At 52.4% G+C, this 60,948-nt stretch overlaps 1 protein-coding gene and 1 long non-coding RNA gene across 4 annotated transcripts; one reads left to right on the top strand and one right to left on the bottom strand.

The window, feature by feature from the left end:
* Window positions 1-24,596: 24,596 nt before the first annotated feature.
* Window positions 24,597-49,970, bottom strand: LOC105879577 (uncharacterized). Of its 2 annotated transcripts, XR_001157815.2 has the most exons (4): window positions 49,680-49,970; window positions 35,859-36,182; window positions 28,096-28,213; window positions 24,597-25,001 (listed from the first exon to the last, which is right to left on the bottom strand). It is a non-coding gene; the product is annotated as an uncharacterized LOC105879577 (long non-coding RNA). The 2 variants fall into 2 exon arrangements; XR_001157813.2 differs by lacking the exons at window positions 35,859-36,182; window positions 49,680-49,970 and adding an exon at window positions 30,286-30,542.
* Window positions 49,971-50,048: 78 nt separating this feature from the next.
* ZC3H12A (zinc finger CCCH-type containing 12A) lies at window positions 50,049-60,384 on the top strand. 2 transcript variants are annotated; one of them, XM_012779935.3, is made up of 6 exons: window positions 50,049-50,192; window positions 50,900-51,376; window positions 56,135-56,274; window positions 57,330-57,564; window positions 58,496-58,602; window positions 58,803-60,384. In XM_012779935.3, the coding sequence occupies exons 2-6, from the start codon at window positions 50,934-50,936 to the stop codon at window positions 59,672-59,674; spliced, it is 1,797 nt and encodes a 598-aa protein (XP_012635389.2). In that variant the 5' UTR covers window positions 50,049-50,192; window positions 50,900-50,933; the 3' UTR covers window positions 59,675-60,384. The 2 variants fall into 2 exon arrangements, with proteins under 2 accessions (XP_012635389.2, XP_012635390.2); XM_012779936.3 differs by having other exon boundaries at window positions 50,055-50,192; window positions 50,897-51,376.
* The last annotated feature ends 564 nt before the right edge of the window (window positions 60,385-60,948 follow it).

Below are 60,948 nucleotides of genomic sequence, written 5' to 3' on the forward strand. Positions count from 1 at the left end.
TGAGGGTCCAGGGACCTGAGTCAGAGTTGAGGAATGGGACCCAGTTACCTGGGCTGGAAGCCCTGGCCCATGGGTTGTGACATGGGGAGCTGCATCCCCTTCCTTCGCAGCACCTGTGTCTACTCATACATACACACTCGTGGGTGTGCTAATGTATTATCCGTCAGCTCTAGGAGAGCAGGGACTGTATCTGATTTTGCTTCCACTGTCAGCTGGCAGAATCTTGGGCAAAGAGCAGATGTATTCAATAAACATTCGTTGAATGAAATGGCGGGTAGGTGGCTGGATAGATGGATGAATGGATGGATGAGTGAGCAGGCCAAGGTTATCCATCTGAGCGGCAGAATCTTGAGCAAAAACTAAATCAAATGCTCCATCGGTTTGGCATTTGGGGAGCAGTACAGTACAGGGGTTCAGGGAACAGTCTGCAGACTCCACTTCTTTAGTGCATGACCTTCAGCAAAATGTCTAACCTCTCTGTGCCTCGGTTTTCTCATCTGTAAAATAGAGACAATAAAAGATCCTACTTCACAGAGTTACTATGAAGATGAAATGAACTAACACATCTAAAGTACTTAGACTAGCCCCTGACACATCATAAGCAGTAGGTAGTAAGTCAAAGAAAGTAAAATATAATATGTATAGAGAGAGAATCTAGGTATAAGGCAAAGCAGTGCAGAGGTTGGCAGCGGGGTTGAAAACAAAAAGTGGGAAATGGTGGCTTCTGTGCCATCTTACCAGGTGCAAGTGGCTCACCCACAGTATGGAGGGTACTGGCATCAAGGTTACTGGCCATGCCTGGACAGTAGTGATGGCTTTTGGATCTCAGAGGAGAGAGAGCAGGGTTGGGGGCAGATGAGCTGGTTTCTAACATGACTGTGGACTTCTGCATGGGGTGTCCAGTAGATGAGTCTGGAGCTCAGGCAGGAGATTTCATTGAGCTGAATCTTGCTGATTTAGCCCTCAGATGTAAGGAAATAGTGTAAGAAGAAACCAACCTTGAAGTCCTCCCCACTCAAGTGGTCCATACTCCAGCACTCGGGCTACTAAACTCAGTCCCCAGCTGCTTCCTCCTCAATTCCTGCAAGGACCATGTGCACTCATCCACCAAAGTGACCCCAGAGGCAGCCCCCAAGGCTCCTGGGAGATGTTTATCCTTTGGTTTTGGGGACTTATTATGTAGAAAAGGAAATTGGATCAACACACTGAGAAGACATTTGGGTATCTCCAGTCCTCCTGTGTTTGACAGTGAGAGGGAAATGACTAGATGATGGAAAAGGAGATTTTTAGGCCCTGGGATGTCCCACACTCTGCTCTTCCTGGCCCAAGTCCAACTAGGACCCTGAGCATCAAACACCTCTCTACCCATCATCATAAATATTATAACAATGATAATCCCTTAAAATATAGGACGTCTCCACCTCCCCTGGGTGCCTTGTCAATAGTGGGCAAAGCGATGCACCTTACGGAAGGAAGAATGACTCTGATCTACGGGTCAACCCAACGCAGGCATATCCATGGTAACTTCTACCTGTAAGTCAAATTATGTTGGAATCTGTTACAAGTTAAAGACACCATGTCTCCTTGAAAATGTTCTTGTCAACTGCCATTTTGCTTCAAGGTGGCAGAGGGAAGACATCATCACAGTGACAATCTTGATCTTTTTGCTAGTTCCCAGATGTGCCAACATAAGACCATTTCTTCTAAATTTATCAAAGTGTTGACAGACAGAAAAATGCCAAGCTGTCAACTGAAACAAGGACCTTGCTTCAGTTTTCAAAACAAACACGTTGTAAAGAAGTTCTACCGTGGAAACCGTGCGGGACTGGGAATCAAAGGACCCGGGTTCCAGTTCTTGGCTTGGCTGTCACTGGCTGTGGGGATGTAAGAAGTCACTTTACTGCTCTGGGCCTCAGATACCTCATCTGCAATGTGAAGCGCTGGTGCTGGATGATATTTTGCTGAGATAAATCATAAAGCTTGCAAGACTTCTCACTTTGCCCCCACGCAAGTTCTCTGACTGAGTCATCCTGTGCCACCCTCCCTCCCTCCAGAGTTGACTGGCAGCGCTGCAAGCTGACTGGCCCTTTTTCCTCTGGCGATTTGGGGGATGGTGCCAACCCTTATAAATAAGTAAACGGGGTAGGGTGGGGCAGAGGGAGGGGCTGCCTGAGGCCCTCAGAGAGCTCATTAGTGGGAAGAGCTTCCTGACTGGGGACTTCTGATCTTCAGCCCTGACTCGCTCAAGCAGTCACAAGCAAAAGGAGAAGAAAAAGGGGAGCCAGGGATATGTGTTTGTAGAGGACACTGGGGACATGGCAGGGAGGGGGTCATGACTGAGCTGAGAGGAAGCTGCAAGTCCCTCCTCCAACCAGGTCAAACTTTGCTGCTCAGCATAAAGGTTGGGTTCCTGGCTGGGCCCTGTCCCTGGACTGAAAACAAGGATGCTCCAGAGGGTAATCAGGATAACCACCAACAAACTGGACCCTTGAAAGATGTGAATCCCTTCAGCGAACCCCCCAAACAGGCATTCCTCTGCAAACAGAGCTTGAGAGCTGCTGGAGGCACTTCTTAAAGACCAGGTAAAGAAGGAGGTGTGCAAAGGCTTTTGAATAACCTGAGAGCTATAGAGATTTAAATGACTCTGGGGATAAAAGTCTCAAATTGCAGAAGGGTCTGGTCAGCAGAATGCAAACTCGGAGCTGTCCGTGGTGCTGGAGCCTCCGCCAGAGGCTGGCTCCCGACTTCCTCCACCCTACACACCAGCTGTCAGCCCCCACCATGTCCTGTCCTACCTCGGCCAAATGCAGAGCCTGAAGCCTGCCCAGCTCCACTTCCTGCCTGACCAGGACCCCCTCCAGCCTGCCCCAGTTCAGCCCTGGCCTGGCCTGGACTAACACCTCTGCCAGCTGCCTGCCCAAAGCCACGCAGCTACTTAACTGCTGCCTGCATGTGTCATCCATTTACCCCAGCCATTCCCAGCCTGGCAGCCTGATTCTCCATTCATTTCTTGCAAACACAGCTGTGGGTGGTGAATTGGCTACAGGCAGGTACACTGGGCCTTGGCTGCAAGATCGGAGAAGAAACAGACCCACCCCTGCACAACCCCACACCCACCAGTGCACCCTACACAGGATGGCAGAGCAAGGCTTCCCAGTCAACAGAAACCTAGTCCCGCACCCTGGCTGGCTATACAAGAGCCCAACTCAAGCAGAAATCCCCTAAGAGTCTCCTTTTAGCTCTACCCCACCCCCACTTGGCCTCACAAATTCTGTCTCTAAGGGGTTCAGGAGGCATTGTCACCAGAAGCAATCAAGTGGCCAATGTGGAACAGTGGGTCTCAATTAGAACAGAGTATACCCTTCCCCTTTCCTATGTCCCAGCAAGTGACTTTGAGCAAGTCACTGTTACTGGTAGAGACAGGATCAGACCACTGGTTGCTGGTAGAGCCAGGACGGGACTGGGGCTGCTGACAGCCACACCAGCACAAGGTGCTCAAGGCCCAGAGACCCAGGGAGGGGATGGCAGAAGGTGAAGCCACAGCAATCACAGAGTCTTTGGGTCACTAAGCCATGGGGCCACGGGACAACTCAGCAGAGACTGGGAGCCTTTCACATTGATTTATGAGATAGTCTCAGCTAGAGGCCCCCTGGGCAGGATGCCATTTGTTACCTCCCCAAGGAAGGCCCCAAAATGATGATCACAGCACATGGCCCCAGCCCATGTGCATGCATGTAGAGTCTCTCGTTAATAACTCCCTGGCCATCTGGTATAATAGCTACTGGGGCTCCAAGGCCTGGGTGTCAGGTGCAGAAACCGTGACAAGAGGTGACACAGAGCTGGGCTCTTTCTGGCAACAGGAGAGGAGTATGTGCAACACACTGAATGAGGATTTGGAGAAAACTTAGGTGCACCCATAGCAAAATCTGGAGAAGTGTGGGGCTTCCTTGGGGTATGACCCACTGCACATCAAAGGTGTATAGCAGCACTGTCCAATAGAACTTTCTGCAATGATGGAAGTTTCTATATCTGCTCTGTCCAAGACTTGAGTCCAGCCACTGGCCACATGTGGCTATTGAGCACTTGAAATGTGGCTAATGGGACTGAGGAACAAATGGTTTTTTACTTTAATATTAAAATCAGTTAATATAATAACTCATGTAAATCTCACAAGAGATCTGAGTGGGTACTAATATTATCCCCATTTATAGACTGAGGAAGCTGAGGCACAAAGGGGGCAAGTAATCTGTCCAAGGCCACACAGTTAGTAGGTGGTGGAGCTGAGAATTGAACCCGGGCAGTCTGGAGCAAGTCTCTTTTAACCATCACGCTAAGCTGCATCCCTGCTGGCGTGCTGCATCCCCGTGGCTATGTGGGGCACACTGCAACAGGCACAGGCACAGCAGCACACATGCAAGGTCTGAGCAAGCAGTGTGAGCAAGTGCCAGGCTGGGAGCAGAACCACAGCTCTGCTCTGGAGGGGGACCCTAACTTGATGGAAGAAATTCCCCACCCCATGACTTTGGCAAGGCTCTCAACTAATGAATAAAACACCCAGTGCCATTTGGAGCCTTTACTCAGTGAAAGAGACAAGGGTCCCTGAGTGATGGAGTGACCAGTCTGATGGGAAGAGTACAAGCCCTGCCGCGGGGGCACCTCCCACCCAGATGGAAGAGGCAATGAAACTACAGGGGTTCGAGCCAGGGGTGTCCTGAATCTAAAGAGAAGTGTCCTATTGAACTGTTAACTTGCTGACTCCATTTCAGCCAATCCTAAGGGAGTCTCCAGGGGTCCTGGGAGCTCCAGGAGGAGCCCTCCCTGAGCCTCTCTGGAAGCGGCGATTGGGAGAAAGGATGGCATCTCAGATGCTCACGTCTCCCGAACTCCAGGGCAGGGGAGCCCCGCTACAGCTAATTAGGAAAATGCATTAAGAATATAACTTACAAATGGCCCCACAGTTCCCCACATCTCATTTGCATTGAGCTGTTGTTACCTTATTGATTATATTAAATTAGGAGATAGTCACACCGTCTGTAATGCAACAATTATCATCATCAAACCAATTAGCATCAAATGGGATGTGGCCCCCATCACTCCAGCTCTGCACTTGGCTCCTTCCAACACTGTGAGGCCGGCCTTATGAAATAGTTGCGTTTCTAATGAAACAGCAGCAATCAGCAGAAATCTTCCCAAGAGACCCACGTCTCTCCATGGCTCTGCATCAGGATATCTTGTCACACAAGCACAAGCAAAATGATACAATTGGTATGTTTGGTACCCCAAGCCTCCACTGAAAAACTGCCCCCAACCACAGAAACACTTAGTCAACCAACCACAAAGTTTCAGTCACAGACACGTTTACACACAAACCCCCATACACAATCCACATGTGTGCACACTCTATCATGCACACGCTCTCGCAACTAGAATACATGCATAAAACGTGTTCAGACCCGCTCACACACACCCCTCCATGAACTGCATGAACACACACCCGTAGCTCACCCACAAGCAAAGGCACACAATAAATCCACACATACTCACACTCACACATACCATCATACCTTCCACACAAGCCTACATGCAGCATTCACGTATAGTTACACATGTATAGTTGCACACAACATACAAGGAAGCACATGCTAAACAGCCAGACACACGCTCACATATGTGAGCAAACACAGGATATAGATGTACATACACACACACCCCAGCGTACTCACAGTGACTCCCGCACTCACTCACACACACACACACACACACGCCTCGCAGCACCCCATGGACACACACCAATGGTGCAGACTCTCTAGACACAATCCAGGGTCTGGCAGGAGGATACCTAAGATCCCTTCTCATCACTGCTTAGGCACAGAAACCTCGCTCTCTGTCCCCATTGACTCCCGCCACCCGGGCCTGGCATTCTCACTCCATGATGTAGGGAGAAGCCTCCGCCAAGGTCACCATCAGCTCCCCCGTGACCAGGAAGGGGCAAGTGAGGGGAGAAGGGGGGCAACCAGATGCCCTGGGCTTTCCTTTCTCTCCGAAGCTGCATCATCAAGGCTTTCCCCTGCCTTGGGGTCTGTTCCTTTGCCCACATGGCTTCAACCACTCACCATCATCGAGCACTTACCATATTGCCCAGCATGGGGCTGTTCCTTCCTTGATTTATTTTTTTTGTTGGGAGGGGTTGTCTTTTTTTATTTTTTTATCTTCCAGGGCAACAGGATCCTTCCTTGATTCAATAAAAATTTCCCAGGTGCTTCCTGTGGCCCAGGTGCTGTTCTAAGTGCTGGAGAGTCCACAGGGAACAGAGCATGGGCCCTGCTCTTGTGACACGGTCCAGATGCAGAGACTGGGCAGAAAGTAATAAGCCACTGCATATATAATATGTAAGAGCTGGGAATAAAAATAAAGCAAAGAGGACAGAGCAGCGTGGGGCACTGTTTTAGACAAGAGGATCAGAAAAGGCCCCCCGATTAGGTGGCTTTTGCGCAGAGACCTGCCAGTAGGAGCGTCAAGCCGTGCAAACATAGCCGCGTGCTGGGTAAATACCTTCCCGTCGGCCTGGCGCCGTGGCTCACGCCTGTAATCCTAGCACTCTGGGAGGCAGGCGGATTGCTCGAGGTCAGGAGTTTAAAACCAGCCTGAGCAAGAGTGAGACCCCGTCTCTACTATAAATAGAAATAAATTAATTGGCCAACTAATGTATATAGAAAAAAAATTAGCCGGGCATGGTGGCGCATGCCTGTAGTCCCAGCAACTTGGGAGGCTGAGGCAGCAGGATTGCTTGAGCCCAGGAGTTTGAGGCTGCTGTGAGCTAGGCTGACGCCACGGCACTCACTCTAGCCTGGACAATAAAGCAAGACTCTGTCTCCAAAAACAAACAAACAAAAAAAGACCCTCCCGTCAATGACTAACTGCATAAGATTATATTGGAGCTGAAAAATTCCTATCACCTAGTGACATCATAGCCTTCATAATGTCGTAGTGCAACACATTATTCACATATCTGTAGTGGTGCTGGTGTAAACAAACCTGCTTGGCTGCCAGTCATACAAATATATTGCACACACAACTATGTGTGGTACACACAACTATGTATGGCACACACAACTATGTATGGCACACACAACTATGTATGGTACATAATACTTGATAATGGTGATAAACTGGCTTATGTATTTATTATACTATGCCTTTTATCATTATTTTAGACTATACTCCTACTTATTAAAAAAAAAAAGTTAACTGTAAAACAGCCTCAGGCAGGTGCTTTAGGACATATTCCAGAAGAAGGCTTTGTTATCATAGAAGATGACAGCTCCATGTGTGTTACTGCCCCTGAAGACCTTCCAGTGGGACAAGATGTGGAGGTGGAAGACAGTGATATTGATGATCCTGCCCCTGTGTAGGCTGAGGCTACTGTGTGTGTCTGTGTCTTAGTTTTTAACAAAAAAAGTTTTTTAAATAGGAAAAAGCTCATAGAATAAGGCTATAAAGAGAGAAAATATTTTTGCACACCTGTACAATGTGTATTTTAAGCTATGTGTTATTATAAGAGAGTCAAAACGTTTAAAAAAATTGTAAGTTTATAAAGTAAAAAAAGTTACAGTAAGCTAATGTTAATTTATTATTGAAGAAAGAAAATGTTTTAATCAATTGAGTATAGTGTAAATGTGGAGTGTTTATAAAGTCTACAGTAGTGTACAATAATGCCCTTGGCCTTCACATTGACTCATCACTCACTCACTGGTACCCAAAAAAACCTCCAATCTTGCAAGCTCCACTCATGGTAAGCACCCTATATAGGCATACCATTTTTTATCTTTTATACAGTATTTTTACTGTACTTTTTCTATGTTTGGGTATGTTTAGATACACAAACACTTACCCATGTGCTGCAATTGCCCTAGGAGCAATTGCCCATGTGCTCCTTGTACCCTAGGAGCAACAGGCTGCACTATACAGTCCAGGTGTGTAGTTGGCCACACCATTGCGTTTGTATAAGTACACGCTATGATGTTTGCACAATGCCAAAACACAACACACTTCCTGGAACATTCCCCTTCGTTAAGCAATCCATGACAGTAACTGGGAGGACAGTGTCCCAGGCAGAGAGAACAGCCAGTGCAAAGGGCGTGTGGCAGGTGGCTGGGTGGCATTCCTCAGGGCAGCAAAGCAGCCAGCCCGGCTGGAGAGAGTAAGCAAGGGAGGTGCCTACGGGCGTTACCTATCTCAGATGTGTTCTCTCATTTAATCCTCACAGCTTGGGAGGAAAAGGACTATTATCTCCAATTTACAGATGGGAAAACTGAGGCTTTGAGAGGTAAAGGGACAGTGCCAAGTCACACATCTCTGAAGACACTGAGCAGAGAGGCACACCCACGTCTGCCCATTGCAGGACTTCCTCTCAACCCCAGGCCCGCTCTGCACTCACGCACCTTTCTCCCTGCTAGGCTGTGCCGCGTCTGTTAATGTAAAGTCACCCACCGTGGTCTCCAGTGGATGAATGGAGGACTGATCTCTTCATTCATCACTAGAGTATCGTTACACACATTATTATAATGCACATGATCACGGTCGTTAGCGGAGCTGACAACTACAAACACCATTAATAACTCAGAACCCCTTCCACCGCCGCTATCGGGCCCTTCCCAGGGTCCCTCGCACATACACACGGAGCCAGGGAGGGACTCCTACGGCTGCTGGGGAAACACCCCCTTTGCCAGGGGGTGGGGCCTCCAAATCCTCTGCTGTCTGCCCCTGCTGCCTGCAGCCACCCCGTTTATGCACCCAGGGAGGCGGCCAGGGCTCCCCGCATCCCAGAGCTGGCTCGGCTGCACGGAGTTGCTTCGATTCACTTGCTTCTTTGGGTTTGAGTGGGAGAGCAGGCAGAAGCCCGTAACATGCAGAGAATTGAACACTGACCACAGATAACCCACAATTCAAGGTCCAGAATTAGACAAGAAGGAAGGAAGTCCCTTAAACAAAAGAGACAGCAGAGGCTCCAAGAGTTTGCCAGAATCATCTCTAATACTAGGCTAAAAGGAGATTAAAAAATAAGAAAATATTTTTGTCTAGATCTATGAAAGTGCTGGATGTGAGCATTTTCGCATTTAATCTTCATAACAACCCCATGAGAGAGGAATCATTATGCACATTTTGCAGATGAAGAAGCTGTGGCTCAGAGACATGAAGCTATTTGCCTGAGGTCACACAGCCAGTAGGTGGAAGAGCTGGAATTTAAACCCAAGTCGATCTGGCACCACAGCTTCAGGACTTGCTTGAGTTGCCCAGGTTGGGGAGGTGCAAGAGGGATTGAGGAGGGTCCCGGAATGTCTAGCTGACTGTCCTGCAGAGAGACACTCCCTCAGCTGTACCTCTCCCCCTACAGGTGCCGGTGGGAAGTGGACTTAAGAGAGCAATGGAGGCCAGGCGCAGTGGCTCACGCCTGTAATCCTAGCACTCTGGGAGGCCGATGCGGGAAGGATCGCTCAAGGTAGGGAGTTCGAAACCAGCATGAGAAAGAGTGAGACCTCGTCTCTACTAAAAATAGAAAGAAATTAATTGGCCAACTGAAAATATATAGAAAAAATTAGCCAGCCATGGTGGCGCATGCCTGTAGTCCCAGCTATTCAGGAGGCTGAGGCAGGAGGATCACTAGAGCCCAAGAGTTTGAGGTTGATGTGAACTAGGCTGATGCCATGGCACTCAAGTCCAGGCAACAGAGTGAGATTCTGTCTCAAAAAAAAAAAAAACAGAGCAATGGGGAGGGTGACTGGGAGGAGGGAGGAATGAGGAAGAGGAGACTGGGGGAGAAAACAAAGGAGGAGTTAAAGGAGAGGAGGAAGGGATAAGTCATGTCCAGATTACCTGTAATCCCTAATGCAATGTAAATGCTATGTAAATAGTTGTATGATTTTTGATTTGTATTATTTTTTGTTGGTTTTTTTAAAAAATATTTTCCATCCATGGTTGGTTGAATCTGTGGATACGGAGCCTCCGATACAAAAGACCAACTGTAATTTTCTAGACCCTTACAAACACAAAAAACATATGTGGCCTTTTAAAAAATTTCTGTTTATGTATCTAATAAAAAATAGGATTCACATTATTCCAAACTTGCTTTGTTCACTCACTAAGTGGCGGACAGCCCTCCCTCCTGTCATTAGCCGTGTAACCATCCACAGCGCCTGCACTTAACCATTTCCCTCCCGGTAGATGCTCCACTGTTCCATTTGCATGACTGCAAATGGTGCCACAATAGATGTCTCCGTGCATTTATCCTTATGTTCTGATGCTTTTATTCCCACAGGCTGGATTTCCAAAAGAGGGATTTGTATGTGAATCAAGGGTGTTTGCACTTTAAATTTTAATTGTTACTGCCGATTTTGTTCCCTAAGATTGACAGCAATTCTCACCTCCCAGTATGCAAAAGCCCACATCATGTGCTCAAATGTCACATCATGGCCAGAACTGGACATTCACTACCTTTTTTATTCTTGCCAATAGATGGATGATAGTACCTACCTCATAGAATTGTTACGAGGTTTAAACGTAAAATATGATATCTATCATTTAAAAGTCCCTAATAAACTTAGCCATTTAAATACATAACTCTGATGTCATTGTATTATCACACATCTAAGGAAAGCCTATGATAACTTCTAGATTCCTGTGATTGTGCGTGTGTGTGTGTGTGTGTGTTTTAAGTAGACCTAGGTCCAATCCAGCCTTCCCTGACCAGCTGTGTGGCTCACACGCAGCCAGTCACTCAAACTCTCAGAGCCTCGGATGATTCATCTGGAAAATGGTCAGCCTGTGCGTTCCCCTTCAGAAGGGAACAGTAAAGCTCAAATGAACTCATGAATGTGAAATTACCCTGAAAAACCTAAGGCCCCACGCAGGTGTGGGGTCATGCCACCAGTTCCGCTGATAAGGAGGCATAGCCCATGATTGATCGCCAAGAAGCCACTTCATAAAAGAGAAAGAATCTTCACAGTCAGAGAAGAGGGAGGAGGTCCCATGACCCTTGGTTCTCAACCCTTCAACTGGCCGTCCGTGCTCCAGGAATCCTTGAGGACAACGCAGGTACGTGAACATAAGCATGGGGTGGTGTAAAGAGCTCCAAAAGGATCTCCTCCTACCTACAAATGTCTCCTAACATAGAGGCTGCCTGAAATCTGCCCATTAGAGAGCCAATCCTCCCTACAACACTCTCTGGAGGATCAAGTCCACTCCCACGAATTCCAGTATTGTTTGCCAAACCTTTCCTGAGCACAGGCTTGTGCCAGGCACTGTGCCTGGTACTCCACATGCGGTCCCTCACGATTAACTCTGTGCTGGCACTTCCAAAGGCCACCCCTACAGCTCTGACCTCTCTCCAAGCTTCAGACCCACATTCCCATCTGTCTACTACCGCAGAACCTTGCTCTCAATGTCCTGCAGGCACCTCAAACTCAGCAGACGCCAAGGAGCACTTACCAGCTCCTCCGTAAACCTGCCCCTCCTCCCCCTGCTTCCCCACCTCTGGGTCTGGCCTCCTGTTCCTCCGAGGTGTAACACCAAAAGCTTCAGCATTCACCTGCAAAAGGTGGGTCCCTCTCCCTCACCACCTGCAAGCCACCAGTTGCTGAGCTTATAAATTCAGATGTCTTCTCCATCCCCCTATCGAGAGCCAGGTCTAGGATGGGGGAGTGAAGCAACATTAAGGAGGCTCCTGCAAGGTCTGACCCTGACAGTGAGTGCCACCTTGCCCACCTGGTCCTGGCCAGCCCAGCTCAACACCACTCACTGGACTAGGGCAGCAGCCACTCGCCTGGCCTTCCTGCCTGTCCTCTCCCCCTCCAATCAACCTCTTCCCTGCAGCCAGATGAATCTCCCCGAGTCCCAGCTTTGATCATATCACATCCTTAAGAACCCTGCAGGACTCACCATCACCTGCTGAATTAAGTACCGAGTCATGCATTCAGCAGGACATGTCAGCTACCATGCTGCCACAGCCAGCTTCTATTTGAAACTACCCTGCCAAGAGGTGCCAGCTCAGAGCTGACATCTGACTGGACCATGAATGAGAACCTGACACAAGGGCAGCTTATCCATAGGCCATCCAATAGCCTATCACGTGGCCTGACACAAAAGGCTCTACAAAGAAACAGTTGTCATCAGCTGAGCCAATCAGATTTCTTCTCTCAGCTTTTCAAACTAGAAGGAAAAAAAGAATTGGCTGATAGCAGGAGAGAAAAAGCAGACACAAGGAATTGAACCTAAGCTGTGTTAATAGAGCTAACAAACTCCCTCCAGCTGTGGAAGTCCTGGCACCACCTTAAATCCAGTCTGCCTCAGTTTCCCACAAGCACCAGCCCCATGACAGCTTCTATTGTTGGGTTTCCACGACAGTACCCTTATTCTACCATGAAGGTCTTGCGTGGCTAGCTTGAGTGGACACTCGAGGCTCTTTGCAATACAGCCCTGCTTCGAGTCTTGGCTGCAAGTAACAGAAACCCCCTCAAGCTGACATCCTTGGGACTTTTACTACAATGATACAAGGAATTCTGGAAGAGGACTGTAACTAGAATGCAGGAGGCCACCAGGAGTCAGTTGGTCCTTTCTCTCTCCCCCTCTGCAGTCCCCTTGGTCACTGGGTAGAACCTGCCCAATCCCAGCTTCCCAGTGAGAGGTCCAACCATTCACAGAGACAACCTGTCTCTCCCAGTCCCAGCTGTAGATTTCCAGAAAGGAGAATGCGATTGGCCCCACTTGGTGCAGGTATCCAATCAGCCATGCATCAGGAGACACGTGGCCCTGAGCCTTTGAATCCTTCCTCTAGGTTAATCATTGCCCTGCCCCGGTTCACCCCCACCCATGGCTCTGAGATGGAAACCAGAAGTGGGGGGCCCTGCCTTTCCTGAACCTGGAGTCCGCTCACTCAGGCCTGGCACCGGGTGAAGAAGGCTGGCTCCCACCAAGCCCCAGGGCGGCAGACAGCTGTCTGGAGAGGGAAGGAAACCCCAGCTCCCACCAGACAGCCCTGAGCCCGGCTGTGACACACACACCCACAGAAAAGGGGCATCCAACGTCTCGGTGAGGTTCCAAAAAGCTGGAGACATCTCACACCCACAAATAATAATCATGATTTTCTGTAATTATTATTTTTGTATTTTGCATAATTGTCATAATTATTATCATCAGCTCATCAGCTTCCCATCCCAGCATGCCCTCCTCCCGTCCTCAGCCCTGAAACCTGATCCCTGGGCACCCTCTCCTGCCTCTGACTCCCTCCTGAGAGCCGGTTCTTGGGGATCCCCTCAGAAAATGGGACAGGACACTCCTGAGGGGTCTTCTGCCCCGTTTGTCCTTCCAGGATATTGCTGGCCTCAGAGATAGCTCTGTGCAGGGCCTGTACTGGTTGCTGGCAGAGGAGACAGGAAAATGAGAGAGGAGCTCACTCTCCTGCTCACTGTAGTAAGAGGAATAAGGCCTCCCTGCTCCCTCCAACCAGTGGTGTACGGGAGCCTGCTTGGACCTAGACTATTAGCACCCCATCCCAACTCTGCACTCAGTGACACCACGCTGATAGCTTGAGATCAGTCACGGTGGCAGTATTTATACCACAGAAACTGGCCAAAAGGCTTTTCTTCCAGAGTGGCAGTTGCCAAACGCTTGCCAGCATGCCTTCAGAGCCACCCTCCACACCGCACACGAGGTGTTCCTTAAAGTCCGCAAATGCAGGTGTCTCTCTCCTTCTGCAGCTCTCTACGCTGCCCACAGGTAAAGCCCAAACTCTTACGCGGAAGGCCTCTGAAGCCCTTCACGCCCAGGTCCCCACCCACCTCTCTGCTGCCTCCCTTACCATCCCCCCACATCCTTCTCGTCCTTCTAGGGCCCAGAGAAGTTATCTCCAGGCCCCGCTCTCTGGCCCCCAGTCTCTGCCACGTGCCATGCCTGCCGAAACACCTTCTCCACCTGCACTTTCTGCCCTTCATCCCTCAGGCCTTGGCTGAGATGCCACATGCCTGGGGTGTCTGGGATGGCCTCACTGACCCCAAGCCTGGGTGAGTAAACTTGTACCCCGCTCCCGTACCCCACTCTGCCCACTCTGATGGCAGGACTGTGTATCTTCGTCATGTATCTCCCTAGCCAGGGCCCCACTTAACTGCAGGCTCCATAGGGCAGGAGTCAAGTCTAACTCAGTGCCTGGCAGAGGGGCTAACGCTGTTGAACTGAATAGAATCAAATGGAATGAACACCACAGCCCAAGACAGGCTATGGTTAGTGCCCTTACAGAGACCCAAACAAAGTGCTCTGGGGGGGGGACAGTTAGAGCAGAGCAGGGTGGTTCTGATGGACCAGTCTGGACAGGTATCCTGGACACAACCCCAAAGAGAACACCAGACCACATCTTTGGGGGGTGGGTCATTAGGCTCAGGCTCATAACTCAGCAGCCCCTGCCCAGGGACACCCCTGCCACCAACATGCTGCTTCCTGTCCACCTACTCTACCCCCTCGGTGGGGCACCCCCTGCAATGCCCCCTGGGTTCCCTGTCTGCTCCCAGCTTCACACCGCTTTTGGCATGGGAACTGCCATCTCCACCTCTTTTTTCCACACATGCACACACACACACACCCCGACTCGGCCCCGAGAGTGTCTGCGGCTGAATTTCCCACGTCCCTGGAGGAAGGAATGAGGGCTCAATATTAGATAGTGAAATTGATTTGAAAGAAGGAAAATATGTGTGTTTCTTGCATATCTAAGTACGCAGACTGAGTTTGCTACATCACAGCTAACATTTATTGAGAACTGTCAAGGAGCAAAACAAAGACCAGCAGAGCTAAATTAAATAACTAACTAAAGCAAAACCTGAGTGTTTTAATGCACCAGAGGGTCACACGCCAGTGAAGATATTCACCAGGTAGTTTGCTAAAGGGGAGAATTCGGAGGTTGTTTAATGCCAGAAAGGGCGGGGGCAGTTCACGGTGGTCCTCTTACTTGCGGGTGAAAACTAGCGCTGCCGAGGACAGGGTGGAGGATGAGTCCATCGGTCCACACTGGTAGACACGGCCAGTGGACACCGGTCCAGGACGTCTCCAGTTCAGTCCGCTGAGGGTTGGCATATGTCACATGGTGACAACAGCCTTCAGTTTTGATACCTCCTAGGCAGGTGCTACTGAAAGTGAATATCTTCCCTTGTATGGTGCTAACACCTCTTGTCGCTTACCAAGGACTCGACATCCCCAAGCCGAGGGGCAGTGGGCAGCAGTGTGGGCCCAGGGGACAGATCACCTGTATCCAGTCTCCAGCTTAACACCTTGAACAAGTCAACACTGCAGTTTCCTCTTCCATAAAATGGGAAGGAGAGTACCTGCCACACACTAACGCGTAGAGCCCTGGAATCGTACTCGGTAGATGGAGCCTTTGAAGAGCTGTGATGACTTGCTCACTGCCCGCTTCCCACCACGCACACCTGCGGTCGCAGCTGCCCCGGGTTCTGAGAAGAGGCAGCGTAGTGCCCGGGCTCTGTTGAGGGCTGTCCCATCGTGCCCGTTATTCAACAGTGACAGCTGTGAGACACCCACTGTCCCAGTGCCCGGGACTCCTTCCACTGCCCCTCCCAGCACACCCGGCGAGGCTGGGACCCACCCAGGCCCTCGGAGATTCTCCTCCCCCTCCCGTCCGAGGCCCACAGGGCACAGATGCCAGCCCTCTCCGCCTGGGCAACCGGACTTCCATCCCCTCCCGATCTGAGTCTGTCCAGAGTCCCCCGTCCGTCGGGGGAGTCCCTGTCTCTCTTTTACTTTTCTCTCACCTCTCCCACCAGGACACCCGGCTTGATCCCCAGGACGGGCTTTGGCTTTAGGGAAACAAACCCCAGACGGGGAAGTACCTTCCTGACCGCACCTCTTCCCACCCAGCCACGAGGAAGCTCGGGCCGGCTACCCGTCTGAACAGGGGAAAGAGAGAAAACGTCACTATTTCCAGCCGTCACCCTCAGTGTGGGCGTGGGCACTGCAAACCTGCTCGGGGGGATCCCCCAGAAGTCGGAATCAGACCCTGAGGTGCCAGGCCGGCCCAGGAGCACCCCTGAGACAGCCCCCACGCAGCCCAGCTGGCGTCGCTATGGGAGTGGGCAGCTGCAGTGGAGGCGTGCAGCTGGCACGAGGGGTCATCAGCTGTGCCTGGAAAGGTTGGAGCAGCTTCCAGGGACGGGAGCTGGGCATGGCCAGGCCAGTGCAGAAGGGGCACCAGGAAAGGAAATAGCTGGAAGCTGGACCTCGCACTGGTGTCCAAGGAAATGGCGCCGGGTGGCCCTTAGTACGGTGGGCGTGGGGATGGGTAGAGGGAAGCTGAGATAGGCAAAGAAGGGCTGGTTGCCGAGGTCTGGGGTGCTGGGCTGAGGAGCGTGGCCTCCCCCTGTGGGTAGCAGGGAGGTCACTGGAGGGTGTTAAATAAGGAGGGAGACACCCAGATTTCAGTACTGGAAAATGTACCAGCAACAGGTGGAGGCCAATTAGGAGATGGGGTCGGGGGCTAGGCAGAGAGGCCAGATAAGACATGCCTGCAATGTTTCAGACGGTGGTGGCCACACAGGGGCTGGTGGAGGGGTGGGGAAGAGGACTCCTGGGCCAGCGCAAAGCTCCAGTGCAAACTGCCATCCAATTGTCCCTCCTACCTAAAGGACTATTTCCTTGAATCCCACAGACAGGACCCTGCTGGCCCCCAAGGGCAGTACCCCTGGGGAAGCTGCAGCTTGAGGCCAAGCCCCTCTCAGCAGCAGCTTGAGGCTGGGAGGGGCTCTGGGGAAGCCTGCATGAGGCTGCAAACTCCGGGCTGCACAGCTGAGCCCTCAAGCCTGTCCCCAGGCACCCCACTCATAGCCACACACACACATACACCACACACCTTTATACATGGGGACACCCAACTCCCCCAATCCACTAGGGGTGCGTACCACAGTCCCACACACACAGCACCTGCCTAACCCACTCGATTCCCATCCAGCCTGATACTCACAGAACAGAATAGGGGGGCACCTCCATGCCCCCCAAAATGACCCCCACCTGCACGAAACCCATTCTCCAAAACACCTAGACATACACTCTACGTAATGCAAACCCCACCCAGGCCCACACCTCACACGCCGACCACACGAAACAATGTACACTCCTCGCACACAAGCCCAGTGCCCACCACCCAGCCTCACACATCTAAGCTGGCCTGCCCCACTCGCACACAGAGATGCATCCCACCTTCCCATGGCTGAAGTCCCACTCAACCTCTGCTCCCAAAGCTGTATGTCCATGGGGCTGGGGCTGCGGCTGCCTGGGTGAGACACTTTTGTCTAACTCACAAAAACGTAGTCTTGGTTTAGGGTCAGCATAGCCTTGCAGAGCTGCTGAAATTCTCAAACCAAATAATGCTTGACAGAGTCCTGTCTTTGGGGACAAACTTTGTAACCACATCTATGTAAGTTACCTCCATCCTTAGGGAGTGACAATGCACATCTGATTATAAATGATGTAAAAACTCATATAAAAGGCTACTCTAAGTTAAAATGTATGTCGTGCCTGGTGCATGCAATAAATCTCATTTTTTCTCTCTCTCTCTCCTCCCCTTTCCTCTCCCTCAATAAATCTCATTTTTAACCATAAGCAGATCTATTGGGTTTTTTCTTACTAACAGAGTATCACTTTACCCCCTCTGCTAAATAAATATTGGACAGATATTTAGAGAATATTGATATAAAGTGGCATCATCCAAGGTGTACATGCTCAAAAAAATAAATAAATAAAGTGGCATCAAATAATTGGCCTGCCTGGGAGGTCCTCGTGTCTCCACCTGGCCCTGCTATGGGTCCTCTGGCCTTTCCAGGATGGTGGGCAGGGAGGGGCACAGGCCTGGCGTGCCCAGTGGGCACAGGCGCCTGGTGCTGGCTGCATCAGCTGCGAGAAGCTTCTGACCAGCAAGACCGCTGTCCCCCTGGAGGCCGGCGGAAGGCACCAGGCCTGGAGGGGCTGCAGCAGATCTTCCTAAGCCCGCACTTGACTCTGTCCACACAGAGCTGGCCTGCGTGTGGTTTAGGGGAAGCTGCACGGGAGCCGCATGTCGATCAGGCGGGAAGCATAGAGAGAAAGAGGAAAAACATCTCCAAGTAGCAGAGCTTCAGATTCGTCATCGGCTCTAAAAGATCGCAGGCCATGCACAGGCCAGTCCTGAGACGGCCACGCAGCATGACCCACAGGGCACACAGAGACACACACGCAGACACAGAGACAGCGAACGGCCACGGGCACAGAGTGACACTCGAGTCCCAACACATACACGTAGCACGGAAGCAGACCCGGCCCCAGAGGCGCCTGCACATGCCAGAGGGACACGTACACGCAGGTAGGCACGTGTGAGCGCGCCTCTGCCCGCAGGGCGCTGAGACATGGTCACGGCCGCCTCACCCTGGGCAGGTGGGAGCAGGTAGCTCCTTACCGTGGGCCCTGCTCAGCACCTTGCCTCAAGGGCCCTCCGACCCACTCCTGTGAGTGTCATGGGCACAAGAAGGAAACGACGCAGACCTGCCCCACAGGAGGGAAACCCGGGCCCTGACATTCGTTCACTCCCAACCCCCACAGCCAGGTCATTCCGCCTGCATTCACATGGCCAGGGGAGATCTTTTTAATTACTGTTGCCGGGCCCCAGCCCCAGGGACGCTGATCCGCTTGATCTGGGGAGGACACTAGGCATGGGCCGTTTCTAACGCTCCCCGGATGATTCCCACGTGCTCCCAGGGCTGAAAACTACTGAAGCAGCCCATCTGGCCTGGGGGGCTGTGGCATCCCTGGTCCCCGCAGGACTGCCCCAGTCGGCGAGATCCTGACGGTGTGACGGTGCCTTCTCTCTGCCCTTCAGCTCCCCAAGCAAGCCCTTGGCCCAGCGGTCCCACTCGCCCCCACCACAGACCCTTTCCTAAGCCCCGCAGCCCCAGCCGCGGAGGTGGGGCGCGCCCATCCGCGCACCGCGGCTGCCCCCTGCTGGACAGCGCCGGCCGTGCCCGCCGCCTTCGGGACCCGCCTCTCCCAACCAGGAGCACATGTCCTCAAGAGAAGCCCCCGACCCTCCCCGAAAGTCCCCAAACCCTCAGCTCTGCAGCCTCCTGCCAAGCCCCAGCTCTCTCTCTGGTCCTGGGTGGTCACAGAGGAGTCTTCCTTTGCTCGTCTGCTCAATGGTAGCTGGTAATGCTGACCTGGGCCGGCCAGTCCTGGCCGCTGGGGCGACAGAGATGAGTAAGGAAGAGAAATGACAAGGTGCCAGCGGTCCTCCCCATGCCCATCCACCCTCCAACAGCTTCCCGGGCCACCTTCCTGGAGCTGTCTATGTCCCTGTCTACTCCACACCCCTCGGCGCTCCCTAGCGCTCTTAGGACAAAGCCCAGGCTCCTCGCGGCCTGGCTCCTGCTGCCCAGAGCACGTCTCCATGCAGGCTCCCAGAATGCCTTGCACCCTGGGGCTGCCTGAAAAACTTATTTGCACTTCCACATTCTGCTCACATCACCTCCTCCAGGAAGCCTTCCCTGACCTCCCTCTGCCAACTTTATACCCCAGCCCTGCAGCTCACAGTGCCAGGGAACAAAGTTACAAGGTCACGGAGCTGGGGCACACCCCTGGCCTTAGTAAGCCCCTCCAAGATGAGCTCACATCTGTGGGTCTGTTGTGTCTGGCATGCCTTTGTGTCTGTATGTGTCTCTGGGGGGGGGGTGCGGGACGGCAACTGTGTGTTTGTGTCTGTGCCTTGTGTCATCGTAGCTCACACAGCTGTCTCTAAGTTTCTGCAGCAGCACGTCCACGCAGGCCTGGGACATTGAGGAGTCACTTCCTCCTCTTTGTTCCTGGATGTTACATACCTGCCTCTTGGACTAACTCCTTGTTTATGTGTCTGCCTCCACCCCCACAGATTGGGGGTTCCCAAGGGCAGGGACGAGGGGCCTGAGAGCAACAAAAGTCGGTAGAATGAATGATGCCTTCTCCAACCTGTCTAGTCCCCAGGAAGCTCTGACCCCCTGGCTCCACCACCCCAGGAGGCTGAGCCCCTCACTCAGGAGCAATCCCTAGGGCAAGGAAGAGAATCACAACTACCAACACTAACCAAGCACCTACTTACTAAGTGCCAGATGCACATTTTGTTCCAAGTGCTCACATTATTATTAAACCCATTTTATAGATAGGAAAACTAAGGCACAGAGAAGTTAAGTAACTTGCCCAAACAAACACACAGCTGGTCAGTCCAGAGCTGGGACTCAGCTCAAGAGTTGGCTCCAGAGTCACCTTCCCTCTGAAAGGAAGAGAATGCTGGTGGAGAACCCGTGTCCACTCTGGCCCTGGCCTGGCCCCCAGGCACCTTCTCTGGGAGACAGGCAGGGTCTTCCCAGGAGAGGCCAGGCCCAGATTCCCCAGCCAGCAGCACTAGGGCTGCGCCTTTTTCACTTCCTTCTTAACTTTTCTGACAAGAACAGATGCCACTGCAGCTGACAACCAGCCCGTGTGAATGGGAAGGTGCATCCAGCCCCTCGTTTGTCTGGACAGAAAATGAAATTGGACAAGGAGGCAGCTGAGCTTCAGGAGATCTGGAGGATCCAGGGGTGGTGGCAGGTGCCGGAGGGCTCCCAATAGGCGGGGAATGCTTGCAGGGACAGGATGGGAGGGCCGAGATGCCCCGAGACCCTCTGGACAAGCTCCTGCCTCTAATACTCCTTTCCTCTCTCCCTCTCTCCTCCCTTCCTCCCTTCCATCCAGACTTGGTAAGCAGCTCAGCCTGTGCTGGCTACTGGGAACACGAGGATGAAACAGTCACTGTCATTGTCCTCAAGGAGCTGTCAGTCTGGGGAAGCAGGCAGGGACAGAACCTCGGACTCTGGCCCAGTGAGTGCGGTGATGGGGCAGACTCTGCGGCCCGTCTGTCTGGGATCCGTTCAGCCCCTGCCACCTCCGAGCCGTGTGAACTGCACACGATACTTAAAGTTCTGCATCTGTAAAATGGGCTGCTAATGACACCTGCTCTGTTGCGTGTTAGAGGATTAATCGAGTTAACACATGTCACACACTTTGGAACCGTGTCTGGCACACAGCAAGCTCCCAGGGATCACAGCTCCTCACCAAACCCCGGGGGCCTCTCTGCTCCCCTTGGTTCCCTGTGCTCCTCTGCTGTTCCTTGCATTCCCTCACAACCCACAAGGGGCCCCTGAGGTCCAAGCACTCTCCCTGCTGCTGTGAGGCCCTTATCATCTTCAACAGAGATTCCCACGCACCTCGCTGAGCTCACATCTCCTCCACCTAAGCCCCTGCTGACCTGAGACCCTAATCTTAGAACAGGGTAAGAGCTCTGCGGGGGGGTAGGGGGGAACAGCCCCTGCCCCAAGCCAGGTATGTAGGCTTCACCAATCACTCTGGCCTGGGGTGGTAAGTGGCCCCCCTGGCTGCAGAAACCTACCCCACCACTGACTTCTTGGCAGGACAGTTCTTCCTGACAGCTGGCCTCAAGTTCTCCAGCTGCAGTGCCAGGGGTCACGTTCTGACAGAGCAGAGGGACCGCTGGGGTCATCTGCAGAGGAAGTTCTCCCTGACTCAGCCCCAGCCCTGCAGCCCACAGTCCCAGGGAGCAAAGTTACAAGGCCACGGAGCCGGGGCACACCCTGGCCTTAGAAAGCCCCTCCAAGATGAACTCAGGTCTGTGGATCTGGTGTGTCGAGCATGGCTTTGTGTCTGTGCGTGTCTCCGGGGCGGGGCAGGACAGTAACTGTAAGTTTGTGTCTGTGCCTTGTGTCATCGTAGCTCACACGTCTGTGTACGGCTGTCTCTAAGTTTCTGCACCAGCGCGTCCATGCAGGCCTGGGACATCACTTTGTCATCGTCCTCGATATCATCCATGGAGCACTCGCTTTGTGCTTTGTCTACATGCTTTCATCTATTTCCTATAAAAAAAAGCTGCCTGACTCCAGCCCTTTCCCAAGCCCCATGCACAGGGGACTCAGAAGCTGGCACGTCAAGCCCGAGTTCCACAGTGCGGTCTTCAAGGCCTCTCACACTCTAGCCCAAAGCGACTCTCTGGCTGTGTCTCCCATCTGCCCTCTCTGTACCCTCTTCTAGCTCCTTGTCCCTGCTGTTTCCTCAGCCCAGGATCCCCCACTCTCCCATCCAGGAAACTCCTGCTCACCTTGCAAGACCTAGCAAAAGTCGCTTCCTCCGGGACGTCTCCCCCATGACCCTGCCGCCTCCTCCAGGAAGCCTTCTCTGACTTACCAAGAGCTGACACCTTTGGCCTGAGCTCTGTGCTTCGGATGCCACCCTGGAAGGTCATTAATTCTGCCACGCCAGCTCCCTGTCTGACCGGGAGCTCCCTGAGAACAAGGCAGAGAGGAATTCCCCCACAGAACCTCCAGCCTAATGCTCAGTAGGTGCTCAGGAAATGGTGGCTGAGTGTGGACTGCTTGGCCGGCTGTGGGTAAAGGGACGCAGGGAGGTGGCCCAACTCCCATTCCCAGTGGCTTCCCGCAGCTTCGCCCAAGGGGGCGGCCCTGCTCTTTCTTCTGGCTCGTCTGTAGGGGCAAGCTGCTTGGTCCATCACAGACTGTCTGCAGCCTCGAGGAGCTGTGCAGAGGCTGCTAAGAGCAGAGACAGACTCTGCTTGTGACCAAACTCTCCCCTGTGCCCCCAAACAGCTGTGTCTCCTGGACCTGAAGTCAGTCCCTGGAGCCATCCAAGAGGCCTCCCTGGAAAGGGGGCAGGGGGCGGAGGAGGGTGGAGGAGGGGAAGGGGAAAGCAGAAGACAGGAGAGAAAACAGGACCTGGCTCCTGTCTGTCTCTGCAGGCTGTTACCTCCCTCTCGTTAACAACTGCTGTCCTAGCCAGCCCCAGCCCCTCCTAATTACCATGATTAGCACCGAGCAGAGCTGCTGCATTTTATGACTCTCCAAACCAAAAAAAAAAATAATTAAAGCAATTACTGTCATTAACACTCTGCCCTCTTCACCACCTTCTATGAGAGTGAGCAGCTAACAGGCCCCAGGGAGTCATGATTGAACCCTGGTGCCTCTCCCCTCCCCCCTTCCGTGCCCCATCCCCACCCCCTGCCAGCCCCAGGAGCACCAGCCTGGACAGCTCAAGCCACAGGCAAGGCTGGTGGGGGCAGCAGGAAGGGCCTCAGTGGGGCCCCAGGAGGACACCCCGCATGCCAGCAAAAGCTGGAGCCAGGCCCTGGGAAACTGCACAGAGAGGGTGAATCAGGAGCAGCCTCCAAACCCACCCAAAGTGACACTTTCATTCCCAGACACTGCCACCTTTGATCCCCCACCCAGGCGGGAGACCACTGGCCCAAATGCCCCTGAAATGTGGCCTTGTCCCTCCTCAACTCCTCCATGCCATGTCTCACTCATGCCCTGTGCTCTCTGGCTCCCGGATCTCGCGTCACAGCCCAGCCCAACGTTCTGCCACTCCCCAGCTGAGTGACCCGACACCCTGGAGCTCCAGTGTCCTCGCCAGTAAAATGGGCGGCATTTGTCAGCTCGGGCTGCCACGACTAAGGCCACAGAGTGTGTGGTTTAAACAGCAGACAGTTGCGTCTCACAGTTCTGGAGGCTGGCAAATCCAAGACCAAGGTGCCAGCAGGTGAGGACTCTCTTCCTGGCTTGCGGACAGCCACCTTTTCTGTGTCCTCAGGTGGCGTGGGGAGGAAGAGAGGAAGAGGTGGGGGCAGGGAAAGAAAAAGAGGAGAGAGGATGGGGTACTCCCAGTTGTCTCTTCTTACGAAGACACTAATCCCATCGTGAGGGCCCCACCGTTGTAAGCTCATCTAAACCCCCAAACACCCCATCTCCAAATACATTGGGGGTGAGGGCTTCAACATATGAATTCCGGAGGGGACACATTTCAGTCCATAGCATGGGCTTGGAAATGTCTGTGGAGCAATCCCTTCCCCACAAGTCCCATTGAAGATTAAATGAGATCGTCAACACAAAGCACCTAAAACAATGACTGGCACATAGTAGGTCCTCAATAACAGCTGTTCTTCTCTTCAATGCTTCCCCCCAAGCAGAGGCAGAGGGTTTGCACAGGAGGCTGGGGGTGGGGTCAGTGATAGTCGTGGTGACTTTGTGAACCGTGGTGTCTGTCACCCAGAATTATCACAGCTGCCTCCTAATTGGTCTCCCCATTGCTGTCTCTGCCCCCACCCCGCTTCAATGTATTCTCAACACATAAGCCACAGTGAAGCTTTTAAAACATGTCACATCATTCACTTCTGTGCTCAAAATCTTACAATGAGTCCCCGTCTCACTCAGAGTTAAGTCCAAGTCCTTTCAGTGGCCCCCAGGGCCATGTTCCTGTCCTGCTACACATCCCCCTTGCTTACTCTGACCTCAGACATAACCAGTGGACTCCCACCTTAGGGCTGGTCCCTCCACCTGGAACTCTTGCTCCCAACACAACTCACCTCCTTCAAGACTTTATTGAATGTTTCCCAATGGTACAACCCCACCCAATACCCCACCACATGCTCCCAGTCCCCCTTACCCTGTTTTACTCTTTTATTTCTTCGTGGTGCTTAACACCTTTTAACATGCTTTGTAATTTACTTATTTATTGTGTTTGTTGTTTATCGTGTAGCCCCCACAAGGGCAGGCAGCTATCATTGTCTATTTTGTTCTGATGTTTTCCCAGAACCTAGGTCGGAGCCTGGCATGCAGTAGGCACTCAATGAGTATTTGTCTAATTTAATTGAAGAACTGCAATTGTAGCCAAGGCATATTGTTTCCTCTGGAAAATTGAGTGGAACTAATAGAAGGACCTGAGACGACAGCAGAGCAATGACAAGCAATGTGCACCAGGCTGCCCAGGACCCATCTTCAACAGCGACACCGTGTGGCAGGAAGAAGCAACAGCAGTCGTGGGCTTTCTTGTTTCTTCTAGATCTGGTCCTGGAAATAGGATTGACCTTATTTGGACCACATAAGCCACAGAGATTCCTGGTCAGTGAGACATGGGGAAATATTCTCCATCAGACTTTCTTTAATCATCATTGGTACTCAACAATTAATTTTAAAACTAAAAGTTTTCACTTCACAATCCATTAGAATGGCTCTTATTTAAAAATGCACACACACACAGAGAAAATAGCAGTATTAATGAGGATATGGAGAAATCAGAACTCTTGTGCATTGCTAGTAGGAATACAAAATGGTGCAGCCTCTATGGAAAACACTATGATGGTTCCATAAAAAAAAATAAACATAGAGTTATCATATGATCCAGCAATTATGCTTCTAGATATATACCCCAAAAATAGAAAGCAAGGACTCAAATAGATATTTGTACACCAGTGTTCATAGCAGCAATTATTCACGATAGCCAAAAGGTGAGAGCAATGAAGTGTCCATTGCGGATGAAAGGATCAGCAAAATGTGGTGTAAGCATACAATGCATTGCTCAGCCTTTAAAAAATAGGAAATTCTGATCCATACTGCAACAGGGATGAGTCTCGAAGACATTATGCTAAGTGAAATAAGCCCGTCATACAAGGACAAACACTGTATAATTTCACTTCTGTGAGTTGCCTAGAGTATCAAATCCACAGAGACAGAAAGAATGGTGGGAGAAGGGGAGAGGAGAGAATGGGAGTTCTTGTGTAATAGGTATGGATGGAGCTGCGGTTTGAGATGATGACAAGTTCTGGAGATAGCTGATGCTGATGGTTGTACAACAATGGGAATGTACTTAATGCCATGAACTGTACACTTAAAAGTGGTTGAAATTGTAAGTTTTGTTATGTATATTTTAGCACAATAAAAAATTAAATTTAAAAAAAAGTAAAAAAAAAAATATGCAGAAAACAAAAAAATTGGTGTGACTCTGAGCCCAATGAGAAGTGCTTCAAAGTCCAGCACAAGGGTGGGGACAGCCCACCTTTGTATCCCCACAGGAACCCACCAAGCCACAGGCACCAGGTGGCTTTTATATGCCCCACCTCACCATGTTGGGATCCAAGTCTGGCTCCTACTTCAGGGTTCATTTAGAAGGACTCTGAGCTCCCCAAACCCAAACTGCATGTAGTAAATTTCTCTATGAGGTTCCCAAAACAGGCAAAAATATGATGGTAAACCCTCTCCATGTCCCATGCACGGGCCAACAAGCCTATCTAGAATAATTAGAATGATATTCTAATTACTACTGCTTAGAGCCCAGGCTCTGTAAAATTAGATGTTCACTTGTAGAAAACTGGTAAGGGGCAAATGATTTCCAGCCAGTAGAGAAAATAATCCCCAAAGGTTATGGTTTTATTGTCCTATAGGATATTAACCAATTTTGTATCTATTAATAATTTAGTGTCTTATTCCATCATTGTTTTTCATAGGAGTTTTTCATATCCTTCTTTGATCCACCTTTTTCAAAGAGTCTCTCTTTGAGTTAAATAATATTTTGGTCATGCTCAGTATGTATTGCATGAGAATTATGTTTTTAATATTTTGAGAATTATACTTTATAGGCATCTGGGGAGCCTAGATAGGGGTTCAGGTGTTCCACTCACAGTTCTGGGTGCTGCTGATCAATTCATTGTCTCATTGCTCCTTCTTCTGGCCTCTCTTGCCACCCCTCCCCCGCTTCCCCTCCCCCCCAGTCCCTCAATCCCCCTACCCCCACCTTTTCTTCTTTTGCCTCTTTGCTGCAATCAGGGCTCCTACACAGCTATGCAGTGTTACCTTGGGGCCACAGACTGTACACTCAATTTCAGGGTCCCTATCATACCAGGGAGTAACCACTGATGAAAGGCTCCTCAGACCTGTCCACACCTGAAAATCCCTGTTCTCCCCTTGGTCCTACCCCAGGCCATAAAACTGGGTCACATCCACAGCAAACTCTGCTTGAAATGCAGTCATTGCAAAACAGAATATTTAACATCTCAGTTTGCATTTCTACTTCCAGGGCTCTTCCTAGAAAAGCAGGTGGTAGTTGCTTTACTCGTATAAAGATCCTAGCCTGGTGATTTTATTAAAGTGGGAGGAGGGTGTGATTCAAAGTCACATGTGTCTGTACCACTGAAACTAACATGGTTTCTAGAAAACAACTATCCCCAACCGAGCTTCCTCATTAAGTTAGAAAATAAAAAATAAAAGACCCTTTTCTCCAGATAACCTGCCACAACCTTTTAAAACTGATTGCCATTATAGAAAAATACCTTTAAACTTTTATTATTTTGTATCTGATGTCTGACTACACACTCTTATTGGCTAGAATTTATTGTTTTTAGTTAATTTCATTGGGCTTTCTAGTTATAAAATTGTGTCTTTGGCAGTGCATGCTAATTTTCCCATAAATTTTGCAATTGTGTTTTTTTTTTTTTGTCTTATCACATCAGCTGTGATATGTGTTCTTTGCTATGATTAAGTGTGTTGAGCTTTTGAGCATCTCTGGGGAGGGGAAAAAATGTATTGGCAAGGAGAGAGAGTAGTGGCTGAGTAACTAGCTAAAAGAAAAGCTATTGTGGTCTGAGTGTGGATTGATGGGACAAGGCTCCGACCAGGATCGTGGCTGCAAAGGAAGAGCTGCAGGGAAGAGAGGTTGCAGACGATGAATCGGCAGTGAGGCTGGAAACTGAACAGGACTCCAGGTCTGCACACCTGAAGCCCCACAGTCCATCCGAGTGACCAGGTAGAGTGTGCATCCTGTCTGCCTCCTTGCACTCATTTCACCTGTCTCCATACCACCGTGGTAGCTTTAAGGATGGGCACTTTATCCAGAACTCCACATGTCCCAAGTTAGTCCAGTCAGAAGTAGAGCTCTTAGGGTATTGCCCAACAGAGATCAAAACATATAAAAATAAAGAAAACCAAACCAAAACAACAAAGAAGTGAAACTCGGGAATTTTGCTTGGTGGTTAGCCAAAGAAGAGCCCCACTCTCTCCCTAGATTTGGAGGCAAAAACCTGAATGCCTAGGAGCTATTGGCTCTCAACATGGAGAAGCTGTCCTGAGCATCAGGAGTAATGAGCCCTGGATCAAATCGAGCCCTGGATCAAATCTACCTCGGGACTTTCAGATCACATGAACTACACATTCGTCTTACCCGTTAAGCCATTTGCAGTGGGTGTCCGGTTACTTGCTCTGTAAGGAGTCACAGCTGATACACCAGGAAATTGACAATATTCTTAACAGACACTATCATTCTCTTACAATGTATTCATCTGCAAAGAGGTGTGAAGGAGAAAAGTAATTAGAATTCTCAGTTTATAAACATTTCCTAAAATGTGAATTCAAGAGAGAAATTAGCAGATATTTTAATTGTCTGCTCCATCTCCACATTCTCACACTTAATCTACCTACTCTCTAAATACATTAATTAACATTTTTATAAACACTTTTCCAGTTTACAATGCAGCTTCACACATCTCAACTCATTTGGTCCCCATAACAAACAAGAGAGTCGAGTGGTAACAGCCATGCCTCGTTTTGGGTAGTAGAGGACAGTTTGCAAAGCCCTTTCTCTTACGTTATTTTACCTGATAGTCGTATGTCTAAGTCTTGCAAGTTCTAGACTCCAGAAAACCTGATGTACTTGTAGTTTCCTTGACCCACAGAGAACTATTGCACATTTCTCTGTCTTCACTGGTGTCACTCAGTCAATACTATCCTTCCTGCACTCCTCACCAGGTGAACTCCTATTCATACCTAAAAACACATTTCAGACAGGACCCAGCTGTGTCTCTTTCCCCAGGGAGGTGTGTGCAGCTTAGTGTGGTCCTCGGGAGGTGTGTTGCCTTCACCACGTTTGTCAAAGGCAGACAGGTAGGCCGGGCGCTGTGGCTCACGCCTGTAATCCTAGCTCTTGGGAGGCCGAGGCGGGCGGATTGCTCAAGGTCAGGAGTTCAAAACCAGCCTGAGCAAGAGCGAGACCCCGTCTCTACTATAAATAGAAAGAAATTAATTGGCCAACTGATATATATATGTAAAAAATTAGCTGGGCATGGTGGCGCATGCCTGTAGTCTCAGCTAATCGGGAGGCTGAGGCAGGAGGATCGCTGGAGCCCAGGAGTTTGAGGTTGCTGTGAGCTAGGCTGACGCCATGGCACTCACTCTAGCCTGGGCAACAAAGCGAGACTCTGTCTCAAAAAAAAAAAAAAAAAAAAAAAAAAGGGCAGACAGGTGGCTGTTAGGATAGAGTGGGGGGCTCTCTCCAGTCAACCCTTTTGTGGTTTGGGATAAATTTCATTCACCAGGAAAGAAAAAGCACCAGCTACTCCACCAACCCCCGGCCATAAGAACCTTGGCCAAATTTACTCTTTGTTGTATGGAGGGAGAAGAATCAATGTCAGCCTTGGCCTTGGGCCATCTTTATTGGTTTTACACTAGTGGCCCTCAGGCCAACCCGGGCAATCTTTAGAACTTCAAATAGGCCTCAAAGAGACTTACAGATAAAAACCTCAGATAGGTTCCCAGAGAGACCCTCACCTGGATCCTCAGACAGGCCCTGGAGGGACTTGGATGGATTGGGTCACAGCGCAGACCTGCATCGGGAAACCCTCCCACCTCGGATGTTCCCTCAGACACGCTCAGAGAGACCAGGCCTGGCACCCGCTCTCCGCACCTCTGCCGGGTCCGCCTGGGGCCTGCAGCCTGCAGGACTCTGTCTGGGGTGTCTTTTCACATCTGAAGGCCTAATTGCGGGGGACTAAGGATGCTGGTGGTGGCCATGGGGACCAGCTCAATTTCCTGACTCCGAGCAGGTAAGGCACTGGGCCTCCCCACCTTATTGCCACTCCGGGGGCTCTGGTAGGCAGAGTGGTCCTCTCCATAGGATGAGAGGTCAGGAGACAGAAGCGGTGGGACAGAAAGAGCCAGTGGGGTGAGGAGGGAGGTGAAGGGAACAAAAGCGGTGGCCTGAGCCCTTTGCCCCAAGGCTGGGAGGCCTGTTTTCCTGGGGACTTCCTGGGTGGCTGCGGCACCATGTCCCTCCCTGGACTTACAGGTAGTGTGGCTGCAATTGCCAATCTCAAATCTACTTCCTGTGTCCTCAGCGCAGTCGGTCTGTATTGGGGGTCTGCTGGGGTCCGGTTCCCCACCCTGCTCCTCCCCAGGTTCCTGGCTCAGAGAAGGGCCCCAGCGTCACCCATGCCTTCTCTCCCCGCCCCCAGCAGCCAAGGGCCACTCTGCCCGCCCAGCCCGAGTCCTCGGCTCAGCCTGGCCTGAAGCCACCACACCTAGCAGGACTCTTCCTTTCCCTCCCTGCAGCCTCCAGACTGAGCCTCCCAGAAGTTACCTCCGATGGCACCGGCCTGCTGTGGAACCTCCAGTGACTCCCCATCACCCCAGGATGAAAGTGGAAGCTCCCGGCCCCGCCCTTTGAGACCCAGGCCCCTTGGCCTTCCAGATCCATCTTCTCACACCTCACACTCTGGCCAGACTTGCCACCTCCATTTCTCACCTCCGCCTCCACCCTCTGTTCAACACTGCCCTTCCCCCACCTGGACTGGTCTTCCTCTGGCTGCTCCGCCCTGGCTGTTTCACAAAGCTGTCTCCCCTGGTGACCCCACCCAGAAGCGCCCCCTCCCTCCTCAGATGACCTGTGACATCGTCACCATTTCCACCCCGAACACACACTGCACTGGGTGACAGCACCCTGAGGGATTCACTAAAACTGTTTGCCTGAACGAAGTCATTTGCTCCGCCATGGAGTATCTGTGGGGCACCTGCCACACTCCTGGCACTGCCTGGGCCTGGGGCATGGCCGTGATCAAGATGGGGGCCCCTGCCTTCACGGGTGGGCTCTTATTGTGCCAGGGGACAGCCACCTGAGCGAATTTGGCCCTTGCAGAAGCCTTAGCTACTTTCTCCAATGCCTCTCCAGACCCCAGTGTCCACGACCCCAGGGCTCCCAAGCAGCCACCCCTGTTGTGGCAAACCCCACCACTGCCTGCCATCTGAATGCACAGGTAGGCGTGCACACAGGCACCTGGGCATGGGGCCTGCGGCCAGCACGTTCACAGGAGCCAGCGTGCAACCTGGGCTCACACGCGAGCTGGGGGACCCGACCGCAGCCCCCCTCCGCCGCCCCCCTGCACACCCCCAGCCTCTGCACTGCCTGCTCCTGGCTCCCGGCGGCGGCACACCGTGCTCCCGTTGTTTAATTTTGCCAGACACCGAGTCTCAACCCCATGTTAATTGGTTTTACTCCAGTCTTTTGTGCCACCCATTAAACGAGGAAATGCCACCCATAAAATTTTAATTTTAAAAGCCAACTTGTTTGTTTTATATTGAAATTCCCCGGGCAGCTCCAGCAGAGGGAAACAGACACATTTTCGTTTCATTAAAGCAACTTGAGTGAAGATAAAAAAGAAGCTGAAAAATTAGATTTAAAAACAGAGAGCGAGAAGCGTTTAAAGCAAATGAATGAAAATGAACCGCCCCAGAGGGTGGCGGGGCCTCAGCTCCGTCCCCGTCCTCCCTGAGCCTCCTGTGAGGAGCCGGTGGAGCAGAAGCGGGAACGCCTGGCGCCCCCAGGAGGCTGGACCAGGAACTCTCTCCTCACTCAAGATTGGCCCACTGGACATGCGCAGGAAGCAGGGTGGAGGGAACTGTACCCCTGCACCAGCAGCGTCTCCTTCCCCTCTTCCCTGCATGACGACTGAGCTTGCTGCCTTAGAAGCTGGGCTACCTGGATGGGCCTGGCTCTACCACTTACCTCCCACTGTGTCATGGTCAGCAAGTGGCCTCAGTTTTGCTCCTCTGTAAAATGGGAATAATAATATTACTTGGCTCATAGGGTTGCTGTGAGGATTAAATAGAATAACGCCTTGAAAACACTTAAAAACAGAGCCTGATATGCAGTAGGTACTTGATAAATGTTAGCTTTGACTACTCTCATCCTGCTGCTACCCCACCTCCCTCCCTTGCCTACACATCTCCCACTCCCCTGCTGCAGCTGCCACTCAGAGTCCCTTTTAATGATGTCCCTAGGCTAAAAACAGCTGAGAGACTGGGGGGAGGTCTGCTGAGAGGCTTAGGGCGCCCCATCCCGTGGCTCAAACCGGTTTATGAAAATGTTGTTATAATCCTTCCATGGAAAGCCAGCCTCCCTGGGTTCAAATCCCAGCTCCACCATTTACCAGCTATGTGTTCTTGGGCATGTTTCTTCTGGGCCTCAGTGTTTCTAGCAATAAGATGGGACTCATACCGGATCAGCCACGCGTTGTGGTGAAGATCCTGAAAACAAGCTCTGTGGATAAATGCCCAGTGAAAGGCGACTTTCTGCACGGGCTGGAGACGCAGCAGGAAGGAAAGAGCTGGGGCCTGAGGCTGGGGAGCGAGAGGGGGTCAGGTGGTTCCACCATAAGGGGACCTCAGGGCAGGCTGTTGCCAGGGTAACTATTAATGACGCTCCCTTCCATTCTCAGAAGTGTCCTAATCTGGATGACTAATTATCTGGTCACCCTACTGCAATCTCCCGCGGAGGGGGCCTCAGCGCTTGCCCCCGGGTGTTGAGAAAGGGCCATGACCCTCGAACAGTCTGCTTCCCAGCCCCTTGGGATGCCTGAGTGCTGAGTCCTGACGGCCCTGAGCCCCGGCAGGCGGCTGCAGAGGGAGGGCGGAGAAGCTGGGAGAGGCGTGCGTGCAGGACCAGGACGGGGCTGGGACGAGGAGTCTGCCTGCATTCCCAGCCTCACCTCTGCTGCTGAGGGCAGTCTGCACACCCTCTTGTCCCTGGCTTCCTCTCCACTCCAACCGCCTTGGACGTGCCACGACCACACCACAATGACTGGTGTGAAAGTGCTCTGCAAACTGGAAAGTGTTGTGCACTCTGCTGGGCATCATGAGGAGGTCAGTGGCCCCTGCAGGCCCTGTCCCTGGGGGTGACTGTGGAGGGGACAGAGATGGGACCTAAAGGGTCACAAAGGGTCACGGATGGCGGGGGCCGGGGGTCTGCCCAGAAGTCCCATAACGCACAGCCTGTGCCCTGCAAGCCCAGCCCACTTCTCACAGGCCCAGGAGGACACCCCCAACACCCGTCGGGGTCCCCGTCCCTCAGAGGCCACACCTCCGGACAGGAGCAACTGATGCGCTCGGGCTACCTCTGGCTGGCTGGCTGTGAGGGCCACCCCAGGGTGGGCACCTTCTCGGGAAAGCTCGGAGAAGACAGCTTAGTGCCTGCAACGCAGCACCCATTTTCTTGGGGGCAGAATGCTTTTCCAGTGGTTCTCAAATTGTACACCAAGGAACCCCTAGGACTTAATGACAGATGACAGTTCTGAGAGGGTGGGGGGCTCCAGGCCCACTGGGAGGTCTTCCTTTCCTCCCTTCCCCTCCCCTTCCCTCCCTTCCTTTCTCTCTCCGTCTCCTCTCTGCCCTCTCTCCTCTCTCCCTCCTTCCCTCTCTCTTCTCTCTTTCTCCATCTCTATATCTTGCTTTCTCTTTCACTCTCTCTTCAACCAGAGCAACTGTATTATATATAATCTGTCCAAAATTTTGCTGCACAAAAATTTTCACGGTCAAAACATTTTTTTCAAAAACGCTGCACTGCCCCACCTCTCCCTTCCTCCCTCCCTGAACAACCCAGTGCTAGAGCCAGCAGGTGTGGCAGAGCAGGGCAGACTCCTTTCTGGCAGGGGGAACCACAGAGGAGCAAGGCTGGTGTCACAGTGGGGTGAGGAGGGGACCATGCAGGGAGGCACCCTGGCCTGGAAGTGTCAGGGCTCAACTGGTGAGGGGCGGCCTCATATGGGGGCAGCCTAGTTCAGGTGTCAGAGACCAAGCAGAGTAAGGAGGGCCACCAGGGCAGGGGTGGGCCATCTTGGGAAGTTGAAGCCTCGGGCAGAGTGAGGACGGGGTCCACACTGGGGTGGGGGTAGCAACCCTGTCTGGAAAGTCAGACAGTGCTCAGGCCACCCCCTGGCCAAGCCTCCGGGCCCTGCCTCCTCCCACGCCTGCCCCGGTGCTTCCTAAAGCTAAGCTGAGCTGGCCCAAGAAGGAGCTGGGGCCCCTTCCCAAATCAACTGAGGTCATCAGATATTCACTCAGCCCCAGGGATGTGCCAGGAAGCCGGCTTGGTGCTGGGGACAGAGCCAGGATGGAGCAAGACAGACAGGCCTTGGCCCGCATTGGAGCGCAGCCCATGCAAAAGGACCGACACACTGGCTGCCATCACAGAACGTGCGCTAGACGGGGCGACAGGGCAGCGGGGCGGCGGGGCGCGTGCAGGGGGCACATGGGAGTGGGACGGCAGCGTGACCTCTCATAGGGGCCGGGAAGTGGCCGGAGAGGAGGCACGCCCAGAGGCAAAGACGATGAGTTTACCAGGTACGCAGGATGGGGAGTGGCCATGACCCTGGGCCTCAGTTTCTCCCCCGGCCTGACCTCACCCACCCACTTTCACCCCATCCCCCGAGGCCCTAACCACCAGGAACCTCACAGGAGGCCTTTCCATCCCGGGACCCCCGAGACTAAGATCTCGCCTCCTCGTCCAGACCCCACGTCACCTGGGGGCTCTCTCGGTGGGAAGGCCCCTCCCCTGCTCCCTTCGGAGGTCTGACATCCCTCGGAGTTGAGCAGTTCTGCCTTGTGTCTAACTTGAATCCTTCTTGCTTTATCTGTGCTTAAGACAAACAGCGAACTGAAGTCCCTTCACCAGTCCTGGTGAATCGCTGACAGCATCTGTCCCAGGTAGAGGTGAGGCGAGGGGGCCTCTCCAGGTTAGGGGGTGGGGGGCTGCACCAGAACCTTGCCTTCCAGCCTTTTCCCTCTGCAAGCCCTAACTCTGGGGTCACACCCAGGCGAGAGCCCTGGCACCCCACCTTCACAGCGGTCCTTAGTCCTACTCCCCAAAGGGTCCTATACATAGAAATCAGGCATAGAGCGCACCCAGGGGTCCCCTCCATTTAGGCCCCAAGACGGCCTGGCCCAGCAAAGAAAAGGAGCTGTCTGGACTCCACCTGAGTTTATTTCCTAAGGTGGGGGGGAGAGCACGCTACCCTCAGCTGCCCCTCACACCTCTAACGCCCCAGGAGAGGCAGAGGCTAGACTGCAGGAAGGACTTCCTTTGGTTCCGGGGATCCTCCTCCCTGCAGTCACCAGGAGGGGGCTCCACAGGCCAGCCCATAGGGCATGTCATCTGAGCACAGTGTGTCACCAAGCAGCGAGTGAGGGTCTGGCCAGCACAGGGCGTGCGGGGTGCAGGGCAGCTGGGAGACCCAACAGAGAGGCCAGCCCACCTGGTGGGAAGCAACACCCCAGGCCAGCCCAGACACGGGAAAGGGAGCGGCAGTGGGTTGTGCCTAGTCACCGCCTGCAGAGACTCGCGTCACCTCTGATGTCAGGGATTCAAGGGGCTTTGTTCCCGCTCCGGGCTCCAGGAAAGGGTGTCACGGCACCCAGAGGTTATGCAACCTCCCCAAGATTGCAGTGGAAATGACGGACTGGCAGAGCAGGGATTTGAACCCAGGTCCCTGTGGACACCTTCTGCCCACCACCTGCCAGGCGGTCCAGTGCCCAGGGCGCAGTCTGCAGGTGTCTGTGCTCCATGAGTCTCCTTTATAAACCCACAGCTGAGAGCCCGGCCAGCCTTGGCCTGGCTTCCTTCTTTCTCATCTCCAAACGCCTTTCATTGTAAGGTCTCCTTGGCAGCTTTATAATAAACAAGAGCCTCCTAAAACCACAAGTGTTTTTAAACGAACTCAGGTCCCAAAGTTTCCGGAGAGGCGTAGAGGGAGGGGGGCGGAGGAGGAGGATGAGTCTTTCAGTAGGAAAGTTACGTGCAGGGCTCGGCAGCCCTCCCTGACCTCCAAAATCCACACAAGGGCCCTCGCCAGCCTCTCCAAGTGCCTCCTTTTGAAAACTCACCGGTCCTTGTACTCTGAGTGTTTTGAGTTGGGTCCATTATAATAAATCTCCTTTTGAGCAGGGATGTATTCAAATCCAGATGATGTCCCCACAGAACAAAACGCTCCCTCCAAATTCTCTTTATGTAGAAGTAGGTTCTCATCCTTTGAAGGAATAACATCTCTTGATAAGTGGAATTTTTCTCCCCCCAGCCAAGAACATGCTGCTCTGAATTTGTTAAAAAGCGGTTTAATAGCCTGTCTCCATTCCATTTGAGAAGCCAGGACGGCGGTGACAGGTGGAATGTCACAGGTCGCTGAATTCGATAGATTGTCTATGGCTTCACTAGAAGAGAAAGCAGATTTTTTAAAATATTTTTCATTTATTTAGATGCTTTTTAAAAAATATTCAAGAGATACATTCTAATGGCACAAGTGTAAGATGGAATCCTGATTGTCAAATAAACCCTCCTGAATCATGTATTTCATTTCTCTGAGCCAAACAACAACTTTTCAGGAAAGAAGGATCATTAAACACACACATGGATTGTAAGTCCCAATTTCAATAATATTAATTTTTTAGAGTATACCTTAAAATAGGGGAAATACGAATTACCTAGTTTTTTGTTATAACAATCTGCGAGGCCAGGCACAGTGGCTTGAGCCTATAAGTAATCCCAGCATTTTGGGAAGACGAGGCAAGAGGATCACTTGAGGCCAGGAGTGTAAGACCCATCTCTATGAAAAATTAGCCGAGCATGATGGCACACACCTGTAGTCCCAGCTACCCAGGAGGCTGAGGTAGGAGAACTGTACTGGAGTCCAGGTGCCCAAAGCTACAGTGAGCTACAATTGTGCCACTGTACTTAAGCGTGGGTGACATGGCACGACCCCACCTTAAACAAAACAACAACGGCAACAACAAACGCATCCGAGAGCTGGAAACAGGAATCCTTTCCTCACTCTATTTGCATCCCACTTGTGATGGGGAGCTCACTACCATCTCACTGCCATTTTGTCTAAAGGTTTAATAACATCCCTTTATAAACCCTTTTATAAAGGGTTTTTATAAAGGGCTTATAAAGTATCTAAATAAATTAAAAAATATTTTTAACCCTTTGCACTCACTTGCTTTTTTCTTGATTCCTTTATTCTACTAGGGATTTAATTTTTTAAATACCCCAGATTTTACAAATCGTGGCAATAGAATAAAAAACTGGAGTTTCTTTTCATACAAACGTATTTATTTGGATTTTTTATATTTCAAATTATTGATACATTCAAAGAGTAATTTTAATCTCTATAATTTTTGCTAACCGTGTCAAGTCACACTCGACATCCAAGTGCAAAGGGTTAAAAATCCAGCTTTCTCTTCTTAGTGAAGCCACAGTCAATCTATTGACTCCATCGACCTGTGACATTCCACCTTTTCACCAGCATCCTGGCTTCTGAAATGGAATGGAGGCAGGCTATTAAACTGCTTTTTCACAAATTCACCTCCCTCTCACTCTATTTGCATGCCACTGGTGATGGGGAGCTCACTACCTCTGAAGGCGAGGCTTTTCATTGTGGGACAGCTCTGACAGCCACCGAGTTGGCTCTCAGCCCTCGTTATCTCTGTAGGTGACAGTTCTGTCCTTGGAGCCCGGCAGAGCTATGCGGCTGCTCCTGCCTTTGACCCTACGAGTCTTCTCAGTGTCCCCAGCACTCATTATCCTTCACCCTCCTCAGACTGGACTCTGGCTTCTCCCTGACTCTTGCAACATGTGGCAACCAGAAGTGAACACAGCCCTCCAGCTATCACCTCCCTCACCCTCAACCCTACACCTCTAAAGATCACATTAGTTTGGGGCAGACATCTTAATACGGGACATTTTTTTTTTTTTTTTTTTTTTGAGACAGAGTCTCACTTTGTTGCCCAGGCTAGAGTGAGTGCCGTGGCAGCAGCCTAGCTCACAGCAACCTCAAACTCCTGGGCTCAAGCAATCCTTCTGCCTCAGCCTCCCGAGTAGCTGGGACTACAGCCATGCGCCACCATGCCCGGCTAATTTTTTCTATATATATTAGTTGGCCAATTAATTTCTTTCTATTTATAGTAGAGACAAGGTCTCGCTCTTGCTCAGGCTGGTTTCGAACTCCTGACCTCGAGCAATCCGCCCGAGCAATCTCGGCCTCCCAGAGTGCTAGGATTACAGGCGTGAGCCACCGCGCCCGGCCAATGGGACATTATTGAACCTTTAGCCAGAATCTCTTTTATGCAAAGTCTTCTCATGTTTACATCCATCCATGCTTACTTGGGGGGGGGGGGGGTTAGACTATCATTTCATCTGCTTTAGGTGCTTTCAAGCCCTGGTTTGGTCACTTAAAATACCAGCTGCTGCATCTTGTTTGGGGTCATCTGCAAACGGGGTGAGCACGCCGTCGGTGCCCACACCCCAGCCGCCATCGACAGGACGGTTGAGTGCTGAGCTTCACGCGGCCAGCCAGTGTCTCTGGGACCTCAGTTTCCCAGTCACACAACAGCAAAGAGGAGTGAAGTGTGACCTCTGTTAAAAGAGCCCAGGGACCGTCGTCAGATGCTATGCTAAGCCTACCAAGACATTTAATTCCTCCCCCCTGTTCTCTGAGGGAGCTGTTATATCACCCTTGCCACTCTGCAGATGAGGAAAACAAGGCTTTGCAGCATTTGAACCCAACTCTCCCAGGCACCCCATCCTGTGCTTTTAACCACCAGGTTCATTGCTTCTCCCCTCAAAGAGCAGGCTCTCTGCTAAGGCCTAGAATAGAGCCATTGGGCCCCCCCAATCCACATCCTCCTACAGGCAGCTAAACAGCACCCTTGGGCACCCCTCAAAGCCCTACGCATGGCGCAGACGCAGTGGAGGGTGGAAGATTTGAGGGGTCCTTCCGAAGAAAGGGACACCAGATGCCTCAGCCATGACCTGTGTGGACAGACGACCGAAGAGAAATGATGATCAAAGAAGAACAGACCCCTGTCCTCGCCCCATGCCCTGACACTGCTTCAGCGCGAGGTGGCTCCAGTTCAAGAGTGACGCGAGTGACAGTGTTTGCCAGCTCAGTGACGCGGGGAGCTTGCTGTCAGAACTTCAGGTAGGTTGTGGTACGTGAAGAAAGTAAATGTTCTTGACACACCTGAGTCTGGGAGTCAGACCCACCACACCCCAGCCAGGTGCCAGTTACCCAAGACACGCTCTGTGCTCCCAACAGCCCTATGAGGTAGACACTAGAGGTAGAGGCGGGTTTGTGGTGAAGCGAATGAGGTTCAGCGCCTCTCACGTGCAGGGGACTTCCCAGCCCCTGCAGAGGAAGTGCTTAACTTGATATCTGTAATTTTTTTTTTTTTTAAATAGGGTCTCACTCCATCGCCCAGGCAGGAGTACAGTGGCACGATCATGGTTCACTGCAGCCTCGAACTCCTGGGATCTTCCTGCCTCAGCCTCCTGAGTAGCTGGGACGACAGGCACATGCCGCCACATCCAGCTAATATTTGTATTTTTTGTAGAGACGGGGGTCTCACTATGTTTCCTCAGGCTGGTCTCGAACTCCTGACCTCAAGTGATCCTCCTGCCTCAGCCTCCCAAAGCGCTGAGATTACAGGCCTAAGCCACCACACCCAGCCTAGATTTATAAATTTCAAGAGGGCCTCCCAAATTGGCCTACAAAACCTTCCCCTATTATCCGCATGTTATAACTGAAGAGAAATATGGCAGAGAGAGGTGTGGCAAGTTGCCCAAGGTGGCAGGGCTGGCAGGAAGTGAGGTCAGGGTTCAAACTCAAGCCCTCGGATGAAGCCTCAAGTTTTCTGATGGGATTCATGTATTTAAATGCGGTACTAGCATCTGTTTCTATTTCTATATTTTAATCAATGAAGAAATAAGTAACAAGACAGCATAACATACACTGATTGGAATTGGGTGTATTTTTAAGTGAGAAAAGCAAGAGGCAGTTGGTTATATACAAGGCTTTGTTTCTACAAAAATAAAGAAAAACAAAGCAGAACAAATATGTGCAGATATTTCCTCGTAGATGCACAGATTCTATCTGAGAAGATACATGAGAAACTGCTAACTTTGGCTGTTCTTAGAGAACACAACCACTTTCAGGACCAGTGAAAGGAGATTTTGTTTCTACCATAAACATACCCACACCTTTTGAATCTCTACACTGTTAATGTATCACCTGTTTTTTTTAAAAAAAAAAAATCTTATGTAGCACATCAAGATGCCTCCAGTACTTCAAAATGAACACTAAAAAGAGAAAATATAGCCATTTTAGCTTTTCATCTTTCGGAAATAACAGCTATTCATAACTGAAATGGGTTATTTGAGGAGGTGATATCTTCTCTCTCATCTCTTCGTTTAGAAACAAAGCACAAAATTTGTTTTTCAAATAACTAAATAAATCACAAGAATGAAGTACAAGATGCAAGAATTCAAACCCCCCCCACGTATTGAGCGCAAGTATATCTATTTTTTAAATTCATACCATGCAGTTAAATTCCAATCTATAATGATAATTTCAGTATGCATTCAGCTCCCAAATCTAGCTTGACAAATTATTCTTAATTCATTTGTCTGTAAACCTTGATTTTCTTCATAATATTCATTTAAATTCTATTAAACAGTAGGCATCACTTATTAAATAGAAAATGGTCAAAAGTAGCCTTTAAAAATAATGAATCTTTTTACACATAAACTTTCTAATATAATCTTTGAGATCAGACTGATCTAAAATAAAATAAATGCCCTCAACATATTTTCTCTACCTCAAAAAAAATGATGAAATTATTTTTTTCTTATTTAAAAAAAGGGTTTGCAAGGCTGGGCTCAGTGGCTCACGCCTGTAATCCTAGCACTCTGGGAGGCCGAGGCGGAGGGATTGCTCCAGGTCAGGAGTTCGAAACCAGCCTGAGCAAGAGCGAGACCCCGTCTCTACTATAAATAGAAAGAAATTAATTGGCCAACTAATATATATAGAAAAAATTAGCCGGGCATGGTGGCGCATGCCTGTAGTCCCAGCTACTTGTGAGGCTGAGACAGAAGGATTGCTTGAGCCCAGGAGATTGAGGTTGCTGTGAGCTAGGCTGGCGCCACAGCACTCACTCTAGCCTGGGCAACAAAGCGAGACTCTGTCTCAAAAAATAAAAAATAAATAAATAAAAAAGGGTTTGCAAAGGGTTTGACTGTCTAAACATGTTGAGAAAGGCAACCTAGACCCACCACCGTGTCTGGTGGTGCAAGCTATGAACTGCACAACTCTCAGAGTGGCATTCAGGTTATCATCTAAATTTTGCAGTGCACCACCTGTGCAGCCACACACATCAGCCCCGTTGGCTACGGCATATGCTGGGGAGTTATAGAAGGCTTTTGGGCAGGAGAGGGTAGAAGTCAGAGCTGGGATCACAGGGATTGTCTTGCCAGAATCTCATGCATACAGCTCCCATCTCTCTAGGTTGGCCTCCCTTTTGTAGGCTCTGGCAACAGAAATCTGCTGTTTTCTCTGAGCCTCCTAACGTTGATTTTCCTAAGGGTGGGGGGAAAGGACCCACCTGTCAGGGCCCACAATCACTTCCTTGGCCTGTACAACTCAATGTACTTTTTTTTTTTTTTTTAGTCAGACACTCACTTTGTTGCCCAGGCTAGAGTGAGTGCCGTGGCGTCAGCCTAGTTCACAGCAACCTCAAACTCCTGGGCTCAAGCAATCCTCCTGCCTCAGCCTCCCGAGTAGCTGGGACTACAGGCATGCGCCACCATGCCTGGCTAATTTTTCCTATACATTTTTAGCTGGCTGATTAATTTCTTTCTATTTTTGGTAGAGACGGGGTCTCACTCTTGTTCAGGCTGGTCTCTCGAACTCCTGACCTTGAGCGACCCTCCCAGCTCAGCCTCCCAGTGTGCCAGGATTACAGGTGTGAGCCACCTCGCCTGGGCTCAATGTCCTCTTTATTACTCCGCAGCTAAGAAGGAAGACCAAGAAAGGTCTACCATGCCCTAATCTCATGGAGGCAGAAGTGGCTAGCTCTGGGGTGGGGTGGAGGGGGCTGAACTCTAAATGGCATTCAGGACATTTGTGTTCTGGGATGAGCTCTACCACTGCCTCGCTGTGTCACCTTTGGCAAATCTTTAAGCCTCTCCAGGTTTCTGCCTCCCTATTTGCAAAATAAAGAGAATTATTGCCATTCCTTCTCTATCTCTTAGTAAAATAGACAAGGGAAGAGAGAAGAATATGCAGTGAAGATTTCATGGCAAGTGCACAGAGCTTCAAGCATTCCAGTTATCATTAAACATCAATCACTAGTAGCCTGAGAGTCACAGGCCCTACTAAGCAGCTGTCAAACCTGGAGCAAGTCTCACGACCTCACTATGGGCCTTTGTTTTACCAAGTGAAGCTTGGACTAACTCAGCAGTTTGCTGACCTTTTCACACACGAGAGTCTCTTATTATTTCCAAACACAGATATTTTGTACTCTGTAAGATTCTATCTCCTCACCTATATTTAGGCAATTATGATATACTTAATATAATTATTAAGTAATTATTGTTACCATTATGGGGATACTTTTGGTTGTGACAGAATTTATGGGTTTACATAACCAGAAAGCCGAGAACTAGGAATAGCTTCAGGCAAGGCTTGATCCAGCAGCTGTTACCAAGGACCCACGTTCTTTCAGTCTCTTGGCTCCTCCTTCTACGATGTGTCACAGAGTGGCTGCCAGAAACTCCTGGCACTGCTTGCTTTTCTCATCTGTAATTAGCAAGAAACAGTCTGCTTCCCACTTAGCTCTAAGACAAGACCTAGAATTTTTTTTTTTTTTTTTGAGTCAGAGTCTCACTCTGTTGCCCAGGCTAGAGTGCCATGGCGTCAGCCTAGCTCACAGCAACCTCAAACTCCTGGGCTCAAGTGATCCTCCTGCTTCAGCCTCCCGAGTAGCTGGGACTACAGGCACGTACCACTATGCTCGGTTAATTTTTTTCTATATATTTTTAGTTGTACAATTAATTTCTTTCTATTTTTAGTAGAGGCGAGGTCTCGCTCTTGCTCAGGCTGGTTTCAGACCTCGAGTGATCCTCCCGCCTTGGCCTCCCAGAGTGCTAGTATTAAGGGCGTGAGCACCGCGCCCGGCCAAGACCTAGAATTGAGATTCATTAATTCTAGTTGGTGTCCCTTGGGCCATGTGCCTTTTTCTGACCCATTACTATAGCCTGAAGGATGAGTTACTCTGCTTTTCTTAAGGCAGTTAGGGCCCGCCCCCAGAGTGGGTCATTTCAAACCAGATCACATGGCTGGGAAACTCCCAGGACTGTCAGGAAGGGGAATTGGGTAGAGGATGCTAGAGAGACACCCGGCACATCTCCTACGGCATGTTTACTAGCGACATCGCCAACAGCCATCAGAACTTCTGACCAGCATGTGAACTGCACATCGGTGTCCTCCAGGATCTTGTGAGGGGCACACTGCAGCCACCCCATCTGTGGGTGACCACACTGCCCACGTGAGCTGACGTCAGCCCCACCAGCAGCAAGCTCCTGACTCTGGTTAGATCTGGCCCAGTTGCCAGTTCACCCGTGCCCAGCTTCTAGTTCTCCAAGCCCATCTGAATGTCCACAGACGGCTCAGCTGGAGACCCCAAGTGAGCCTTGAGCCCCCCTCCAGCTCTGACTTCCCAGGCCTGTGTCTGCTCTTTTCAGATTCAAGGGGACGCCCATGAGCTGGGCTTCGCAAAGAGGATACAACAGACACCCTCACGGCAAACGTAACTGGAGCTACTCTGGCTCCCTCCTACCTTAACTCGCCAAGCAGCTAGCACATCCGTGCCAGGTCTTGTGCCAGGTACGCGTAGGAGAGTGAGACTTGGGCCCATCTTTTCTTTCTTAATTTTTTAAAGAGAGAGGGTCTCATTCTGTCCCCTAGGCTGGAGTGCAGTGGCACCATCATAGCTCACTGCGGGCCGTGAACTCCTGAGTGTAAGGCTAGTGGCGGGCCCCCTCCCTTCCCTATATCGAAAAAGAAAAGGCTCCCAAGACCAGACCCGCCAAGGACAAACTGCCAGGCCCCGCCGAGAGGAAACACACCCAGATGTCCACCCGGATGAGAACGTTTTGGCTCCTGGATTCCACAGATACCTCCAGCCCCTCCTGTTTCTCAGTGACCACCCAAGGTCACAATGGAAAAACCCCAGCTCTTCCCACCAAAAGTCCCTAGCCAGACCCAAAGGGTATAAAAGGCCTCAGCCCCTTCAAACGACTTCTGGGCCCCCCCTCTCTTGGGACCCCAGAACCTTGTCCAGGAGTGTATAATAAAGCCACATGGTTTTGACCCCACTCTTCTCTGTTTCTTTTCGCTGCCGCGGAAAATCCTTACACTGAGCTCAAGTGATCCTGCTGCCTCAGCCTCCTGAGTAGCTGGGACTATAGGCACACTCACCATGCCTAACTAATTTTTTATATTTTGTAGAGATAGGGTTTCACAATCCTGGCCTCAAGTGATCCTCCCACCTCAGCCTCCCAAAATGCTAGGATTATAGTCCTGAGCCATTGTGCCTGGCAAGGCTCATCTTTAAGGAGCCACAGTCAGGTGGGGAGCCAGTGGTGCCCAGACCGGTATGGTGCAGTATGTAAGCACATTGAGGGAGGCCAGAAAGCATGAGTCCACCCTTACAGCACTCTTACAGCGGCGTCACCTCAGCCCAGCCCCCTACTCTGCAGGCTTTAGGGAAGGCTAGGGGGTTCTCCGGCAGCTTCCAGTTTATCCCCAAGTTGCGTCCCTCAGTGCAGACTAGGGAGTGTTCAACGCCAAGACTGGGGGCCCAAACCCTCTTCACAGGCTCAGAGCTCTGCAGAATCCTCTCTGGTCCCTTTACTGCAACAGCTTTGGGGTAGGGGTGGGGGGCCGTAGACAGACTCAGCCTTTGGCCTACTTTCAGGCCCCACCTCCTCCTGGATCTTCCAAAGCAGGTGGGATTCACTGGTTAAGAGAATGCACAGTGAGGCCAAAGGGGAAACTTCCACTCCAAACCATTCCTTCCAACTGACTCCCGAGGTTCCGCCCTTCCTTCCAGGTAAGCACTGTCCTTATCAGGTCCCCAAGGGAGTCACTGATACTTCAGAGCACCCGCGTGGGTCCAGTGCCCGTCTCCATGGCAAATGGGGCCCAGGATCCTGGGATGGAGAAAGCCTGGCTAGTCCCATGCTCAACTCTGCCTAAATCAACTTGACCCGTGGCCAGGGGCAAGTCCCTTCCCTCCCAGTCTCCTTGTCTATAAAAGAAAGGTTTCAGGCTAACCCATGTCCACGGGGCTTTCCAACTCTAGTGGTCTGAACCCAGGCTTCAGAAAAGAGGGAGGAGTGGTGGCTGAATGCCGGGGGCAGAGGGAAGAGGAGAGACAGCAGGGGCATCTGGCCAGGACCCCGTAGACAAAAAGGCCTCAAGTTCAGCCTTTGACATTATCTCCAAATAAGCTTATACTCAGTCACAGGATAAGTACCAAGAGAGCTGACCCAATCACCAACACACACCATCTGCAAGGCCCATAAAATTATATGGATATTTTTTAAATAGACATCTGAATTTTGGAATTAACTTTAGGTCTATAGAAGAGTTGCAAAGATATGATATATAGAGTTCCTGTGTGCCCGTCCCCAGTTTTGGTCTCCCCTAATGTTACCATCTCACGCCACGGTGGGCCATTTGTCAAAACTCAAAAATCCTACATAAGCACAGCACTACCGACTAAACGCCAGCCCTTATTTGGATTTTACCAGCTTTGGTATTACTATTCTTTCTGTTGCAGGAGTCAACCTGTCTTCTCTGGTCTATGACTATTTATGTCTTTCTGTGCTTTTTATAACCTTGACGGTTTTGAGGAATCCTAGTCAGGTGTTTTGTAGAATGTCCTATAATTTGGGTTTGTCTGATGTTTTTCTCTGGGGTTAGTTATGGGTTTTCAGAAAGAATACCACACGGGTGATGTGCGCTTCTGGTCACACAACATCAGAGGGGGCGAGAGGGGGCGAGAGGGGGCGAGAGGGGGCAGGTGCGTGACATCCGCTTGACGTGTCGTTGGTGATGTTAACCTTGATCCCTTGGTTAAGGTGGTGTCTGCCAGGTTTCTCCACTGTAAAGTCACTATTTTTATCTTTCCCTATTCTATTATTCAGGAGCGAGACCGGAGTCCAGCGCACCCTCAAGGGAAGGGGAGGAGATCACCAAGCTCCGCCTCCTAGAGGGAGGAGCATCTACGTTCATTCCAGGGAATTCTTCTGTAAGGAAGGTTTGCCTCTTCTCCCTAGTTAGTTATTTTATTTATTTATTTATTTATTTATTTGAGACAGAGTCTCACTTTGTTGCCCAGGCTAGAGTGAGTGCCGTGGCAGCAGCCTAGCTCACAGCAACCTCAGACATCTGGGCTCAAGCAATCCTCCTGTCTCAGCCTCCCGAGTAGCTGGGACTACAGGCATGCGTCACCATGCCCGGCTGATTTTTTCTCTATATATTAGTTGTCCAATTAATTTCTTTCTATGTTTAGTAGAGATGAGGTCTCGCTCTTGCTCAGGCTGGTTTCGAACTCCTGACCTTGAGCAATCCTCCTGCCTCGGCCTCCCAGAGTGCTAGGATTACAGGCATGAGCCACTGCTCCCGACCCCAGTTAGTTATTTATTCAAAAATTTATTCAAAATAAATGTATTCAAAAATGTATTTATAAAATAAAAATATTTATTTTATACTTTGGGTTATAATCCTATACTACCCCATTGCTCCAACTGCTCCAGCTTGGGCCACTGGGAGCTCTTCTGGCTCCTGGGTCCCTCAGACACGCCCCCATCCTTTCTCACCTGGAGCACTCCCCAACTCTGTGGCACCACAAGGTGCTCCAGGCTCGTCTTTTCCCTGTCCCAGCCCTAGAATCAGCCATTTCTCCAAGGAAATGATGTATTTTTAAAACAGGTTCTCTAATTATCTTGTCAATAGTCCAAATATATGGTACTGCATTTGAGTGCGTGATAAAGAAAAAAGAGTTAATTTGTTCCATTACCATTTAAAACATACATTGATTTTTGTAGCCCTGCTGTGACAAGGCTTTTTAAAATATACCAGGAGCCTCAAAACATGGGAGGGACCTCGTCCCTTCTCTACTTTCAGGAGGCCTTGTGGAATCTAAGCATAACCTCCACAGCCACTCTAAGGCCTGGGGCCAGCCTGCCGCCCAGTCTTCCTATGGAGGGGGCCCAGCTCCGGGGTCCTCCCCAGGCTGAGGTGCCCTACTGAAGTCCAAGGTCATTCCAGGGGCCTTTCCCTCTCCAGCCTGCCCTCCTCCCCGCAGGGGGTGGCCAGTCCAGGAGCTTTGCAGACCTCACCCAGGCTGGCTGGACACAGGCAGATGCTGGGAGGGCTGGCAGGTTCCAGGAAGGAAATTTGCAGCCCAGCTTCCAAGACAGGCATGCAAGAGGCAGAGGAGGGTGCGTGGGCTCAACACCACAGTACTCCTAGGGATTGGGGCCCAAGTTTGCAAAACCCAGCTGTAAGTGGAGCAGGGGTTCCCCGGAGAAGCCCTGGGTTCTGCAGAAGAGAGTCAGCTTCCCGGGAAGAAGCAGACTTCGTGAACCGGAAGAATGTGAGACCGCGGCTCACTCTGGGAGGGCAGGCAGCGGCGTGACTCATCACCCGTCCCGCTGCCTCCCACTGGCGCAGCGCTGGGCAGCAGGGGCCTGGGAGCAAGGGCGGAGTCCCAGCTTAGTCCCAGCCCAGCTAGCAATGATGACCCCGCAAGGCTCGCAGGGACACAGGCAGGATGCTGAGGCAGCACTGAGGAGGCTCGGCAGGCCTCACAGAGGAGGTGACATCATCAACGAGATGAATGGAGTTGGCCGGCAGCCGCGGGGCGGGTGGGAGGGGAGGGCACTCCTGGGAGAGGCTGAGCAGAGGCGGCGCCGCCGCCCAGCGAGCTCTCTATCAATGCCAGGCCTTATCGCTGTGCTTCACTCTTGATATCATTATCTTTATTAACCTGGACACGTCACTGAATACTTTTCCTATCTTGAAAGTAGCTACGAATAAACGCCTGACATCACTGAGCTCTTCTCATCTGTAAAAGTAGCTGTTGTGGGACCGGGGCTACAGCCGGTACAGTGCTGGGCTGGAGTGACTGCCAGCCTAGGGGTGCCCCGCATGCATGGGGGCTGGCATGTGGCAGGGGACCTTGTGTTCCCTCTCTCCTCAGGCTGCCAGCCCCTGGGGCTGTTGTACCTGGGGGCAGGGGCACACAAAGAAGGGGACACTTTGGGGTCTTCAAAAATGACCAGGCAACAAAGCAGGCACATGGCTAGGCAGGGTCAGGCAAGCCCAGAGGAACAGCCTCAGGGCCCACCAAGAAAAGCATCTCTCCCTGGGGTCTTCTGTGGCCTCGGGAACAAGCAGGTTCCTAGCCATGGGGGTGCGGAGACTCACTGCCTTTGAGGAGTGCTATGTAAATTCCAGCTCCACCAGCCCGTGACCCTGGGCAAGTGACTTCACCTTTCCCGAAGTGTCCATTTCCTCAGCTCTACAATTGCATTAAGACATGTGCAAGAATATCCAAAGCACACTCTTTCTAATAGTTAAAAAAAAAAAATCCTAGAAACAACATCTAACAACAGGTGAATGAATAAATAACCAGTGGTATATTCACAGAATAGAATACTATTCGGCAGTAAAATAAATAAATCATAGGTAAACAGGCAACAGAAATGGATTCTTAAATATATAACACTGTGATAAAGGAAGTCATATAATTATAGAATGATTCCATTTACAAGAAGTAGAAAATAGCTAAACAATCTACTATTTAGGCATTCACACAAGGGCGGTAAAACCACAGGAAGAGTAAGGGAATGTCTAGCACAATCAAAATTCAGTTAAGTAATTCTTCGGGACGAGGCGAGGAGGTTGTGACGGGGGAACCTAGAGGGCCTCAGAGCTAGTGGCACTGGTCTCTTTTTCAAGCCAGGTGGTGGATGTATGGATTTTTATTACTATTATTCTGTACGCACTACATGTATAGTTGTGTTTATGGTGTCTTTTACAGGAAACAATCTTTTCTTACAACACTAACACCTACCTTACAGGACACACGCCTATGATAAGGCAGAGACAGCGTAAGCAAAGGGCTGGCACACAGTAAGTACTGGTGGCATTGATGAGGCTTTGCCCTCTAGCTTGTGGGTTCTATGTTCCCTTTTCTCTCTCTCTCTCTCACACACACACACACAAAGCCAAGCTCCCCTCTGCCCTAGGTCACTGGTGGTTTCCAAAGTGGCAGACGGCACCTGGTGCACTGGGATGGGAGCTCTTTGTCCTGGTCCCAGGTCTTTCTAGCTGAGGCAGTTTAACCTTTTCTGAATTCCCCAAGGGTAAAATGGGCATACTGACCTCACCTACGCCCACGGACAGATACTGTAAAGCGCTGCGCTTGGGTGAGGGGTCACTACTGACCTGGGAAACTGAAAGCATCCGTATGGGGCGGGTGGGTGCTTCCTCCAGTGGGGGCAGAATCAGGTGAGTTTTGTAGCATGGGTAACAATATTTTTCTGTGAACATGTATTTATATGGCGATGAGTGTAAATGTCCCTCCTTTTCCTGGTTTCCCGCCTCCGTCATTGCGTATCAGCTGGTTATACCTGCCTTTCTATCCTGGAAAAGGTGCTTATTTCAGAAGAAGTGTGCCTGGCCCTGGGCGTGGCCCCACCTCTGCACAACTGCTTCCGTCGCAGCCTACCTGTTCAGTGGTCCTGTCTCAATCTGGAAAGTGCCTGTCTCTCTGTACCTGTCTGGGTAACTATGGACCTACCTCCAACAGTTTGTGGAGCAGCCTCTGGGTGCCCGATTCGCTCAGTGTGCCCGCGACTGCACCTCCCTCGGGCAGGGCGTACTTGTCACGTTCTTAGATCTGAACGTCCGCGGCTCTACCTGTCCGTACCTGGCAGGTGCGGGGACCTGCTCCAGCCGGTGCTTATCTTACGCACAGGGGCCGTCCCCTCTCCCCGCCAGACCCGTCGCCGGCGAGGCCGCGAGGCCAGCGGAAGAGGCCGCGGCCCCAGCTCGGGACCCTAGCCCGGCGGGCCGGCGCGCCGGGGGCGGGGCGGGCGGGGCGGGGCGGCGAGGGGCGGAGCAGGAAGGGGCGTCGGCCGCTCCGCCCCCGGACGGCCTCCGCCACCGGCGCTCGCGTCCCTCTCCGCCCCGCTTCCGCGTCACGGCCCCTGCCACCACCTGCCGGCCCGCCCGGCCGTATAAAGGAGCCGCGGCCCGGCGCCGGGACTCGGCCCCATGGAGACGCCGCGGGCCGCGGTCGGCGCCCGGCGAGGTGAGGCGCGAGGCGGGGGGCGCTGCGCCGCTGCCGACCGGAGGCGGGCCGGCGCCCGGGGCTCGGCGGCCGCGGGACCCTCGCTAACTTAGCCCAAGTTGGGAGAGCCGAGGGAGGGGGCCAAGGTCCAGACGGGAACCGAGGGAGCGCGGGCCTCGGGGCGGGACGGCCTCGGCGTCACCCGCGCCCGGCGGCCAACCGGAGTTTCCAGGAACTTTTGTCCTCGGTGGATCTCCCCGGAAACTGGCCCTCCCCCGGTCCGGGCGTCTGGCCACTGGCCCTGGGCGTCCTGGGCCCGGAGTTCGGGACGGGTGGGCGAAGGCGACGGCCTCCTGGGGAAGCCCGCGGCCCTCGGCGCACTTCCAACCTCAGGTTTCCATCTGGGAGCCCCGCCCCTGCCTCCGGGTCCCCTGGGTTGGCGTGCGGGTGCCCGTGCGGGTGTGGAGTCAGACTAACTTCAAATCCTGGCGCAGCCAGCCAACAACTGGATGACCTTGAGCAAGTTCTTAATGCTGGTACCTCAGTTTCCCACTGTACATAATGGGAATGATAATGGCTGGCTGGGAGAGCTTTTGAGAGGACGGCCTGAGCTAACACATGAAGATAGCTTTGTATAGTGCCATTGGTCAGTGCTGCCTCCTCCTGTTGCGTGTGGCCCACGGAAAAGAGACACGTTCCGCATCCCTAACCCTGTGGTTGTCCAGTAGGAGCTGTGGCCGGTGCCTTCCAGGAGTCTGAGCCATGAGTGGCCCCTGCGGAGAGAGGCCCATCGAGGAAGCCAGCCCCGCCATGAGTCTGTGGGAACTTGAGCACAGCCACAGCTGTCGGGGCACTCCCAGGCCGGCCCAGGAGCCCCCTGCTGAGGAGGCATCTGTTTCAGAGCTACAGATGAAGGTGGACTTCTTCCGGAAGCTGGGCTACTCATCCACTGAGATCCACAGCGTCCTGCAGAAGCTGGGGGTGCAGGCGGACACCAACACGGTGCTGGGCGAGCTGGTGAAGCACGGGTCAGCTGCCGAGCGTGAGCGCCAGGCCTCGCCTGACCCCTGCCCTCAGCCCCCTCTGGTCCCTCGGGGTGGGGGCACCCCCAAGGCGCCCACCCTGGAGCCCTCGCTCCCAGAGGAGGACAAGGAGGGCAGCGACCTGAGGCCGGTGGTCATCGACGGGAGCAATGTGGCCATGAGGTATGTGTTGTTTCCGTGGCCAGGACGCGGAAGGGTGGCCACATGTCTCTGCAACTCTGGTCCGGGGGCCTTCAGGCGGGAGTGACTTCTTCTCATGTACTGGTCTAGAGTGAAGGAAAACTCAGTACAAGGCCCCACTGCCTGCCAGGAGGCTCCCTTAACCCTCATGAGTGACCCCTTTGAAGCAGGAGGGTTAGAAATGCTTTAGGGATGAACACTGAGGGGCTCAAAACTCAGGTAGCCAGGGCTACCGTGCTGGTAAGCGATACAAGGATTCCAGTCCAGAGCACCCCTTGTGCTGTGGTCTGTCCCTGAGGCCAGCACTCTCTATCCCAACTCTTGTCCCATGACATGAGGCAGGATAGCTCAGGGGACCAGCTCACATGCACAAGAACCAGTCACTTACCCTCACTGAGCCCTGTTTTCTCAGGTGGTGGTTGTGAGGAGTGAACACAGAGAACCAGGGAAGTAGCAGGTGCTCAATAAACAGTTATCATTGCTGTTATTATTATTGTTCAGGGGCTGGGTCTTCTGAGGCCTTCTTGGCCCAGAACCGGGCTCCCACGGAAGCAGGCCCAGCTACCGAGGCCTTTGTAATTATGACCAGGAATGACCTCAAGGCTGGATCTGGCTCTGCATGATGGGTGTGAGCTGGTGGCCTGATGCTTAGGCTCCAGGTGAGCTGTGACTTGGATTCCTGCTGACTCGGCTGGCAGGGCTGGCCTGGTCTCTGGGGGCCCAGCCCCAGTAACTCCCACCCCTGCCCCCAAGTAATCTTTCACAGGGGAGAGTGGAGGGAGGCAGAGGGTGAAGCCAGGCCCAGGGCTGCTGTCTACCTTGGGAAACTCAGATCTCTCTCTAGGATACAGGCCCCACCCTCTGCCCCTGATTTCTCCCACTTCCCTCCAAGGCAGGCTCGTGAGTCAGGGCTGGGTGGACAAGGAAAAGTTCCTGTTGGCCTGAACCGGGAGACCCCAGACACGGGGGTGGGAAGGGCTCCTTCCTCAGCTGCCCCAGGATCTTCCCAGGTGGGCTGCCCGAGGCTGGCATGATGTCAGCCTCTGCCCTCCCTGGCCCCACCTACTCCTGGCCCAGCTGGGGCAAGTCAGCTGTCCTGGCACAGCTCAGCAGGCATGTGGGTGAGCCCCATCCTCTGACTTGGGCAGAACCTGGGTGGGAGGCTGAGAAAGCTGGCTCTCCTGCCTATGCTTGAGAATTAAGGGTCTCCTCAGGCTCTAGCCTCCAGCCGCTGAGCTAGGAGCCAGGAAAGATCTGTAACTCCTTCCTCTGGGGGGTGTGGGCCAAGAATGGCTGAGCCCTGGGAGCAGCCATGTGCTGTGTGTGTTTGTGTCCCGGCAAAAGGAGGAGGGGCACTGGTGGAGGGGGTTGTCAGAGGAACTGGCTCCTGAAAGGCAGAGGACCCGCCCCACGCAGGGGGGGTTTCTGAGCTGGGCTGTGGCAGGAGGGGAATTCCAGCCTCAAACTTCCTGTCTCAGCTGCTGCTGGGTTCCTGCCCTGCCACCCCCTCCCCCCCAAGGGCAGGCAGCCTTGCCCCCACCGTATGCAAATCGCGGGGAAATTCACCTCTGTTTCCTTCTAAGGGAATTTTTCCCCACTAGCCAGGCCCAGCCCAGGCAGATCTTTTCACCTGGGGATGCCGGCCCAGCCCTGCCCTGCCCTGTCCTGTCCTGGGGCAGAAGCAGCCACGCTGGAGTCCCCAACATACACATCCTATCAGTGCCTGGTTAGCCAGGCTGGGGGGGCCCTGACCTCCCCAGGCAAAGAAGACTTGAGGTGACAGGATGTCTGGTTTTCCTGTGCCGGCAGAGCTTCCTCCAGTGCAGGGAAAGGGACTAAAGTTAGCTGTAGGGAGGCACTCCAGGCTCACATGTTCTACTTCTACTGAGAGTAGGGCTCTGACTACCTGCTGAAGGAATATTCCAGGTGCTAGGGTTGCTACAAGCAAACTGGTCCCCAGCCAAGATTTTCTTTTTTTTTGAGACAGAGTCTCACTCTGTTGCCCGGGCTAGAGTGCCGTGGCATCAGCCTAGCTCACAGCAACCTCAGACTCCTGGGCTCAAGGGATCCTTCGGCCGCCGCCTCCCAAGTAGCTGGGACTACAGGCATCCGCCACCTGCCCGGCTAATTTTTTCTATATATTTTAGTTGACCAATTAATTTCTATTTTTTTTTTTTTAGTAGAGACAAGGTCTCGCTCTTGCTCAGGCTGGTTTTAAACTCCTGACCTTGAGTGATCCGCCTCCCTCGGCCTCCCAGAGTGCTAGGATTATAGGCATGAGCCACCTCGCCCAGCCTCCAGCCAAGATTTTCAATGCTCAGAGGCAGGGCATGCCCTTGGAGGCCTGGCATCCCATCAGGTCCCAGGTCTTGAAAATACTGGCCTAGGATGGGGCACATGCATCTACACATGTATACAATGGGAGACAGGTGGGTGCATGTGCTGACTGCATTCCTGAGACAGGGAGCCAAGCCAGGGGTGACCATGCCCCACAGTCTTGAGAAGACAGAGCAGAAGCCCCAGGGAAGTGAAGACATAGACCAGGGACCTGACCCATCCTGGCATTCAGGGAAGGCCTTCTCTTGTCCCCAGCCTGCCTCTCTTAACACACTGGTTCAAACTCAATTTGAGGGCATTTTTCTCCCATATAAACTTAGGGTCTTCTGTCAGAGACTGGAAGGCAATCTAGTAGCCCCAGACCAGTGTTCAAGTTCTAACTGTCTGCACCAGCATGGTGGCTCATGCCTGTAATCTTAGCACTCTGGGAGGCCGAGGTGAGAGGATTGCTTGAGGTCAGGAGTTCGAGACCAGCTTGAGCAAGAGCAAGACCCCCTTTCTACTATAGAAAAAATTAGCCTGAAATGGTGGCATGTGCCTATAGTTACAGCTACTCTGGAGGCTGAGGCAGGAGGATTGCTTGAGCCTAGAAGTTTGAGGTTGCTGTGAGCTAGGTTGATGCCATGGCACTCTAGCCTGGACAACAGAGCAAGACTCTGTCTCAAAAAAAAAAAAAAAGTTCTGACTGTCTCACCACTAGCAAAGTGACCCTGGATGAGTCAGGGAAACTTCCTTTCCTTCACTGTATGTAGCAAGCCTTGTGAGGATGCAGCAACATATTTGGCCTCCAGTTGGAACTCAGTACCCGCTAATTCCCACTCTGTCCTCGAAGTCAGGGTTATACCTGTCTTTCTACCTGCCTGAGCATCAGCATGCCTGGTGGCTATGAGCACAGGTGCTGCGACTGCATCTCTGCTCCACCCTTATTGCTGTGTGACCCTGGTGCTTAAGTTACATTCTCTGGACCACAGTTTTCATCTGGAAAAGGGGGAATGGGGACAGTGATGATAGTGCCCACCTCATACGCTTGTTGATGATTCAGCATTGGGCACTTAGAACAGGGCCTGGTTCACTGCTCTCAGTAAATGTTAACTTTTATGAGCAGGCTGGCGGGTTAGGGGGGGCAACAGGTGGGATGAGTGCTGCCTGGGGCTGGACTTTGTCTCCCCTACAATTTACAGAGACCTTCAGACCCTGGTGCCCAGCCTCACCCCTAAACAGCCTCTGTGGCCCCCAGCTGCCTCACCTCCCTCTCTGTCTTGAGGCTCCAGCTATCATCCCCCACCCCCAAAGCCACCCACAGGATGTGGTTGGCCCTGGACCTGCCCCTTTTGCGTAAGACGTAGTCTGTTTTATTTGCCAAATATGAGAGTCTGAGTTGTTCTTTGAGGGGCAGTGAGAGGTCAGGACTGCTGGTCCCAGGAGCCCTTCTGTGACACCTGGTGTTACCTGGGAGTCCCCATCCCCCCAGGAAATCTAGTTGGAACCTTCACTTTGCTCCAGTGTCTCTGGCCTCAAGCCAACTAGGAAGGTTATCTCACTGATGCAGCCCTTCTTAAGGAAATTGCAGGCTGCTGGGCCCATTTTTCAGACAGAGAAACTAAGAGCCGCAGCAACCCAGAACACCTCCAGGCTTCCCTTTCAATCCCGCCACATTTGGAGAGTGAGGTCTGGTTCTCAGACCAAGGCAGGGAAGATGTCCCATCCGTCAGCTGTCCTTGCCAACAGAGTCCCCCTGTGTCTTCCTGACTGTCTTTCTGCCTTGGATGAAGAGGCGGGTGAAGGGAGGCCAGGAGTGGGCCAGGCGTTTTGGGGAATTGGCTGTCTTGGGAGGAAAAGGAGTGCCCTTTCACTTTCAAACTGAAAGGCTTCCTGTCTCGGGGTTGAAGGTGGGAATGGCCAGTCCCTTCCCTTTGCCTTCCTTAGGCCTCAGCCCCTGAGGTTTTTGTAGGGACTGAACTTTAATCCGGAACAATCTGGTTTCTCCTGGGTCAGCCCCCTGGTACTTCCCCGCCCCCACCCACAGCACTGTGAGCCAGGGAGGGGTGGTGACTCAGTCTGCGTGTACATCTGCGTCCCTGTGGTCCCAGTGGCTCCCGGGTGGGGCAGGAACCAGAAGTCTCCGGCGCCTTTCCCCCACCCCCAGGTGTGTTGCAAGTGGCCTGACCCTCCCCCACCATGGGGAGCGGGTGCTGCCAGATTCCTGGGTGTTTCCTCACATTCGAGAGATAGAACCTCAGGGAAAGTCCCGGTCGCATCTGGCCATCCTGGTTCTGTGGGAACTGGCGTAGGGTATGGAGGCTTGGAGCCCCAGCTGCAGAGGCCCCTGCCTCCCTTCCTGTATGGGCCTGGTGAGTAGCAGGTGGGCCTGTGTGGGCTGACCCTGTCCCCTCTTCCTCCTAGCCATGGAAACAAGGAGGTGTTCTCCTGCCGGGGCATCCTGCTGGCAGTGAACTGGTTTCTCGAGCGGGGCCACACAGACATCACAGTATTTGTGCCATCCTGGAGGAAGGAGCAGCCAAGACCCGATGTGCCCATCACAGGTGAGTGGTACCTCTGGAGGCAGGGTGGTCTCACCACCCCAGGAGCCCTGATTCTCCCCGAGAAGGACCCTTTGGGTGTTACCAACAACTTCTAGAATTCAAGCAGGGACCAGCATTCTTTTCCTGTTTTTTTCTGTTCTCAGCAATCCTACCCTGAACAGTGGTCACTGGAGGTCACATTGTCTAGCCTTGTGCTTCAGTTACTGGGCACCTCCCTCATCCTACTGGTGGATGGGTCACCCTTTCAACATCCTCAGTGGCAGAGGGGCATGCAACGTAGTGATTAAGGCTGCAGGTTCTGGGCCCACATAGCCAGGGTTGGAATCCCGGCTCTGTCCCTTCCTGGTACTGTGAGCTGGGCAAGGACCTCTACTGGCACCGCTCTGAGCCACTTGCTCCTCATCTGTAGGATGGGGAGGGGTGGGGGGTTGTCCTCACAGAGTTGCTGCGAAGATCATATTTAATACCCAGTAAGTGCTTAGAAGAGTACCTGGCATGGAGCAAGTGCTCAGTGTCCGTTAGCTGTTACCATTGTTCTTGCAAGAGCCTCCAGCCTTTGGGGGTAAAAACTGAGTTATTTTCTCTAGAAGTCTTGCAGGCTGGCTGGGGCTGTAGGCTCCAGGAAAAGGGGTCCCTGCCACATGAGATCTAGTGACCATGTCCTGGCGATGCAAGGGACAGAGCCAAGATACTTCTGCCCCAGCTTGTTCATGGACCACTCCTACAGGACAGGTCGGGTGAATAGCCAAGGACAAGGCCATATCTGGCATGGACAGGCCTGATGTCTGGAGGGGGAAAGGCGGGTGCCAGCTCTGTGCTTGGAGTCTTTGCTGGACGGGCCCTGCAGCCCTGCACTCAGGTGTTCCTGGTCTTCAGCAGCAAACTGTGCAGGGCCCCGGCAGGAGGCAGGCGTGTGGCAGTGGCTTTAGCAGAGCTGGTTCCTGTCCTTATGAACTTGGCATTAACAGTCCCTGTGCCTGGCCACCAGGAAGTTAGGGAGCCCTGCGGGGCTCTGGGTCCTGTAGGGCCCTGACCTACGCCCCGTCACCTCCCAGACCAGCACATCCTACGGGAACTGGAAAAGAAGAAGATACTGGTGTTCACACCATCACGGCGTGTGGGTGGCAAGCGAGTGGTGTGCTACGATGACAGATTCATTGTGAAGCTGGCCTTTGAGTCCGACGGGGTCGTGGTCTCCAATGACACGTACCGTGACCTCCAGGGTGAGCGGCAGGAGTGGAAGCGCTTCATCGAGGAACGGCTGCTCATGTACTCCTTCGTCAATGACAAGTATGTTCCTGCCTCGGAGGGGCCCTGACAGACAGACAGAGATGCCCTGGGGAGGGCGGGGCTTGGAGGTGGGTTCTTCTGGGCCCTGTGGCCATGTGGGCTGTGGTCTTGGCTCCAGGCAGCTTTGGGAGTGAGATGGACAGCTTGCTGCACGAGAGAGATCATGCTGGGACCAAGCAGCCTGGGGGATTGTGCTTTTGATTTGGGGTATGGAGCAGTAGCATTTGTGAGGGGAGATGTGGTCAGTGGCTCCAAGAAAGCCTCTCTCGTTCCCAGCACCATTTTTTTTGTTTGGTTTGGGTGGTTATTTAGTTATTTATTTTGAGACAGGATCGCACACTGTTGTCCAGACTGGCAGCAGTGGCATGATCACAGCTCACCGCAGCCCCAAACTTGTAGGATCAAGCAATCTTCCTGCCTCACCCTCCCAAGTGGCTGGGACTACAGGTTCATGCCACCATGCCTGGCTGATTTTTTTTTATTTTTGTAGAGACAGAGTCTCACTATGTTGCCCAGGCTGGTCTAGAGCTCCTGGGCTCAAGCAGTCTTCCCATCTCAGCCTCCCAAAGTGCTGGGATTACAGGCATGAGCCACCATGCCTGGCCCCAGCACCATATCTCTTGAGCAGAAGCTGTGGGGCAGAGGATGAGCCCTAGATTTAGATACTCAGGCTGCTGGCCTCCCAACAACAGCAGGAAGGAAGTCACCCTAAGGGCCACGGACTGTGGCCCTCTGGACCAAGGGGTCCTTCTCTCCTTTCTTGGGGTGATCACACCGAGAACAGTTCTGGGGGGTCCTGCTGGACAGGACCGTTTTAGGGGTTACTCTCCTATTCTTCCCAGGAAGGCTTGCCATCCAGCCCCCACTCAGCAATTAGAAGTCCCCTTCCATGTCTCCCATGTCTCCTGAGAGTTCTTTCTGCCCTCTGTAGGTTCATGCCGCCAGATGACCCATTGGGCCGGCATGGGCCCAGCCTGGACAACTTCCTGCGTAAGAAGCCACTCACTTCTGAGCAGAGGAAGCAGCCATGTCCCTACGGTATGGGGCCCAGGCCTGCACTCCACAGCCCTCCTCACTCCTTCCCCTCCTTCCACCTAGGTTGGCCTGTGCCCAAGTTCTTTTTCTTGGGGACAACCACGATTAGACCACCCAACCCCGTTTCCCGTGCCACCCCTTCCCTGCTCTTGCCCCTTGCTCTGGAGTCCCCTGTTTAGAGTCCCTCTTCATTCCTTTTCCAGGGAGGAAATGCACGTATGGGATCAAGTGCCGATTCTTCCACCCAGAGCGGCCAAGCCGCCCCCAGCGCTCTGTGGCTGATGAGCTCCGTGCCAACGCCCTCCTCTCACCTCCCAGGGCCTTGGGCAAGGACAAAAGTGGCCGGCGGCCTTCACCTTCATCTCAGTCCGACTCTGTAACTACAGAGAGTGAGCAGTGCAGCCTGGATGGGAAGAAGCTGGGGACCCGAGCATCCCCAGGGCCCTGCCGGGAAGGTCCAACACAGACCTTCGCCCCATCAGGCAGGAGCCACCCACCTAGTGGGGGCAGTGGCAGCAGCTTTGGGCTCATGGACTGGCTCCCACAGACCCTGGACTCACTCCCATACACCTCCCAGGATTGCCTGGATTCGGGCATTGGCTCCCTGGAGAGCCAGATGTCAGAACTGTGGGGGATTCGAGGCGGCAGCCCTGGTGAGCAAGGCCCACCTCAGGGCCCTTACGCTGCCTACAGCCCCTATGGATCTGAGCTCCCAGCCACCCCACCCTTCCCTGCGTTTGGACGGCCCGTGGGTGCTGGCCACTTCAGTGTCCCTGACTACGCACCCCCACCACCGGCCTTTCCATCTCGGGAGTACTGGTCTGAGCCGTACCCGCTGCCCCCACCCACCCCAGTCCTTCAGGAGCCCCAGGTGCTAAGCCCAGGGGCTGGCGGGGGCCCATGGGGCAGGGCAGGCAGCCTGGCAAAGGAGCAGGCCAGTGTGTACACCAAGCTGTGTGGCGTCTTCCCCCCACACCTGGTGAAGGCTGTGATGGGGCGCTTCCCGCAGCTCCTGGACCCCCAGCAGCTAGCTGCCGAGATCCTCTCCTACAAGTCCCAGCACCCCAATGAGTAAGCCGCCCCTTGGCCTGCAAGAGCTGGGCGTTGGGCCCTTGAGCAGCCCATTCCCAGCCTGAGGCCCACCCTGGAGGCTGGACAGAGGGAGGATTAAAGTAGGGAGGGAACCCACAAACCAAACATACTGTAGCATTGGTTCTGGCCCATGCAGCACCTTTAGCCGTCTGCCTGAGTGGTCAGAAGCGATCACCCTGTTGATACACATTGTATCTCTGTAGTTTAAGGAGACGCTGTCAGTAATGGCGTCTGTCTGTGGCTGAGGCCCAAACCCTCTTTTCTCTCGGAGGGCGGGGAGGGAGGCGAGGGAAGCAGAGACCTAGGCTGGGGACCCTGTGTGCCGCCTCCACCTCCGCCCCGCCCCCGGGATGCCAGCCTGGGCTGGCTAGTTGGGCACCGTGTGCCTGCCCTCCGAGGGCCCCCTACACTGATGAGGCCTCTTGCGTGTTCCTGTTGGGCACAAGGCTTCATGTTAGTAAGCAAGATGCTTCTTAATAACTTACTTTCCACACCCCTCTATGCACCTGTCCCATTGTCCCTGCTGGGGGTGAAGGGCCCTCTATCTCTGCCCTCTCTTCCTCTGTACTCAAGAGTTATCTCACCCTTCCCCATGGATGGGGACGCATGTGTATGTTTGTGCAAAGGTGTACATTTTAAGTATTTTAAGTGGAAAGTCTGTAACATCAATAAAGTACAGTCTATGTGAGCCCTTTTAAGAAGTGATTATCTTTGTTGCACTCGGGAGAGGGGGTGCTGAGCTGGCCTTTGCATGATGGAAGGCCAGTAGGTATGTACCCCTTACCTGTCTTCACCCTGGGGGTAGCCACTCCACGCCAGCTCTGACCCTTCTCTGGAAGGAAGGTATCCAAATTTCACCAAGAGTGCCCAGTCCCTTTGGGGCTGGGGCATCTCTCCTGAGGTCTTGTTGGGCCTTGCTAGAAGGTGGCCCTGGACACATGGACAGGGGCCTTGGGAGGCTGGGGGGAAACAGAAGTGTAAAAGGGCTTGGAGCTTTGTGACTGCAGCAGGGGAGGGGGCTCTAGGGTGGGCTATTCCCCTCTTTTGTGCTGTGACCTGGCTGAGAAGATGGCTTCCAGGAGAGACTGGTTAGATGGGTGTAGGGGGAGTCCTTGAGTGTTCAGCTCTGGCCTGTCCTCCCAGATACTGCTGTGTTCTAGACCAGGGTCACAAAGCAGGCTGGGGAGGCAATGCCAGGGTACCCTCCAGGAGGGTAGGGGCCCTGGTCCCAACTCAAGAACTGGCTCTACCACTGAT

This window comes from Microcebus murinus, chromosome 2, assembly GCF_040939455.1.
Source record: "Microcebus murinus isolate Inina chromosome 2, M.murinus_Inina_mat1.0, whole genome shotgun sequence".
Classification (NCBI taxonomy): Eukaryota; Metazoa; Chordata; class Mammalia; order Primates; family Cheirogaleidae; genus Microcebus; species Microcebus murinus.

Excerpts from the sequence above, each read along its gene's own strand:
- ZC3H12A (XM_012779935.3), top strand. The coding sequence starts at position 50,934 with ATGAGTGGCCCCTGCGGAGAGAGGCCCATCGAGGAAGCCAGCCCCGCC. Across the intron at positions 51,377-56,134 it reads GGGAGCAATGTGGCCATGAG|CCATGGAAACAAGGAGGTGT; the intron begins GTATGTGTTGTT and ends TCTTCCTCCTAG. Across the intron at positions 57,565-58,495 it reads TACTCCTTCGTCAATGACAA|GTTCATGCCGCCAGATGACC; the intron begins GTATGTTCCTGC and ends TGCCCTCTGTAG.